The sequence below is a fragment of the Budorcas taxicolor genome, chromosome 7 (genome assembly GCF_023091745.1).
Source record: "Budorcas taxicolor isolate Tak-1 chromosome 7, Takin1.1, whole genome shotgun sequence".
Classification (NCBI taxonomy): domain Eukaryota; kingdom Metazoa; phylum Chordata; class Mammalia; order Artiodactyla; family Bovidae; genus Budorcas; species Budorcas taxicolor.
This window is the reverse complement of record NC_068916.1, coordinates 56,650,764-56,722,852: the sequence shown is the minus strand read 5'-3', so window position 1 is coordinate 56,722,852 and position 72,089 is coordinate 56,650,764. Positions and strand designations below refer to the sequence as shown.

General features: G+C 43.0%; 1 protein-coding gene and 1 non-coding gene across 2 annotated transcripts; one reads left to right on the top strand and one right to left on the bottom strand.

Annotated features, from left to right (window-relative positions):
* Positions 1–4,473: 4,473 nt before the first annotated feature.
* Positions 4,474–4,545, bottom strand: TRNAY-GUA (transfer RNA tyrosine (anticodon GUA)). The gene has a single exon. It is a non-coding gene; the product is annotated as a tRNA-Tyr (tRNA).
* Positions 4,546–42,162: 37,617 nt separating this feature from the next.
* Positions 42,163–60,502, top strand: GRXCR2 (glutaredoxin and cysteine rich domain containing 2). Its single transcript, XM_052644412.1, has 3 exons — positions 42,163–42,498; positions 49,968–50,189; positions 60,320–60,502. Exons 1-3 carry the CDS (start codon positions 42,163–42,165, stop codon positions 60,500–60,502), a joined length of 741 nt encoding a protein of 246 aa, XP_052500372.1.
* The last annotated feature ends 11,587 nt before the right edge of the window (positions 60,503–72,089 follow it).

Sequence of the window (72,089 nt, the reverse complement as noted above, 5' to 3'; positions counted from 1 at the left end):
GGGCTGGATTAAGCACAAGCTGGAATCAAGATTTCAGGGAGAAATATCGATAACCTCAGATATGCTGATGACACCACCCTTATGGCAGAACGCGAAGAACTAAAGAGCCTCTTGATGAAGGTGAAACGGGAGAGTGAAAAAGCTGGTTTAAAACTCAACATTCAAAAAACAAAGATCGTGGCATCCAGTCCTATCACTTCATGGAAAATAGTTGGGGAAACAATGAACATAGTGAGAGACTTTATTTTCTTGGGCTCTAAAATCACTGCAGATGGTGACTGCAGCCATGAAATTAAAAGATGCTCGTTCATTGAAAGAAAAGCTATGACAAACTTAGACAGCATATTAAACAGCAGAGATATTATTTTGCTGACAAAGGTCTCTATAGTTAAAGCTATGGTTTTTCCAGTAGTCATGTACAGATGTGAGAACTGGACCATAAAGAAGGCTGAGCACCAAAGAATTGATGCTTTCAAACTGTGGTATTGGAGAAGACTCTTGAGAGTCCCTTGGACTGCAAGGAGATCTAACAAATCAATCCTAAAGGAAATCAACCCTGAATATTCACTGGAAGGACTGATGCTGAAACTGAAACTTCAATACTTTGGCCACATGATGCGAAGAGCCGACTCACTGGAAAAGACCCTGATGCTAGGAAAGACTGAAGGCAGGAGGAGAAGGGGACGATGGAAGACTAGATGGTTGGATGGCATCACCCACTTAATGGACATGAGTTTGAGCAAGTTCTGGGAGTTGGTGAAGGACAGGGAGGCCTGGCGTGCTGCAGCCATGGGCTCACAAAGAGGTGGACACAACTGAGCGACTGAGTAGCAACAGCAACATAATGTAGTGATTTCCCTGGTGACTCAGTGGTAAAGAGTCTGTCTGTAATGCGGGAGACACAGGAGATGTGGGCTCGATCCCTGGGTCAGGAAGATCCCCTGGAGTAGGAAATGGCAACCCACTCCAGTATTCTCGCCTGGAGAATCTCATGGACAGGGGAGCCTGGTGGGCTACAGTCCATGGGGTCGCAAAGATTCAGACACAGTTTAGCAACTGAGCAGGCACATGTAAATATAATTAGTAACCACCACTTGGCTATCATTCTAATTTTAGGGTTCTTATTTTAGCCGTGTCAAATAGTTGTTTAATTTTGAATATAAGTGGTTAGGAGGAAGACTTTTGTGTTCTAGGGGGTTAGAATCCACCTTTGCTCCAAAGGACATCTGTGTGATGCAGATACAGGAATGAGGGGCCTGGACTGATCAGGTGTCAATACAGTTTTTATCAGCCTGCCCTGCTTGTGATGTGCTGGTTTAAAAAACACATTTCCGTAGCATTCTCTTATTGTACAAGACTCTCTACCCGGTATTAAGGGTACATTTTAAGGAAATTCTGGTAAATGACAGGATACTTCCATGGGCCAGAATCTCTTTTGGTAACTTGTAAAAAACCCCATCATCCTTAGGATTTTTAAGCACATAAAGGATGGATCTTCCCACTGAGGAAATCATCGGGCCTGGCTTTTTTATTTTAGAAGGTGGATGGATAAGATAAAGGGGCATGGTGACATTTCTGTCACTTAATGATCAGTCTGAGTTACAGATCTGAAATTAACAGCTTCTCCCTGACCCACCCACCTACCCAGTACTTAAACTCTCCTTTGTCATTGTTTCTCAAAGCAATCACATCATATGAAACACTACCTGGATCCACAGATCCTTCAAACACAGCTTAGGTGGGAGACTCAGTGTTACATTAGGGTTAGGAGTTTAGGTTCTGGGGTCAGATAGATGGGTCCATCTCTTCACTTTTCGGCTTGGAGACTGTGACCTTGATAAGTAATCTTCTAAACACCCATTTTCTTATCTAAATTGAGGACAGTAGTGGTACTTACTCCAAAGAGGCCTTGGGAGGGTTAGATAAGAATGTGAAGACTCAATGCGTGCGTGCTAAGTCGCTTCAGTGTCTGACTCTGCTGAGTGTCTGACTCTATGCGACTGTATGGACTGCAGCCTGCCGGGCTCCTCTGTCCATGGGAGTTTTTCAGGCAGGAATACTGGAGTGGGTTACCATGCTCTCCACTTGGGGATCTTCACCACCCAGGGACTGAACCCACATCTCCTGCATTGCAGGCGGTTTCTTAACCCATTGAACTGCCTGGGAAGCGAAGGCTCAATAAGTGACAGCTATTGTTACTGTGAGGGGATTTTTAAGAGTTTAGGATTGGGCCAACTGCTGAATGCACCCTCCCCCTCCAACACCGAGCTGTCACGTTTCCAGAATCATCCATCAATGTTCAGATGGCTTGTGGAGCTTCGATTGTCAATTTTCTCCAATTTGTTTGTATGGTTTTGTATTGAAAGACAAGCCTTTTGCACGGGAACTGGGGAAAGAAATGGGGGCACAGGGACAGTGGATGGTGTGTGAGGGGTCTGACCCTGCATGGAGCCAGGAAGCGATGCTCAGCCCCTGTAAGGGAGGGCTTAGAGCCACAAGCTGAAGGACCTGTTCTCCCCCTGGGGAGACGTCAGTAACTCAAAGGCCAAGGTGACAAAATACAGAGTTGGGAAAAGGACTTACAGTGGCGCCACGGGTGCAATGAGAACACAAGGGCCCCAGGTCTGCTTCACCTCTCGAGGGCTTGAGGTCCCAGGAGGCAGCATCCCGGGCAGGAAAGCAGTGTTTTAACAGAAGCCACAACGTCCATGGAGATGACAAGCTAATTCTCATGGGGACCTGTGAGTGGGTAGTAGTTATTCATGAAGAGCATGAGGGGACTTGTTTGAAGGTGCTCCCTCCGCATGCAGAGAAGTCCCTGAATAATGGGGTGGGAGGGACCACAGTCACACAGGTGGGGACCAGGGAGGAGTAGGGACATTTGGGTGATGTAGCTGAAGCCGCCGCAGTGCTGCACGCTCGGTGACCATCCAGGAACTGGCCTTTCGACTGATAATTTATTTATGTGCTGTGCTGGGTCTTGGCTGGGGCATGTGGGATCTTTTAACTGCAACAAGTGAACTCTTGGTTGCAGCACGTGGGATCTAGTTCCCTGCCAGGAGTGGAACCCAGGCAGCCTGCATTGGGCATTTGGAGTCTTAGCCGCTGGACCACCAGGGAGGTGCCCAGGGACTGGTCATTATTCCCAGCTGTTTCCTGCTACCTGGCCTTTTCCTGTGCCCATGGGACTGGGCAAGTTCTGCTTGAGCATCGAAGAACATGAGAGCTCTCAACCCCTCCTTCTATGGAACTCTCTGGAGAATGCAGAGCAGGAATTAGGTCTATACAAAGTGATTTTTTCCCCCATCAGAACCACAAAGTATCTACTCCTGAGAGGAAAGAGTAGCTTCGGCCTGAGCTTCTAGGAAACAGTGATGGTCCTGACTATTTGCTGGGCCCTAGGCTTGGAATCGGAAGACCTGATGCAGGCCCCAGATCTGTTACCTCTGAGCTCTGAGGCCATAGGCTAATTATCTAACTTCCTTGTCTATAACGTGGGGACAAAATTGCCTGCCTGCTTACCAGATAATAAATGTGACAGTGCTTTGTAAACTGTCAAGTTCTGTTTAGGGAATTAAGGAAACTGGTTTTGGTGTGGCTGATGACGGCTCCTAGGGCTACTGGCATTCAAACAAGGGATGGTCTTACTCCACAATGAAGACTCATGAGGGATTAATTCAGGCGTGGAGACAGGCGAAGGATGGGAGGGGTTTGGGGACACTCCTGGACACTCCTACTCCTGAGTCTGGTCCCTGGATGTCATCAGGAGGCAACGGTGACTGGGTCATTCTGAGGATGTGAGAGGTGCCTCTCCTCTCTCTCCTGCTGTGGCTGTTTATCCCCTCCCCCCTTCTAGACTGTGCTCATCTACATCCGGGACTGCATTCTCTTTCCATTGCCGTCCAGCCCCTGACACAGGGCCTGCCATGGTGGGGGTTCTGTCAGGGTTTATAGAACAACTCAATCAGTGATTGAGAGGGTATATTTTCTGGTTTGGGACCAAGGTCCTTGTCTCTGTTCTGCACACTCACTCTCATTCTCACATTGCTTCTCTTTCTAAAATGTCCTTAAAGTAAGTCAAAGCTCTGGGGAGACTGGAACATGGGAATGCAAATTCCCAGGTTGAAAAACACAGGAAACCCTGAGAAAGAACAATAAGAATTACTTTCTTTTCTGAGCCATTTGTACCTTGAGGATCAACTCTGGGGAAGAATGGAGATTTGGGAATTGGTTGCTGGAGGTGAGTGGGGTGGGGCAGCAGGCGTTTTCTATGGAGTTTCTCTGTCTTGAGGCAGCAATACTATTCTGTGACTTTAAGGAGATGGGGATTCCCAAGTGAAGTGAATGTGAAGTTGCTCAGTTGTGTCCAACTCTTTGCTACCCCATGGACTGTAGCCCACCAGGCTCCTCTGTCCATGGGATTTTCCAGGCAAGAATATTGGAGTGGGTTGCCATTTCCTTCTCCAGGGGATCTTCCCAACCCAGGGATTGAACCCAGGTCTCCTGCATTACAGGCAGATGCTTTAACCTCTGAGCCACCAGGGAATTCTGTGACTTTAAGGAGATGGGGACTCCCAAGACTTCCCTGGAAATAAGTGCTTTTTCTAAAAGAACAGGGAGCTGACAAAATACATCTAGCAATGGCTCCCCTTGTTTTTAGGGTGGAAACAGGTGTCAGTGAGTTTCCTGGATGCTGCTATGATTCTAGGACTATCTTGATTTTATATTGGTTCCCATTGTTGCTCCCCAAACCTTTTAGGAATAGTGACAGCAGTGACATTGTTGAGGATGGTGCCTTTTCTCTAAGGATTTGCTTATACTATCCTGTTTCATTTCTCACAACAGCTCTATAAGATTAGTTATAATCTTGACTCCATTTTACAGATGAGGAAACTGAGGCTCGGAGAACTTAAGTGATTTCCCCAAGGTCACACAGCTGGTCAGCTTAATTTGAACCATGTCTGAATCTTGGCCTGAAAGCTATATCCATGCCCTCCTCCACCCCCCTGAAAGGCCTCCTTTGAAAAGTGTAAGGTTGAGTTTATGATGAAATTGTACAGACTTGCCTCTGTATATTCTAGGTAGTTCAAATAAAGCCCTTCAAAATACAGACTGGGTGTATTTCCTTGGCAAGAAATTCTCCGCCTCCTAATCCCTCCCTAATACCATGGAGAGCAGTCCCCTCCCCATCCAAGGTTTAGCCTGGAGCCTAGGGGAGAAAAGTGGGACAAGAAAACAATGAAATTAAACAAAAGACCCAGAGGCCTGTAACCAGTCATGAATGAAACACACTTCTCCAGCCTCACAAAGTGTCAGTCAGATTATCTTTGTTCTGAAAGCTCTGGTTTCACAGAGCATCAATTTCTCCTAATAATAAGCCTTTTTATTCCTCAAACTAATGATGCAGGCTGGTCTTGAGGATTCATATCATGTCTATTGCTCATCCAGGATGACAGACACACTGACAGTGTGTCACTTCCCTTCTTTTCTCTCCCTTTCCCGTTACACATGATTCCCGCCTCAGCACAAGCAGGGGCTCTGAGCAACATCTCCCCTTTCCTCCTCTGCTCCCTCGCAGCTGCACACAGCTTCTTGTTTCCATGAATAGGCTCATCTTTCTCCCCACCTCATCCACCCTTCCACGGTGACTCCCGTCAGCCGGGCGTGCTGGGGGTGCCTCCTAATGGGGGCTGGGCATTTCTAACAGGCTGTATGTTTGAGCTAACACTTACCAGGCATGAGCTCTGTTCCAAGCACATGCTGAGAGCTTTGAATGAATTATCTCATTTGCTACTTAAAACATCCGGATGAGTTGGATCCTGGTGATAAATCCACTGTATAGATGAGGAAACTGAGGCACAAGGTGTCCAAGGACACACAGTCCTCCAGAGTCTAGAGTCTAGAACCTATCTTCCTAACCAGCAGGGCTCATCAGCTTAGGTTTTGTTCTGGAAACTTCTTTGTGAAAATCAGAGAGTCTTGAGGGTTAATCTCTGGCTTTTGAAGTTTTCAGCCCAAAGGGCCCAAGAGGATCAAGGTGGACAGTAAACTCGGAACGGTCAAGTCAAGCGGTAACAAGAATTAGAGGGGGTTACAGAATATCGATAGACGGCTTAAGATAGCCGAAGCCTGACCACACTCTCCCCGGAAGGACAGCACGGGCGTGGTGGCAGGAATGCCCCTGCTGCTGCCTCCCTCTGTCCCCTCCCGCTAGACCTCCTCCCCGCCATCTGCATCTTCCCCACACTTCTGTCATCACCCCCATCTACAGACTGGTAGGTCGGGTGGCTTGAAGGACAGCAGTTTTTCCTATTTCAGGTGGGTCAGGATCACATGGGGAGCTCATCTAAAATGCAGATTCTGGAAATTCTGATTCAGGAGGCCTGGGAGAGGGACCTAGAATTTTCATTTTCCAAGCTCCTCTGGTGATCCTGAGGCAAGAAGTCTCCAAATCACTACTCACTTTTTTGAGTTTTTTTTTTTTTTTAATGTAGATCATTTTTAATGTCTTTGTTGAACTTGTTACAGAACTGCTTTTGGTTTTAATGATTTAATTTCATTAAAAATTATTTAATTTTTTAATGGTTTCTTTGGTTCGGGCGTATGTGAGGTCTTAACTCCCTGAGCAGGGACTGAACCCCCAGCCCCTGTGTTCGAAGATGAAATGTTCACCACAAACTGCTAGAGAAGTCCCCAAGCCGCTATTTAAAAGTAAATGCTGCTTCTCAGAATATAGCACTGGGACAAGGAAGCAAAAAGCACCAGTTTATCAGCGACCTGATTTTGTCTTCAGCCATCTCTCACAGATGCTGGAAAGCATGACTGTAATCCCTGGAGCCCAGCATCGCTGGGTTTCCCTCACTCTCTGCTCTTCATCCTTCACCTCTGTTACTGGGGAGGATGCAGCTGAGGAGCTGTTCATCTTTATCTGCTGTGCTTATTGTAGGGGATCAGTAATATGTGTTATTATTTTCTAACCTTCTTAACTTGGATGAAGATTTTTATCTGCTGGTCTAAGATCTCCTACCTAGGGATTCCCTAACCTTTGACTCCCCATTTAGACCAACTGGATTGATCAGGAGAGAATAGGGAAGATGCTGCACTAGAGACAGATTATAAAGACAGCTGCATGTAGGTGAGGGTTAGGTGTAGACACAGCTGAAGTTGCCCCCAACTTGCTCTCCTCTTTACCTTGTGCTGATGGCCTCCTCTCCCACAGGAGACCTTTTTCCCAAGAAGAGGAGTGGCCACCCTTCCCACCCCAGATATAATCTCCTTTGCAGCACTCCCATTGTTATGCTCAATTAACAACCAATCCATCAACGTCAAGTTGCCTGTAATCACTGATTCTATCAGGTTAGTAATAAACCTCTGAACAGGTCATTGTGCAATTAGTTATTTCTTTTTCTTTGGTCCATATTGTGCTTCTGAAACCAGAGCTTTTCTGATGGTAACATAGGCTGTAGGTAGTGCCTGAAACATAGAAGGTGCTCCATAAATGTTTGTTGATTAAGTACTATAATCCTGTAAATCCACAATTTTTTGAGGACCCTTTGTCCCCAGAGGAGATTCTGTAGGCTGGATCAGTATAAAGTCATATTTTAAGTTCTACTCTTCTTCTCAGACAAAATACAAAAATTCTGAGTCACGTATTAAATGTTGCATAAAGCAAATTTAAAAGCCTGTCTGTTCTGAGACCAGGTGAAGTGAAAGTGTTACTCAGTTGTGTCCAGCTCTTTGTGACCACATGGACTGTAGCTCTCCAGGCTCCTCTGTCCGTGGGATTCTCCAGGCAAGAACACTGGAATAGGTTGCCATGCCCTCCTTCAGGGGTTCTTCCTGACCCAAGGATTGAACCTGGGTCTCTTACTTTACAGGCGGATTCTTTACCTTCGGTTGTTGTTCAGTTGCTAAATTGTGTCTGACTTTGTGACCCCAGGGACTGCAGCATACCAGACTTCCCTGTCCTTCACTATCTCTTGGAGTTTGCTCAAATTCTATTGTATTGTATTGGTCTACTATGCAACCATCTCATCCTCTGTTGCCCCGTTCTCCTCCTGCCCTCAATCTTTCCCAGAATCAGGGTCTTTTCCAATGAGTTGGCGCTTCACATCAGGTGTCCAAAGTATTGGAGCTTCAGCTTCAGCATGGAGCTAAATTTAGAAGACTGTCTATTCTGAGACTATGTTCTTCTTAATTTGGGGGTGTTAAAATTACCTTTATTCCATGAAGCGATAGCAAGAGATGTGACTGCATTGACTCAACTGACTCCCCATCCCCTTTTTTAGGGTAGGCACCAACATCTCTTGACTAGAGGACTGAAGTTGCCTCCAGAGGTTACCTGCCTGAGTCTATTTCACCTCTCTTATCTGTCCAGACTTTCAGTTAAAGTCCAGAGAAGCGGATTCTAGCTGACTCGAGTATTTCCTCAAAGACAGACTGTTTAAAAGAGGGTAGGCCTAAAGGCATGGCACTATCCTGAGTTGGATCCTGGAAGAGAAAAAGGATATTAGTGAAAAGACTGGTGAAATCCAGATGAAGTTTGTAGTTTAGTTAATGCTCTGGTGATCTATCATCTGTTAGTGTTTTCCTTTTGCTGAGTACACCATGGTTATGTAAGATGTGAGCAATAGGAGAAACTGGGTGAAGGGTATATATAGGAAGTCTGTGTACCATTACCACTTTTGTAGCTTTTCCAAGTACCTAAAATTATTCCAAAATAAAAGTTCATTTAAAAAATGCTCACAGTCCATGTGAGGCTTCCCCTGGGGCTCAGCAGTAAAGAATCTGCCTGCAATTCGGGGGTCCCGGGCTCAATTCCTGGGTTGGGAAGATCCCTTGGAGAAGGGCATGGCAACCTACTCCACTGCGCTTGCCTGGAAAATCCCAGGGACAGAGGAGCCTGGTGGGCTACAGTCCATAGAGTTGCAAAGGGTTGGACGCCACGGAGGTGACTGAGTACACACCCACGGCTCCTTCTGTTTAAAAACCATTTGACTAGAGTTACCTTTTAATGTAAACCAGAGCATATCAGTATCTTTCTTAGTCTCTCAATGACTTCCCACTGCCCTGGAAGTAAAACCCCACAGCCACACCAGGGTCCTGGAATCAGTACTGCCTCTATCTCCCATCTCATCTCTGGTCCCTCCTCTCTGCCTTTGATGACTTTGGTCACAGTGGCTGTCCTGCATTTTCTTGACTAGGGCACACTTATCCCCACTCTAGGCCTTTCTTTCTTTTTAAACTGATTTTTTGGCTGTGCTGGTTTTCGTTGCTGTGTGCAGGCTTTCTCTAGCTGCAGTGAGCGGGGGCTACTCTGTAGCGGTGTCTGGGCTTCTCACTGCAGCGGCTGCTCTCCTGTTTCAGATCAGGGGCTCTAGGGCACGTGGGCCCAGTCGATGTGGAGCATGGGCTTAGCTGCTCCATGGCACGTGGGATCTTCTCAGACCAGGGACTGAACCATGTCCCCTGCAATGGCAGGTGAATTCTTAACCACTCAGCCACCAGGGAAGTCTGCCCTCCTTAGGCCTTTCCACTGCCTCCACCTAGAACCCTCTTCCTCCAGATGTCCTCACGCTGGCTCCTCCGGACACTTAGGACTCTTCTCCAGCGCTCTTCCTGTCCACCCCGTCCAGCGTAGCTTCCCCGCCGACCTGTCACTGTCCTTCACTCCATTGCTTTGTGTTCTTCAAAACACCTAACACCATCTACTAAGTTATTTAAATGATGTGTCTGCTGGTTATTGTTTCTTGTCTCCTACTGCCTTTGGGTATTAGCTCCATGACTGCTAAGTCTCTTCAGTCGTGTCTGACTGTGCGACACTGTTGACTGTAGCCCGCCAGGCTCCTCTGTCCAAGGGATTCTCCAGGCAGGAATACTAGAGTGGGTGGCAATGCTCTCCTCCAGGGGATCTTCCCAAGTCAAAGATTGAACCCTCATCTCTTACATCTCCTACCTTGGCAGGTGAATTCCTTACCATTGGCGCCACCTGGACCTACTCCAGTGTTCTTGCCTGGAGAATCCCAGGAACAGGGGAGCCTGATGGGCTGCTGTCTATGGGGTCACACGGAGTCAGACATGACTGAAGTGACTTAGCAGCAGCAGCAGCAGCAGCAGCAGCACCACCTGGGAATCCCAGCTCCATAAGGACAGGAATTTATGTTCATCACTGGATTCCTATCACTTAGAGCAGTGTCTGGCACATACCAGAGGCTCTCTAATTATTTGTTGAAGGAAGGAAAGAGGGGACATTTCACACAGGAAGCCTTCCTGACTGCTGCTCAGGGATAAGACTCCCCGATTCTGGTCCTGTGGACTCCTGCAATTCTCTCTCCCACAGCTCTTGCCCGACTGGGTTGTAACCGTGTCCCTCACTAGGCCCTGAGAGCAGGTGGGTAAAACGATGTGATCCACCTGCATACTATCAGAGGTGGCACCTAACTGGGACAGAGGGTCATTCATGGGTGGAACTCACAGGGCCTCTGGCTTGAATGCTTGCTGGTTGTCTTGAGGAGTCTAAGATGAACCCTGTTTTAGACAAGACCCGTCACTGACCACTTCATTGATCTTTGGATCATCACTGTCTAATATTAGAGTGTACTCAGCACGGACTTCCCTGGCAGTTTAGTGGTTAAGATTCCATGCTTCCACTGCAGGGGGTGTGGGTGGGATCCCAAATGCCCCGTTGCACACCACCCGCGGCCCCCAAAATAGAATACAGTGCATAGGGAATTCCCCAGTGGTCCAGCAATGGTTAGGACTCTTTGCTTCCACTGCCAGGCACCGGGGTTCAGTTTCTAGTTGGGAAACTAAGATTGTGCAAACCGCTCAGTGCAGCCAAAAATAAAATAAAATTAAAAAGAAGAACACACTCAATAAATATACACTTTTTGATGAATAAGAAAGAGCATGGGAAAAAGTCATTTAGCTGTGGGACCTTAGGGGGAATCAGAAATGGACTTGAAAATTCAGCCAGTGTCTAAGCACTGTCCACCGAGGCTTCCCAGATGACTCAGTGGTAGAGTCCGCCTGCCAATGCAAGAGACGTAAGAGATACAGGTTCAATCCCTGGGTCGGGAAGATCCCCTGGAGGAGGGCATGGCAACCCCCTCCAGTATTGTTGCCTGGAGAATCCCATGGAGAGGAAAGCCTGGTGGGCTACAGTCCATGGGGTCACAAACATGGCTGAAGTGAGTAAGCACACCCACACAGAGGAGGAGTGAACTGGGGGCTTTGCTCCATTCTCTCTTGGTCTCAATTCAGTTCCTCCTGTGTTTTATCTTCTGTGTACTTCCTTGGGCCCTTGGCAGCCACTATTCCTCCAGCTTCAATTTTATTGGCCATCTCGCCTTCCTTTCATTTTAGCCTCTCTTACCTCCCCTCTGTGGTTGAGATAAAATCTTCCCCAAACAGCTGCCCCAGCAGACTTGCTCAGTCTTGCTCAGCCATCACCAATGTGCAGGGGAAGGAATTTAACCTCTTCCCCCAATTAAATATAGGTCCTTCATCTTCTCTGGTTTATGCAAGAAAAGGGCAGAACTGTGGAAAGAGTGTGTTACTTGGGGTTAGGCTAGATGGGTTTCCAAACCTTGTCTTGTAATGAGTGAGTAAACTTGGGCAGGAAACGTAACCTCCCAGAGCCTCGATCTCCTCATCCACAGAGCAGCGATGTGACTGTTGATGGACATGTGTGTGCCCATGTGTACACACTCACGTACCCACACTTCACGTAGCTGACCTTCTTATCCTTTCAATCTTACCTTAAATCTTATCTGCTTTATCTAAAGCAGGTCCCTCAGCCTCAGCCATAGCACGTATCACAATTATAATGAGGTGATTTACATGTTTGGTGTTATCTCCACCTTCAGAGTGCAGGTTGGCACTGCAGTTAATTGGCGACACGGTATCCTAGACATTACAACAGCAGATACTATAGAGTCACTATAGTATTATGTCGTTATTTATACTTACATTATTTTTATGGGCAGTGGGGAATTCTTGAAAAGAAGGAAGAAAATCTCTGAGCAACAAGATTCTCTTTGCATGGTTAGTGGAGAGAGTAATTTAGATTCACAAAGGTCAAGCTGTGGTCTGGGGGTGCCAGTCAAAAGAACTTATTTCCCAAGGAGAGGTGGCATGTGTTTTACTGATTGTCGATTTATGACCAGCTCCTGAGCTTGAGAAGATAAAGTTTCTTGGATGCCTCTTCCCCTCCAGCCTGCTTATGTAGTTTCAATTTATTTTAGTAATGAATTCAGTTGGCATTTTCCCTCTGGAACCCTGTTATTAAAACAAACTTGACAGAATCTCTGCTTGCAGGGACAGCAGCATAGAAACAAAATGAGCTCGATGTACTATACGAGTCCCAGTATTGGTTCAGCCTCAGCGTGACACTCAGAATGAGTGAGAGCGATGGGAATCTCGTTAATCCTCACAATTTAGTGCCAGCCTCAGGGAGAGGAGAAAATCACGTCTGATCATCCTGACCTGTTAGTCTTGTAAATGTGTGAGAGAGAGGAATTAATGGGGGGCAGTACAGGGAGCAGGGCCATTCATTTCAACTTCGTGGTTATTTGTTGGCAGATCTAAGAAAAAAGACTAATTGAGAAGAATTTACAGGAGAAGTGAAATGAGGCTGAGTCTGAAGGCTCAGACAAAGAGGGACTGTCCCTCACTCATCGTTCATTTATTGAACATCTGCTATGTGCTGGGTGCTATTCAAGGCCATGGGGATTGAGGGTAAAGAAGTCAGTCGAAGTCCTTGCCCTCAAGGAGCTGAAATTCTGTCGGGAAGAGATAGACAACAACCAAATGAGCAAAATAATGAGTAAGGTCAGTAAAGAAAATAAGATAGGGTCGAGTTATTGGCAGGCACTGGGATGGAGGTGGTAGGGACTGCTTTAGGTTGAAGGTCAGGAAAGGCTTGTCTAAATATGTGATGTGGGGGAGAAAAATGGATGTTCGGTGGGAGCAGCTGCCTGGGGAATGAAAGTTCACTGCAGCTCAGCTGAGGAGCAGAACAAGGTGGTGGGGGAGCTGTGAAGTGAGCTCAACATCAGCGAGAAACCAAAAGGTCTCTCCAACGTTAAATATGTAAATAATGAACATGTCCACATTCTTTACTACTTACTAGTGGTACTTATTATTTAACCATCAGGGTGATCTTAGATGGGGCTTCCCTGATGGCTCAGACGGTAAAGAATCCGCCTACAATACTGGAGACTTGAGTTCGATCCCTGGGCAGGGAACCTTCCATGGAGAGGGAAATGGCTACCCACTCCAGTATTCTTGCCTGGAGAATCCCTGGACAGATGAGCCTGGCGGGCTACAGTCCACGGGGTTGCAAAGAGACGGACATGACTAAAGTGACTACACACATATTCACGTGTGATCTGAGATAAGTTACCCATCACTCTCATTTGACAGCCATAACATGGCAGTAATAATGAGTACACACTTTCTGGCTGTGTTATGAGAGTTACACATGTTGATAATAAGTAACATTTCATGCAAAGATGGGCTCAATAAAGGACAGAAATGGTATGGACCTAACAGAAGCAGAAGATACTAACAGGTGGCAAGAATACACAGAAGAACTGTACAAAACAGAGCTTCACGACCAAGATAATCACAATAGTGTGATCACTCACCTAGAGCCAGACATCTTGGAATGTGAAGTCAAGTGGGCCTTAGAAAGCATCACTACGAACAAAACTAGTGGAGGTGATGGAATTCCAGTTGAGCTATTTCAAATCCTGGAAGATGATGCTGTGAAAGTGCTGCACTCAATATGCCAGCAAATTTGGAAAACTCAGCAGTGGCCACAGGACTGGAAAAGGCCAGTTTTCATTCCAATCTCAAAGAAAGGCAATGCCAAAGAATGCTCAAACTACTGCACAATTGCACTCATCTCACATGCTAGTAAAGTAATGTTCAAAATTCTCCAAGCCAGGCTTCAACAGTACATAAACCGTGAACTTCCTGATGTTCAAGCTGGTTTTAGAAAAGGCAGAGGAACCAGAGATCAAATTGCCAACATCCGCTGATTCACTGGAAAATCAAGAGAGTTCCAGAAAAACATCTATTTCTGCTTTATTGACTATGCCACAGCCTTTGACTGTGTGGATCACAATAAACTGTGGAAAATTCTGAAAGAGACGGGAATACCAGACCACCTGACCCGCCTCTTGAGAAACCTCTATGCAGGTCAGGAAACAACAGTTAGAACTGGACATGGAATAACAGACTGGTTCCAAATAGGAAAAGGAGTACATCAAGGCTGTATATTGTCACCCTGCTTATTTAACTTATATGCAGGGTACATCATGAGAAACGCTGGGCTGGAAGAAGCACAAGCTGGAATTGAGATTTCTGGGAGATATATCAATCACCTCAGACATGCAGATGACACCACCCTTATGGCAGAAAGTGAAGAGGAACTAAAGAGCCTCTTGATGAAAGTGAAAGAGGAGAGTGAAAAGTTGGCTTAAAGCTCAACATTCAGAAAACGAAGATCATGGCATCTGGTCCCATCACTTCATGGGAAATAGATGGGGAAACAGTGGAAACAGTGTCAGACTTTATTTTTTTGGGCTCCAAAATCACTGCAGATGGTGATTGCAGCCATGAAATTAAAAGACACTTACTCCTTGGAAGAAAAGTTATGAGCAACCTAGATAGCATTATCAAAAGCAGAGACATTACTTTGCTGACTAAGGTCCGTCTAGTCAAGGCTATGGTTTTTCCAGTGGTCATGTACGGATATGAGTGTTGGACTGTGAAGACAGCTGAGCGCCAAAGAATTGATGCTTTTGAACTGTGGTGGTGGAGAAGACTCTTGAGAGTCCCTTGGACTGCAAGGAGATCCAACCAGTCCATTCTAAAGGAGATCAGTCCTGGGTGTTCTTTGGAAGGACTGATGCTGTAGCTGAAACTCCAATACTTTGGCCACCTCATGTGAAGAGTTGACTCACTGGAAGAGACTTTGATGCTGGGAGGGATTGGGGGCAGGAGGAGAAGGTGACGACTGAGGATGAGATGGCTGGATGGCATGACCGACTCGATGGACATGAGTTTGGGTGAACTCTGGAAGTTGGTGATGGACAGGGAGGCCTGGCATACTGTGATTCATGGGGTCGCAAAGAGTCGGACACGACTGAGCGACTGGACTGAACTGAATTGAATTATTAAGTGCTTATTGTGTGCTAAGCGTTTCATGTATCAAAGACTACTTAATCTTCTTGCTCACCCTCTTGATAAGCTTAGATACTAACATCATAATCCTCATTTTGCCAGTGAGGAAACTGAGCACAGAGAGGGTGAGTAATTTGTTTCAAGTCACCCAGCCGGTGAATGACAAGCAGGGATCTGAATCACAGAGCACGGAGCTGAGCTCCCCATGCTGTATAGCAGTTAGAATCTGCATTTTAGAAAATGCCATTCAGAAGTCAGTGATTTGCCATTGAGGTGGGAGCCAGATCTTCTGATTCCCAGTCCCAGTCTTTTCCCCAGGGTGTGCCTCCCTGGAGTTTTTGCTTATTATAATTAAGGATATTTTGAAAGGAACCCTCAGAAATACACACTGAATTTGCTTCCACAGAGCCAGCTGTTTGCAAAACAATAGGTTCAATTTTCTTCCTTAATACCGCTTCTATTAACATTTAAAAGATTCTCTCCATATTCATTGTTCCTATTTTAAGCTTAAAAAAAAAATACCGGAGTGTTTCAGTCTTCATCAGCTAATGAAAGCCCGAGTGTTTCAGTCTTCATCAGCTAATGAAAGCCCCGGGATGTAAGCGGGCACCGCCTCTGCCCCCACCATCACCCTGGCACTGCTCTTGGTGTCTGTCTTGCTCCTCCTTGTGTGCAGCTCGGGAATTCCAGGTCTCCTGAGACTTCTCAGGTAGGAAACGTGGTTCCCGATGGGAACCTGAGTGAATGTGTTTTTGTTTTTTGCACATGGTCATTCCTAAGTTCTTGGATCCCTACCTAGAGTTGAACTTTTCACTTGAACAAGTTAAGAAGAAAAGTCTCCTTGAATAGGATTGTTAGAATATACAATATCCTCTGAGACTGGAGGAAAGCACATTTGAGCTCACTGCCTTGTCAGGCAACTACAGTTACAAGCAGGAGGAGGAACGACAGAGGATAAATAAGGCAGTCGGAGCATCTTTCCCTTGATCTTTCTCTGAGGTCAGTGCAGGTGTGTAATCCAGTCCAGACATTTCCTCTGGAGTTGAGACCCAAATATTTGTCCACCTAGAAGTCTAACAGGCAACTCAAGTTTAACTCGATGACAACAAATGCTTGAACTTCACCCCCATTCTTGCTCCTCTCTCGGCCTTCCCCAACATCTGTTAATAGAGTCTGTCCTTTGAGGCGAGTGAAAACGCTGGAGCCGCCCTGACACTGGTTCTGATGCTGATCACGCCTTACTGCCTTCCTGGCTGTCACCGTGGACCTAGCCACCGGCCTCTCTCTCTTGATTCCACATACTTTCGCTTGTGACCTTCTTCTTCAAACTCAGTGTGTAGCCAGAGTGGGCCTTTGAAATCAGCACGAGTGTGCGCCTCTCCTCCACTCAAAACTCTCCAGTGGCTTCCTGTCCTTAGAACAAAGGTTTAATCCTCAAAAAGGCCTGTTAAACTCTCAGCTTCCTTGGTGGTGGTCCAGTGGGTAAGAGTCTTGCAATGCAGGGGACACTGGTTCAGTCCCTGGTTTGGGAAGATCCCACATGCTGGAGCAACTAAGCTTGAGAGCCGCAACTGCTGGGCCCACAAGCTCTAGAGCCTGTGTTCCTCAACAAGAGGAGCCACTTCAATGAGAAACTCGTGCACTGCAGCTAGAGAGTAGCCCCCGCTCATCACAACTAGAGAAAGCTCACATGCAGCAGCGAAGACCCAGCACAACCAAAAGTAACTAGATAAAATTGCATTAAGCCCTCTGGGTAGAGAAGGAAATGGCAACCCACTCCAGTGTTCTTGCCTGGAGAATCTCAGGGATGGCGGAGCCTGGTGGGCTGCTGTCTGTGGGGTCACACAGAGTCGGACATGACTGAAGTGACTTAGCAGCAGCAGCAGCAAGCCGTCTGGGATCCTGCCCCTCCCCAGTTATTGTTCTAATCCCATTTGACCTACCATCCTTGTTCACCTTAGAATATACATTCCACAAGGACAGGAATATTTGGCTGTTTTTTCCCCCACTCTTTTTCCACTGCCTAGAATAGTGTCTGGAGAAGGCAATGGCACCCCACTCTAGTACTCTTGCCTGGAAAATCCCATGGATGGAGGAGTCTAGTAGGCTGCAGTCCATGAGGTCGCTAAGAGTCAGACACGACTCAGCGACTTCACTTTCACTTTTCACTTTCACGCATTGGAGAAGGTGATGGCAACCCACTCCAGGGTTCTCGCCTGGAGAATCCCAGGGACGGGGAGCCTGTTGGTCTGCTGTCTATGGGGTCGCACAGAGTCAGACACGACTGAAGCGACTCAGCAGCAGCAGAATAGTGTCTAACACACAGTAGGTATTTAAACATATTTCTTAAGTGAATGAATGACTGTTAAGGGATTCACATAGTGCCTGACTGTATGAAGTCTGGAATCACTTCATTACAACAGAAAACCAGTTCAAATGGAATGTGATTGGGTCACTTCCAATGTGATGGAAATTCCGAGGTACATTACTTTCAGACAGCTTTGTCCAGGAGCTCAAATGAAACCATTCATCACTCATTTCCTGTGTCTGTTGTCTTTTTTCTTCCCTGTTAGTTTTATTCTTGGTGACCATAAACTTTAGCTGACCTAGCTCTAATCAGAAACCTCTTCCTGAACCGGCTACTGGGATGAAATGGTCTCATTGGTCAAGCTGATTCATTTGCCCACGTTGGAGCAGAATGAGAGAGTAGGCGTATCAGGCCCCCCAATACTCCATAGACCAAGACAGGTGGAGGACTGCTTCTATAAAGGGAAGTATAGGTTCATCTCTCTTTATCACCAGATTGATCTTTGCAAAACATGGTTTTGATCTTGCTATTCTCATTCTCTAGGATCCTCACTGACTCCCTATAGAAATAAATGCTGAAATCCTAGGGCTGGCATTCAAGGCTCTTCATAACATGGTCCCTGTATATTCCTCCAGTTTTATATCTCACTGTTCCCACCCATCTTCCCTTTATGGCAGAAACACTGGATTCTGTGCGATCCTTGGAACACCATTTATTCATTTGTCTATCTTTTTCTTACTAAGCACCTACTTTTTCTTACCAAGTGCCTTTGTTCTTTTGCTGCCCACTCTCCTGAATGCCTTTTGCCTCTTCTATATGTATAAAAGCCAACACATCATTCATAGCCCAGATTGAGTACCGTATATTCTGAGATGTCCTCATTCTTCCCCTCTCATCCCCCACCATTCAACTTACAATGATTTATTCCGTAGAAAGATTTATTCCTCTTGTGAGGCAGCACTTTTTTAGCTTTAGGTTAATGAATATATATGTATGTACAGTCAGTTGCTCAGTCATGTCTGACTCTTTGTGATCCCATAGACTGTAGACCTACATAGACTGTAGGCTCAGCTATCCATGGGATTTTCCAGGCAAGAATACTGGAGTGGGTTGCCATTTCCTCTTCCAGAGGATCTTCCTGTGTCTCCTGCATTGGCAGGCAGATTCTTTACCACTGAGTTATACCTGAGAAGCATATATATATATATATATAAAAGCATATATACTATATCTATTATATTCATGTATATATACATACATATAGTCATTAATAGGTATATATATTCACTTTTCTTCTATTGGACTCTAAATTCTTTGGGGGCTTGGACATCTCCTCCCATTGTAAAGCTAGCCAGTTATAATAGTGTTGTACACATAGTAGATATCTAGGAACTGTTTGTAAAATGAATGAATTGCAAACTAAAATGATTTAAATTTAGTTTCCCTTTCTGTATCATAACCTTTATCATCATCATGTATGAAATGTCCTATTTGTATTGGACATCTACATGTATAGCATGTTAGGATTTTTCAAAGGTCTGGGGGATTTTCATCTTATTTACTTTTTATAATGGTATTCTGAACTGGATATTATCTCTATTTTAAGGATGAAAAACTGAATCTCAGGTCAGTTAACTTTTTGGCTACATGTAGTAAGGATAAGACTTGGATTCAAATCTTTTGACTCTCTATCAGTCATGAATATTTTGGCAATAAGTGAGAGCAACTCAAGTCAGCATCAGTACAATAAGAAATTTATTGGTAAATCAGTGACCCCTAAAGAACCAGGTTTTCTGGTACTCACTCTGCCGTGTGGGGCCACCCCTCGGTGACTCTGAGCTTGGACATGTGACATGTTTTGACTGATGGGATTTTTGCAAGTGTGAGGTTGATAAATTGCTGTTAATTGAGACTTGCCTACTTGGAATGTTTTCTTGGAACCCCACTGACATGCCCTAAAAAGTTCATGCCACATGGAGACACCAGATGTTCCCTCCAGTCCACAGACCTAGCAGAGTCTTCAGCAGCCACACAGCACCGATAGCCAGCATGAGGGAGCCTGCTGGGTGCAGTGAGGGTCCCAGGTGGTTCGGCCCATGCCAGCCCCCAGATGATTGCAGTTCCAGCCACAGAGTCTTCAGGGAGAATAAAGTGGCTGTCACTTAAAGCCATTATGCTTCTGGGCAGCGTGGCCTTGAGCAATAGGTAACAGAAGCATCAGGCAAGCATCTGATTTACTCCAAGTTCACCTGCCTGGTCCTGAACCAATCACTGCGGCTAGGGTGGTTGGGTCTTTTGGCTCCTTGAGGACTGCATGGAGCAGGGGAAGAGAGACTCTCAAAAGTGGGTCTGGGAAATTGTGCAGGACAGACAAATAGTGTAGGTCCCCGAGCCTGGTAGAGACTGCAGCAGGCAGCATAGCTCCTTGGGAGACAGATGGAGCTTCTTCACACCAGGGAGCTGTAGACTGTCAGAGGGAACAAGTGCAAATCCAGATACTGGCAATGGGCAAGTAACTGGGCAATTAAGGCCCGGAAAAGGACATTTCTAGAGTCAAGATTCACCCGTCTTTGGGACAGGAGCCCAGGGTCCCAGCCCCTCCTCTGGGTCTTTTTCTGTCGCCCCAGGTGACAACCATCCTCCGTGGTGATGGTTGGCTGCCGGGGTACAGGTAGGGCAAGGGTGTGTGTTTCTGGGAGTGGAGTCTGATCTGGGGTGGGCTGGAGGGGCCCTGGGCTGAGGGTTTCAGTCCGGTGATGTAACTCTCAGAGCTCTGTGTTAAGCACTCAGTGCGCCTCTGGCCAGAGACCTGTGTTCACGTAGAATCAGCTGCCTGCATTTGGAGGTAGTCAGAGCTACCTCACCTTCAGTCACCCCTGCTCCTCAGCCTTTCCCACACAGGTGATGGTTAAACCAGGCAGCCTAGGACACGTCTCCAAAGTGCTGTAAAATGTTTACGGCGGGCGGGGGGTGGGGTGGGGAGGAAGTACTTACAGTCAACATTTGGGACCTCGGGCTTCATGGAATGCCCTGCTTGATGTGAATTTGTGGCTCTTTAGACAATTTAAGATCAATTTTTGTGAAATTTCCCAGAACATTTTGTTTCCTCAGGCAAAAAATGGCTTTTGCTCTGTGAATAGCACTTGAGCATCTGCTCCAGAGGAAGACAATCAATTGTGGCCTCTGACAAATCAATAAATATAGGTAGGAGGCAAGATTCTTTGTGTTCACCGTATCCATCACTCTCTTCCTTCCCATCACCACTGGAGATAGAGCTGTGGGATGTTCATTCTGAGAGAGAATTTAGAGTTTATTTGGGCTACTGATGATTTCAGAGATAGGAAAACAGGCTCAGAGAGGGGTAAAGGCTTGTTTGAGTCCCACAGCAGTCCTTTGCATTGAGTTGGGATTTGACTTAGTAGATGAGTTTTTTTTTTTTTTTTTTTTTTTTTTGGGACAGATCTGGGTGTTTGTTGCTGCGTGGGCTTTCTCTAGTTGCTGCCAGCAGGGGCCACTTACTCATCGTTGCGGTGGCTTCTCTTGTGGCGCACGAGCTCTGGGCTCTCGGGCCTCAGTAGTGGCGCACAGGATTAGTTGCTCTGCAGCCTGTGGGATCTTCTTGAACTAGGAATCAAAGTCGTGTTGCCTACATTGGCAGGCTGATTCTTAACCACTTGTCCACCAGCCCTGAAATCTTTTTATGACTTTGGAGGCAGCTTTAACATAGGATAGAGAGTAGGTCTTGAAGAGAGGAGATAGGAAGGATGCTGTGTTTCCAAGGAAACTTAGCTGTAGCAGGGGGACCATAGGAAGTGGAGAGAATGATCTATATTTCTCCAGTAGAGACCCTGGACTTCACTGTTTTTAGCCACAAGCAGAACACCTGGATCTAAAAAAAATTTTTTTTTTGGGATCTAAAATCTTCAAGAGGTTTTTCTACTCACAAGTCCCCATAGGAAATTAGCCATGCTTTGTTTTGTTTTCTCAGAGTCCTGACCTACTTCTCTGAGGTTTAGTGGGGTAGGGGTGGGGTTAAATCATTCACCCAAGGTCACACAGTCAGAAGGAGCTGATTCCAGAGCCTGTGCCCTTTGCATCACCCTGCACTGCCTTTTAGGGGGCCAGACATAATCCTTACTGTAAATGGAATCCAAGGTATTTTGTCCCAGGGAAAAAGAATCACAGGGAAAAGGGGAAGTTTATTTATACTACATGCTGCCCAATGCAGTTGCTGAGGATGTGAGCTCCATGGCCAGGTTCAAATGCAAGTTCCAGCAGCTATGTATGTGTGCGTTAGTCCCCTACAAGGTCTTATTTTACTTATCTATATAATGGACATAAACGCTTATTTCATAGTGTGGTCATCAGTGTGAAGTGAAGTGAAAGTTGCTCTGCTGCTGCTGCTAAGTTGCTTCAGTCGTGTCCAACTCTGTGCGACCCCATAGATGGCAGCCCACCAGGCTCCGCCATCCCTGGGATTCTCCAGGCAAGAACACTGGAGTAGGTTGCCATTTCCTTCTCCAATGCATGAAAGTAAAAAGTGAAAGTGAGTTCACTCAGTCGTGTCCGACTCTTAGCGACCCCATGGACTGCAGCCCACCAGACTCCTCCATCCATGGGATTTTCCAGGCAAGAGTACTGGAGTAGGGTGCCATCGGAAAGTTGCTCAGTTGTGTCCAATTCTTTGCGACCCCGTGGACTGTATAGTCCATGGAATTCTCCAGGCCAGAATACTGGAGTGGGTGGCCTTTCCCTTCTCCAGGGGATCTTCCCAACCTAGGGATCAAACCCAGGTCTCCTGCACTGCAGGCGGATTCTTTACCAGCTAAGCCACAAGGGAAGCCCAAGAATACTGTAGTGGGTAACCTATCCCTTCTCTAGCAGATCTTCCTGACTCAGGAATCGAACTGGGGTCTCCTGCATTGCAGGCAGATTCTTTACCAACTGAGCTATGAGGGAAGCCCCATAGTGTAATTAGTATAAAAAGGAAATAATGCTAGTCAACTGTGCCTGGCACTCAAGTGCTCAAAAAAATGAGCTGTTATGTGGTTTTTATCATGCACAGTACTAATTGGGGGATGGAATGATGTAAGAAAGGAAAGTATAAAAGAGAAGGGAAACCTTTTCTTCGCGTTTAATTTGACTTCACGCACTGATTCCTTTGCATGTCCCGAACACACTATTATCCTCCCTGGTGGATCAGGTTAGATCAGTTCATTTCAAAGGTGAGAGAAGAGTGAAACTGTTCACTGGGAAGCCCAATTGGATGTGCATAAAGGTACATGTAAGACAATAATCTTTGAAAGATTATTTATAAAAGAGAAAGCTCAGAAATAACCTAAATGTTAGTTTATAAGGAGCAGTTGACATTATCTATGGTACAACACAGTTAGTGCAGCAGAGTACCTCCACATGCTTAGGATAAATCATCTCCAATTCCTTTTTTCTCCCTCTCACTCCCCACGTGAATACCTTCAGTAAATTCTGTTGACTCTACCTTCAAAATATATGCAGAATGTAGCAAGTTCTCATTACCTGCTACCACCCTGATCTTAAACAATTATCATCTTTCATAGATATTTCCAGTCACCATCAACCTGGCCTTCCTGCTTCCACTTTTGCCCTACCCAAATGCAGTAGCATCCTTGCAGTTTCTTGAGCCTATTAATCACATTCCTACCTCAGGACCTTTGCACAGGCTGTTCCTGCTGCCTGGAAAACTTTCCCACAATGTTCTCATAGCTCCCTTTCTCATCTACTCAAGCCTACTTCCCACTGAGACCTGCCATGTCCACCCTGTTTCTAATTGCAATTCTCCCCACTCTCAGTTTAGGATTCCCAATCTTCTTTATCTTGTTCTATTTTTTCCATAGCAATAACTGCTTTTTCATATGTAATATATTATTAACTCATTTATTAAGTATATTGTTTCTTTCTCTCCACTGGAATGTAAGCTCCATGAAAACAAGGATTTTTGCCTTTCTTTTTGCTTTTGTTGTTTCTTCTTACATACTTAGCACCTAGAATAATTTCAAACAAATAGTAGGTGGTTAGTAAATATTTGTTGAAGAATGAATTAATTTTTTACAGTGAGTTAGTATGGAGTCACAAAATCAATGCAGGGGAAATCTATCTGTATTGATATGGAAGGATCTCCATGTTATCTTTTTAAATTCAGAAAAAATAATATATTTAAACATAAATGAAATTATATCTGTATACATATGCATATCTGTATGTATAACTTCACTTGTGCTTAAAAAACAAAACCATCTGTTTGTATCTGCATATACATGTATGCGCATGCTTGCATGCTCAGTTGTGACTGCCTCTTTGCGACCTCATGACTGTAGCCTGCCAGGCTCCTCTGTCCATGGAGTTTTCCAGTTGAGAACCTTGGAGTGGGTTGCCATTTCCTCCTCCAGGGGGTCTTCTCGACCCCGGGATTGAACCCACGTCTCCTGTGTCTCCTGCATTGGCAGGAGGATTGTTTACCACTATGCCACCTGGGTGGCATGCATGTGTATATAAATGCATAAACTATTGGGAAGGTCATATTCCAGGTATATTAGTAACAGTTACTTTTCAGGTAACTTTTTGGGTAGAGAGAAGGAAACCATTAATTTTCTTCTTTATTCCTTTCAAATTTAAAATATTTATCCTCTAAAAGGCTGTAATCATGTGTCACTTGTGTATGTTTTTCTAAGTTGACATAAATTTGGAAAAAACATGAAATATATGTGCAGAAAACTTAACACTCTTTCTTATATTTTCCCACATCAACTAACCTGGACAAGTTGTTAATAGAAAGGTTTGAAGTGGATGTGGGGTGGGAGGGGCGGTGGGGAGTGTCTCTGACCAGCTGATTATCTGTGCCCACATGAACTGATCCCCCTTCCCCAGACCCACGTGCACCCCAGACTGTGAGCTCCTTGGGAGCAGAGCCGTGGTTGTTCACGTCACTGATGTAGCAGTGTGAGTGTCTTCCAGCACAAGGCTTTGGACTTGGGAGGTGCGAAGAACGCAGTTGTTTAATTGAGGCAACTCTGGGAGCTCAACTGGTAAAGAATCCTCTGTGCAATGAGGGAGACCTGGGTTGGATCCCTGGGTTGGGAAGATCCCCTGAAGGAGGGCATGGCAACCCACTCCGGTATTCTTACCTGGAGAATCGCCATGAACAGAGGAGTCTGGCGAGCTACAGTCCATGGGGTGGCAAAGAGTTGGACACGACTTCACTTTCACTTTCTTTCAAGCGACTAAGCACAGCACAGCACGGAAGTTTGCAAGTGCGCTCTGGGATGCAGCTTCAGTTCCCCCTCCTTCCTGCAGGTGGCAGTCTTCATCGACTTGAGCCAGCCACGCTCTTTCCCTGAGCAATGATTCTCAATCCGTCAGGCACAATGCCGTGTACTTCCCGTAACCCTTACTTCATAACATCCCTTTACTATCCTGGAATAAAGTTACTAGATTAAATAATCCTCCAACAAATACATTAATAACTTCGAAAACCCATACAACACCTTTGCTCTCATATAAAGAGAAATAAAAGGAAAGTAATTGATAATAAAATACTGTGTGTTTTAATGGCAAATGCTTGGCTATGATTTCCCTAGAAGAAATCACGAAGTCATCAGATGCTTTACCCATGTCTGGGACCCCTGTGAAAAGCTACAGCTGCAGATGCTGTCTGATGTAGGAGCAACATCTCAATCTGTGAAGCAGTTTTTCAAAACGGTAGGCAGTTTTCGATAGAGCTCTGAATAAAACAAAGTACAAACTTCTCTTAATCCATGTTCATTTCAGTCCCCCAAAATGTATAGTAAAACCAAGCTTACCAATCTCACTAAAACAAACCAACAAACAGGTTCTAGGCTCAGATAATTATAAACAGGTGTTTTACCTCGGTGATAGTCTGAGGTGTGAGACAGTGTTGTGCAGAACTGCCCTTAACGTTGCAGGATGTCCACATCCCTGTCCTCTCACCCACTGACCTTGGTATTCCTTTCTTGGGAGTACAGTGCTAAGAAAGCAAATGTTCCCACATGTTTCCATAATGCCCGTTAGGGGGCACTGCTGGCCCCATTAAGTACTCTTGCACAGCTGTGCTGTCTTAATAGGGTAGCCACCAGTCGAATGTGGCCAGTGAGCTTAAAATGTGGCTTGTGGGACTGAAGAAGTAAGCTTTTAATCCGATTCAATGTACACATATACTTTTAAACTGATGCTCAAGTCAGTCATCGGAAAAAAATTTAAGTGTGATTGGAACAACTTGGATATGACTCTACTTTGTCAAGTATATGTCTTATGAAAGGGCTTCTCTGGTGGCTCAGACAGTAAAGAATCTGCCTGCAATGCAGGAGACCTGGATTTGATTCCTGGGTCAGGAATATCTCCTGGAAGAGGGAATGGCTGCCTACTCCAGTATTCTTGCCTGGAGAATCCCATGGACAGAGGAGCCTGGCGGGTTATTTCATGGGGTGGCAAAGAGTCAGACATGACTGAACGACTTGCTTAAAATGTTATGAAGTCTGAATAGTGATAAAATATTTCTAGTTTTTTACTTGTTTCTTTGTTCTTTTTAAATGTTGCTACTGGCAAATTTAAAAATCATATATGTGGGTTACATTACATACATATGTGCATTTCTACTGGAGACTGCTGAGATGGAGATAATTCAGGACTGTTTCGCAACCTCTGAGAGTTCTTCTTTCTTTCTGTCTGGTAGGAATGAACAGTGAGTCAGAAGTGAGAGAGGGGTTAGGAAAGAAGGTGAAAGTGTTAGTCGCTCAGTCACATCTGACTCTTTGTGACCCCACCAGGCTCCTCTGTCCATGGAATTCTCTCCAGGGATAGAACCCAGGTCTCCTGCATTGCAGGCAGATTCTTTTTTTTTTTTAATTTTACTTTATTTTACTTTACAATACTGTATTGGTTTTGCCATACATCAACATGAATCCGTGCAGGCAGATTCTTTACCGTCTGAGCCACCAGGGGCTGCAGAGGGGGTGGGGGGATCTTTGCAATGGTACAATAATCCCAGGTGATTATTATTTTTTAATGAAGTCCCAGATTTTGGCCTGTGGCTCTGGCAGGGTTGATGTTTTTCCACTATGCACACCCTCTGCTCGGTCCTCTGGGAACCCTCTCATTACTTTCTGACGTGGAGGTTTTGGCCTGTGATACAAAGACTTGTGCCAGCTCTGCTCAGAGGCAATGAGGAAATGGCTCAGAGTATGAGGAAGATGGCCTATCTCTCCATTCCAGTGAATTACAGTTAATACAGGTGGTTAAATTTCAAAGCAAATTCTGCAGTCTCCTCTGAGACAGAGCATAGAGAACCAATCACACGGGTAGCTTAAGTTCCATCGCAGCCTCAGAGAGACCATGCTGATCGTATATACTAGAGTCTATTGTGGGTTTTAGATTATGACTAGATTTCTTAAAATATTTTCTATCTCATCTTTAAAGAATTGACCTTTCCCCCCCAAGTGGTCAATTTGATGAGATGAGAGAAACATAAACTTTGGGGTCAGACCTGGGTGAGAATAACAACTGACATTTCTTGGCTGTGTGACTCTGAGCAGATCTCTCTGAGCTTCAGTTTCCAGTTTTCTTATCTGTGAAATACCTCTCTCACACATAGCAAATGCTTCATAAGCTGAAACTATTTTTCATTATGAAGAGGATGAGAGTTAAAGGTGGGAGAATTTTTAAGCAGAAAAGCATCTTCCAACAACATCTTTGAGACTTTTTTCTCAGAACACTGGTTTTCTGGAAGAGAATTCCAACAATAAAAAGAATTTTGTGGGCACCACATTTTGGAAATGGTGGAGGTTGACAAAGTACATTAGTATATTTAACATTCTCAGAAGTCCTACAGTAAAGAAATCAGTTTTAACTTTATTTAACCCAGAATTTCCCAAACTTATTTTATTAGGATTTTTTTTTTCAATAAATAAATTTTAGCTCTGTGACTCATACTTTGGGAAATGATGGTGTGGAAGAAAATGTCTTACTTTCTAATCTGAATCCTTGATCTCATGCTTTGGTTGGGGTGGTCTCATCAGACTGTTCTGTGATGCAGGGGGTGACCAGTCACTGAACTATGTTCCATATCACCTAGGTCTATAATGAAACTCTTTTCTGTGGGAGCTTAGACAACCTTGTAAATTAAAAATATATTTTTAAAAGTAGTGATAATATGATAGTCTCTTGAAGCATTGCCTTGGAAATTTCTGTTTTGGTTGGTGACAGAGCAAGGGGGACTATAAACTTGGGTTTTGTTTTTCACATTTTTTATAAAGTTACATGAATTGTCACAACTTTCTAGGCATGATCAATAACTATAATAATCTTCTGCCATAACAATGTTTCAAAAGAAAATGCCAGATGGGTTTAAATACACACACATTCACACAAACACACACACTGTGTAGTAATGCATGAGCAGATTAAAAGGATATGTTTAATTTATAAGCCCTACTCTGATTAGAAAAGATAGATGTGGAAAGATCACTAAAGGATAATGTTTATACTCAATTTGCAATAATTGCACATTTCTTTCATCAAGACACATTTTTAACATAATCTCCCAAATCCCAAAGTACATATAAAAATAAAGTCCAGTAAATTACATCAGACAGAATAGGATAAAAATTCTACTCAGAATACCCAAGGGTGTAAATCAAAATGCATAAAAGCAAGCGTAGATATCTGAGAATATTTTTCTAAGAGAATTTTTGGTCCAAATTTTTATTATAGATATTTCAAACATTAAAAAATTAGAAAAATAGTATAATAAACAACCATAAAGAATTGTTAATATTTTTCCATTTTCTACTTCACATGTATGCATATGTGTTAAAGTGGGCTTCCCAGGTAGAGCTAGTGGTGAAGAACCTGCCTGACAATGCAGGTTAGAAGTAAGACACGCTGATTCTATCCCTGGGTCAGGAAGAGCACCTGGAGAAGGCAATGGCAACCCACTCCAGTACTCTTGCCTGGAGAGTCCCATGGAGAGAGGAGCCTGATGGGTTATAGTCCATAGGGTCACACAGAGTTGGACACAACTGAAGCGACTTAGCATAGCACACCATGCACATATACTGAGGGAATAAGCTTTTAAATAATGAATTGCAGACATCATGACATCTCACTTTAAGTATTCTAGCATGTATCTCTCAGAGAAGGCAATGGCAACCCACTCCAGTACTCTTGCCTGGAAAATCCCATGGATGGAGGAGCCTGGCAGGCTGCAGTCCATGGGGCTGTGAAGAGTCGGACACGACTGAGCGACTTCACTTCCACTTTTCACTTTCATGCATTGGAGAGGGAAATGGCAACTCACTCCAGTGTTCTTGCCTGGAGAATCCCAGGGACGGGGGAGCCTGGTGGGCTGGCATCCATGGGGTCGCACAGAGTCAGACACGACTGAAGCGACTTAGCAGCAGCAGCAGCAGCAGCAGCATGTATCTCCAATAAAAAGGACATTTTCACACATAGTCACTTAGATTTATCCTGCATATGAAAATGAAAACAACTCTTAAGTTCCCTCTGATATCAGTTCTGTCTTTTACAATGTGTATTTGTTTATTTTCGGCCACATCTTGAGGCATGTGAGATCTTCATTCCTCAACCAGGGATCGAACCTGTGCCCCCTGGAGTGGAAGTATGGCGTCTTAACCACTGGACTGCCAGAGAAATCCCCGATACCAACTCAGGAGTCAAGTTTCTCCAGGAACCAACCAAGGTTCATATATTACACCTGGTTGTATCTTTGTAACTCTAGAATGTCCTGCTCATCCCAACATTTTCCGCAGTATATTGACCTTTTGGTGAGACCAGTTGTCTTGCAGGAGGTCCCACCACTGTTCATCCATTTCCTTTTGGGTCATTTAGCTCATTCTTCCATCACCTGTGCTTCATATAAACCAAAAGTTAGGTCAAAGTTTTGATTATATAAATATTAAATATTTTGGCCTAAATACCTCATCAGTGGGGTGATCATTTATCCCCCATTTGTCTCCTGTTCTGGTGTAACTGTAAATAGTGCCTTTCAGTGTCAAGAATGTCTTGGTTTGGACACCCTATCTGTGAATGAAGCATCCCATTAGGAGAAATAGAATGTCAATTTGTCCTGCCATTAGGATCACTAAGTCTATTCATGTGGTTAGGTGTCCATCAGAGCTTTTAAAAAGTAATGAGCCCTGTAATGAGATTGTAAATTGACTGATTTTGTTATACGTCACACATTTTACTTTCAATAACCCATTAAAATTTTCTGCATCTGGGTGCAATCATGAATAAACAATTCTAGGGACTTTCTGGTGGTCCAGTGGTTGAGACTATGTACTCCCAAGGCAGGGGACGTGGGTTGGATCCCTGGTTGGGGAACTGAGATCTCAATTACTGGCACACAGAGTAGCCAAAAGAAGAAAATGAGAAAACAATTCTACTTTGTTTGACTCAGGTTAAAGTCACTTCTGCTTGTATTAAAATGGTATGAAAAAAATATCTTTGCAATAAAATAATGATTTCCTATTAGCTGAATTCATGCAGAGGAAAAATGGCAGAGGTTGAAGATTTAATTTTCTCTAGCCAATTGCATAAATTATCTATATTGTAAAATGACAGGCACAGTTTTCCTTAAAAATCTTTTTCCTAATATTAAATTAATATTAGCTAATTATGGAAAATTTAGAGATTACAGAAAAGTATAAAAAAGAAAATAAAAATCACCCCTAACTACCCTCTCAGATTCATTTTTAACATTTTAATAGATTTACTTTTGTCTTTTTCTCCTATACAGTTTTACATAGAAAATGCTATAATTACAGAACAAAAAGTTTTACATCACATCTTTTCTCACTTAATTTGTTTCATAAATATTTTTCCATATTATTTCAAGCTCTGTAAACCTTTTAAACATGACTACATAATCTTTCATTTTGTGAAATTCCTACTGTTGAACATTTAAGTTGTTTGCAGATTTTTTTTCCTACAGTGAATTATTTTCCCGTATAAATATTTTTCTCTACTTGAAATTATCTCCTTAGAAGTGCTCCTAGCCATTTCTGGTTCAGAACTGCTAGATTTGACTTGATTCTTGCTCAGATAAACTCTTAGACTTTTATCATGCCTCAGTTTATCTTTTCACAGGCCTGATGACTGAGGAGGGAAACAAGGAGACCTTTGACGGCCCTCAGGGGCGATGAGCAACAGCAGTGAAGGTACCTGAGGAGCCCCTTGAGTTGCTGCTCCTCGCTGTCTCTGGAGGTGGTGGCCAAGGACACTCTATCCTTCATCTACACTTCATTTGACCATTTCTTTCTGGAAACTGCTGAAGTTGGACGGGGTCTACTTTAGAAACCATACTGGGTCCAGGGATGAACTAATTGTTCAATTGCTAATTGTTCGACTCTTTGCAACCCCATGGACTGCAGCTTAGCAGGCTTCCCTGTCCTTCACTATCTGCCCGAGTTTGCTCAAACTCATGTCCATTGAGTCGGTGATGCCATCCAACCATTTCATCCTCTGTTGCCTCCTTTTCCTCCTGCCCTTGATCCTTCCCAGCAACAAGGTCTTTTCCAATGAGTCAGCTCTTCGCATCAGAGTTGGACTGGTTCCAACCAGAACTGAGTCCAGTGTGAGGCCTCAGTTTCTGGTGACCAGGATGAGTCCTGCTGGGACACCCCACTCTCTCCAGAGCTTGCAGATGGCATCCTCAGGAAAATGGCAGAGGCCCCAAAAGTGTAAGAATCCTCACCAAAGTCAGCCTGCCTAGATCTCTGTGGGGCCTGGTCAAGGGAGGGAAGTAAAATTTCACGTTGTCCCTTGCTTTCCAAGTCCAGATTGGCAGGAAAAAACAGTTATTAATCCCTCATTTCCCTATTGCCTTCTCGTTCATCTTCATTTGTGTCCTGAGAAATTGCCTTGATATTTGTTAGGTGGGACCCCCAAAATTTGATTGCGCAGAACTGTGGGTTGTATTCCATTTGTGGCTAGGGTCCTACTGACTGCTGTCAGCTCTCAAGGGAATTTCCTGTCTTTCTTTCTTTTGGTTATCTTTGGGAGTAACTCTGGGTCTTGGGAGGGTAGTTTCTTTTGCATCCTCTTTGGGGATGTCTCTTCATCCAGGGGTTGTTCAGTACTGCCAGGAAATTCTGCTATTTGTTCTGATTGAAATCTAACAAGATATTCAAAAGCTTTTTTTTTTTTTTTTTTTTTAAAGTCTCCCTATGGTCAGAAGTTGGCCAAATTGGAAACTGATATTTGGAGCTTGGTAGGAACTTTTCTTTAGGCTAACCTAAAATAAACCTGTGTATTCAGAAGAAAAGAAAACAGCCTGAAGTCATTCTGGAAGGATTTACTCACACATTTCAAAGGCACACAGGTCTAAAGCTACAAGGTAGGAATCTTTTGATTTCCATTTTAGTTGAAGATCTCCCTGATCTTTTTTACCTTGGAGAAGGAAATGGCAACCCACTCCAGTATTCTTGCCTAGAGAATCCCATGGACAGAGGAGCCCGGTGGGCTGCTGTCCATAGAGTTGCACAGAGTTGGACACAACTGGAGCGACTCAGCATGCATGCATCACAGTATCCCACCTCTATGGAGTGGGTTGCCATTTCCTTCTCCAAGGCAAAAAAGGTAGGTGGCTTCAAATTGTTTCTAGAGCTGAATTTCTGCTTTAGTAAAGACTCGATTTGTAAGGCAAGTATGGTTGCTTTTAATTCCTCAAAGAATTGACTTATGACTTCAAGAGGTTTACCCACCCACCCAACTACGTCATCCTAAATTTACTTGTTTATATCAGGGAGATCTTCAACTAAAATGGAAATCAAAAGGTTCCTACCTTGTAGCTTTAGACCTGTGTGCCTTTGAAATGTGTGAGTAAATCCTTCCAGAATGACTTCAGGCTGTTTTCTTTTCTTCTGAATACACAGGTTTATTTTATATTATTCTACTTGTCTGATGGCTAAATTAAAAAAATTATTTATGTTTGTGCTGAGTCTTCCTTGCTGCGCTTGGACTTTCTCTAGTTGCAGCGAGAGGGGGCTACTCTTCCTTGGTGGTGCTTGGGCTCCTCATTGCAGCGGCTTCCCTTGTGGAGCACGGGCTCTAGGTGCTCTGTGTATGTGGGCTCAGTAGTTGTGGCGCATGAATCTAGTTGCCCGGCACATGTGGGATCTTCCCGGACCAGGGATCGAACCCATGTGCCCTTCATTAGCAGGTAGACTCTTAACCACTGGAGCATGAGGGAAGTCCTCATGGATAAAATTTTAAAATTAAAGCTATAAGATGCCTGTATTTGTTTGATGTTCCTGTATGTCTATGTATGGATGTTAGAGATTTGCAGTATTTTTTTACCTCCTAACAGTATTGCCAAAATTAATTTGTAAAGAGCTCTATTTAATTGGCTTAAAGATAAACATTTACATTAATCAAATATACTCTCAGAAATATAGAAACTAACCCGAAAGCCTCTCAAGTCCATGTGATCTAGGGTAATCTTTGACAAATAAAAGCTAGTTTAAGCTTGTTGGTTTCATCAAAAGAAGCATGTCTTTAGAGCTACACATTAAATATAATAATTTCATTCTACCTGGACTTACTAAAAGTCAAATAAGCTCATGTTATCTTTGTTACAGAATTTGTCAGCAAGAAGGATAACTTAACATGATGGTTAGCTATTTAATGTCTCATGAAATTTTTATGAGTCAATTAAACAGAATTAAGAACAAATAAATTTGAGAAGATGTGGTTAGTCAATGCTATAGTTTTTCCAGTAGTCATGTATGGATGTGAGAGTTGGATCATAAAGAAGGCTGAGCACTGAAGAATTGATGCCTTCAAACTGTGGTGCTGGAGAAGACTCTTGAGAGTCCCTTGGACAGCAAGATCAAATCAGTCAATCCTAAAAGAAATCAATCTTGAATGTTCATTGGAAAGACTGTTGCTGAAGCTGAAGTTCCAATATTTTGGTCACTTGATACAAAGAACTGACTCATTGGAAAAGACTCTGATGCTGGGAAAGATTGAAGGCGAAAGGAGGAGGGTGCGGCAGAGGGTGAGATGCTTAAATAAGACCACTGACTCAGTGGACATGAATTTGAGCAAACTCCACTCCAGGAGATAGTGGAAGACAGAGGAGCCTGGTGTGCTGCAGTCCATGAGGTTGCCAGGAGTTGGACACAACTTATTGACTGAACACAACAACAAATTTGGAAATTCCCTGGTGGTTCTGTGGTTATGGTTCTACACTTTCACTTCGGGAGGCACAGGTTTGATCCTTGGTTGGGGAACTAAGATCCTATAAGCTGCATGGTCCAGCAAAAAAAGCAAAACAAAACAAAACAAACAAAAACCCAAGTAAATTAAATAGATACATGTAAGGTTAAAGCTTATGAACAAATTTTTCAATAATAATAATGTTTTAAGATATGTTTACTTAGACATAATTTCCAAAATATTTTTCATAACTTGAAGCCTTAAAGTTATACTGAGACCAGTTAAATGATGGGTGTTCATTGAATATCCAAATCATTTCTGAATAAGATAGAACAGTGAAACATAAATTACTGACTTAGATTTATCTACTTTTGACTTCCTTTTACAGAGGAGCTAAAAATACTCGGATCTATTAGTAAACATGTTTTGTAATACATTGAACATTTTACCATGAGGAAGACTATACTTCTAGAAATTGTGAAATTTATTTTTGAATATGACAATCCAGAATGTTGCTGTGACAGTCCACAGTTGCTTACTTCTTTTTTTTGTTGTTGTTGTGTTTTGGGTGTTGGAGAAGACTCTTGAGAGTCCCTTGGACTGCAAGAGATCCAACCAGTCCATCCTGAAGGAGATCAACCCTGGGATTTCCTTGGAAGAAATGATGCTAAAGCTGAAGCTCCAGTACTTTGGCCACCTCATGAGAAGAGTTGACTCATTGGGAAAGACTCTGATGCTGGGAGGGATTGGGGGCAGGAGGAGAAGGGGACGACGGAGGATGAGATGGCTGGATGGCATCACTGACTCGATGGACATGAGTCTGGGTGAACTCCGGGAGTTGGTGATGGACAGGAGGCCTGGCATGCTGCAATTCATGGCGTCGCAGAGTCAGACACGACTGAGCGACTGAACTGAATTGAACTGTGTTTTTTTCTTTTTTTAATATAAATTTATGTATTTTAATTGGAGGTTAATTACTTTACTTAGTTCTTTATTTTCATTAAGAATAAAGAATTCTAAGAGTCAAGGTTTCTAATCAATATTTGTAATTAAAACTGCTTAGAAAAATAAGAGTTCAAAGAAACAGTTGTGTGAAAATTACATGAAGAAAGTAAAATGACTGGTTGTTTGAGAATGAGGAAGAGAAAAAAACATAGGACAAAACCTGAATAGATGTAAAAAAAGTTATAAAAGGTTTGTGGAAAAGGATTTTATGTATGGTCAAGCTGACTAAAATGAGAATGGATTTATTTAGATTTGTAAAGAATGAGTTTTAATATCAGAAGTACACAGGTACAGGAGTAGAATTTGGCTTTATCTATGTAAAAGGACAAATTTGTCTTGGAATGTTGGTCTGCTTTGGACTGTGAAAGTTTGTCGTTGAACTTTTTGGGTAATCTACCTGGAAAGTAAAGATTTGGTCTCTTCCAAACTAATGTATTGTGCTTTATTTTGTCTTTATCAGCACTTTGATTACATAAGAAAACCCTGTCTTCTCAATATTAAAATATCTAAGTTTTGTTCATAGCTATGTAATCTTCTGTTTGCCTTTAAAATCTTCTATTGTCAACTTAAATGGATAATTAAGTATTATTTCATAATGATCTGAGATCCTATTTAGTCAAATGTTCAAACATTTTGACAACTTCCCCAAATAAAATTATGAATGCAGTCTTTTTGACTTCAAAATACCTTTGAAATTTCCCAGAGGAAGCGTGGAAAATCTCAAAGAATTCGTCTCTCACCTTGTGAAAGAGAGTTGTTAAATTAATTATGTTTATTTGGTATGCTAAATTATGCGGGATGCATTATCAAGTAGTAACTGATGACAAACCTTCTTCAGTTCTATGTTTTTAGGTATATATGAGAATATGCTTAGAATCTTATGCCTAAGATTTGACCAGATACTTTTAGGGAACTCAGGTTGACTCTATGGAGCCAATAAAAGCTCCTTGGAAAAACTGACCTTGTACCTTGCTTAAGGCTTTCTGGAAGCCCTACCAGGTGAATAAAGAAGGCTACTTCCAGAAAGGTCCAGAACCTCAGGATTCTTTAAAAAAGAGAGGAATTCAGTCACCTCTTTAAATATACCGGGTGAAGTCTAATGTTGAGTTTTTGGTTTGGTTTCTTAGCCTGGAAAGGCTTTTAAAAGTCCAATCTAAGATTCCTTATGAAAAAGTACCAGCAAAGGAGATTTAAAGAGAATCTATGTGGTCAATCACTAGTCTTGCTGCATTCACGTAAATAATCAGGCCAAATTTAATGAGACTAAACACTTGCAGACAAATTTGTCTTATAGTGATTATCTGTGAGAGAAACGAGAGTGGTTGTAGAGGAAATAATTATGCTTCATAGAAAATGATAACGCAACCCTGCGGATACTAGGTCCTAGTGCTGTTCACTGTCTTTGAGGCCTTGTTACATGCCCGTAAGTCAACTGCATCCTGAGTTCTAGTTTCCTCAAATATCAGCTACAGCTCTTCACACTGATGTTTCCAATTTTCTCCCACATTTCTGATTTGGAATCATTAAGAACAGAGACTGCCTTTGAACCTCTTTGGAAGGGGTCATCCCAGGTCCTCCTCACTACCCAGATGGCAGTCAAAGTTCAGGGACTTGAACCCTGGATCTACAAACTCTAATTAAAAAGGGCTTCTCTAGACTCTTGGAATGGCACACCAGCTGGAGATCTAAAATTAAAATGATCTGGGGAGGTTCCTTTCCAGAAGCTGATGACATCTTGAGGTGACCAGCTCTCTCAAGATCACAGTTCAAGAGCTTAATCTCCAGTGTGAAAGCTTTATTCCTTTTTTTTTTTTTTAATTACTTGCTTTCCTTCTCTGTTAATGCACTGGAAGACAGTATTCCTTAACTCTGGCAACTATCACAAGATCTATTGATAAGGCAATAGCTACATGACAGAAGTTCCTGGACTTTCTTGTGAAGGTAGTCTTAGATAATAGAACTGCTTTAGATTACTTGTTGGCTGAACAAGGAGTCTATGTCATAGTAAATATCTCCTGCTGTCTCTAGACCAACACCTTTGGTGTTGTAGCAAATACAAGAAATTAACAAATAAGCCACTTGGCTAAAACAGGTTGATGCCTTTTCAGGTACATTCTTTGATTTATTAGATACCGACTGGTGTGGCTCATGGGGTCCCTGGCTAAGAGTATACTTAAGTCTCTTGGTATTATCCTCTTAGCAGTCCTACTCTCCAGGTAGTCTCCCTGGTGTGTTGTGCTTTGCTGCACTCAGTCACTCAGTCGTGTCCAACTCTTTGCAATCCTATGGATTGTGGCCCACCAGGCACCTCTGTCCATGGGGATTCTCCAGGCAAGGATACTGGAGTGGGTTGCTATGCCCTCCTCCAGGGGATCTTCCCAACCCAGGGATCGAACCCAAGTCTCCCACATTGCAGGCGGATTCTTTACCATCTGAGCCACCAGGGAAGCCCAAGAATGCTGAAGTGGGTAGCCTATCCCTTCTCCAGGGGATCTTCCTGATCCAGGAATTGAACTGGGGTCTCCTGAAATGCAGGGGGATTCTTTACTAGCTGAACTTCTATCAAAGTTCTTACACGTGTGTCTATAGCCATCAGCAGTCCATCAGATTTTTTCCCCTGCACTTGGAGAAACAAAAGCCAGATGAACAACAAAAGCAGTTCTTCTGTGGATCTGACATAATCTGTGAGTTTCACAATGAGACAAGAATGATTTAACTTTGATGGTGACCGACAGGGACACTAATGGCAACTGTTTGGTTAGTCTCTCATGTGTGAGAGGATGGCAAAAAGAGGGGCTTGTTAAATTAATTATACAAGGATGCTGTTAAATGGGTGTGGCTTTAGTGCCATGGGGGCCTATGTCAGCAAGTCAGAGTCTAAGCCTGTAAATGTCTCACGGTCACAAAATCAAAAACTCCTAAGGCTGAGGAATCACAAACAGCTAGGCTTTGAGCTATTAGCCAAACAGTGATTGCCTTACTTTGCTTCTGTCTCTTCTTTATAAAAGCCTCTGCCCTTGGGACTTCCCTGGTAGTTCAGTGGTTAATAAGACTTCACCTTCTGATACAGGAGGTGTGGGATTGATCCCTGGGAGTTAAGATCCCACATGCCTCATGGCCAGAAAAACCAAAAGGTAAAACAGAAGTAACACCGTAACAAATTCAAGAAAGTCTTTAAAAACCGTCCACATTAAAAAAAAAAAATCTTCTAAAAAAATTGTCTCCACAAACTCATGTTGGTGGAGCACTCCGAACCACTTCTGGATTGATGCTGCCTGATTCAAATCAGTTTTGCTCATATAAACTCCTAAAATTAAAAAGAAAAATCATCTCCTTAAAATAAATTATTGGGTTGAAAGTAATGAATTTTTTTTTCATTTATTTTCCCCATGATTATCAAGGTAAGATAAGTTTATCAAAGTCAAGTAAAATATAATGAAACTGGGAAGGAAAAAATAGTCTTTCAGAGTCTTCCACCTGGGGGCAACTCATGTTAATGTTTTGACATGATTTCTTCTGATTCATGGGGTTATTTTCTCTTCTAGTAAGGTTCAAGGATATGAACATTTTTAAGGCTTTGGATAATACTGCCAAAATTGCTTTCACTTTATCAGTGTGTCCTCTTTCTGGGGGTAAGTTGTGACTGTCCTAAAAAAAACCCACGAACATCTAAAAATGATCAAATAAGCGTGATTGTTTCCAAACTTCCATGATTTTGGTCTAGCTCTCTAAAAGTCTGTGTGTGAACATGGGAATGGGCATAAAAATGTACAAAACAAATGTTACTTGGAATACTCATTGCCAGCTTTTGATTTTTTCACATAACTAAAGGATTCATTTTTCATAGTCAGGATCCTATCCAATTCCATTGTGTTCATAATTCTAACTTAATTTAAGCTTAACACATTTTCAGTGTGGCACAAGTACAATTGTGCAAAATGCATCAACATATACCCTCTGGAGAAGTCTACCCTTTGGAAAGGCTAAATTTTTAATGGTATTTATCCCACAGGCAGTGGGAAATGCCTGTTTAACAGGTAGTCATGGAGAAGGTGATGGCTCCCCACGCTTGCCTGGAAAATCCCATGGACGGAGGAGCCTGGTGGGCTGCAGTCCATGGGGTCGTGAAGAGTCAGACACGACTGAGCGACTTCCCTTTCTCTTTTCACTTGCATGCCTTGGAGAAGGAAATGGCAACCCACTCCAGTGTTTTTGCCTGGAGAATCCCAGGGACGGGGGAGCCTGGTGGGCTGCCGTCTATGGGGTCACACAGAGTCGGACATGACTGAAACGACTTAGCAGCAGCAGCAGCAGCATGGAAATCCACTCTCTGTTCCTTCTGGATAAAGATAGGCTGTCAGACATTTACTAATAGCTTGTTTCCTGGCAGGAATAGGGGAAAATGTTCTCCTAGTTAGGTCTTCCCAGTCTTTTTCATGGCATGGTACCCTTGGGAATTAATGATGCTTGTTCTTTACTCTGGAGGAAATAAATGAGGCTGATGTAATCCAGGGTGACTTACCTGGAAGCCTGGGGTCCCACTGGCCTGTCCTGAGGACTGAGGGATCCATGCTCTAGGGTCCTGTCACCTGTTCATGACTCGTCATGGCCAGCTCTGCATCCGAGGGCCTCCACAGTCATGTATCGTTGATATTATGAAGGCATATCTTTCTTCCTTCCTTTCCTATTTTTCAGAGATTTATTTCTGAATTTATTTTGGCTGTGGTGGGTCTTCGATGCTGCGCGTGCACCTTCTCTGGTTGCGGCGAGCAGGGGCTGCTCTGTGTTGTAGTGTGTGGGCATCTCGTTGCAGTGGCTTCTTGTGGAGCGTGAGCTCCAGGAGCACGGTCTTCAGCACTGCAGCGCTTGGGCTCAGCAGTTGTGGCGCACGGGGTTAGCTGCTCCCCAGCATGTGGGATCTTCGAGGATCAAGGATCGAACCAGTGTCCTGTGTGTTGCAAGGCAGATTCTTAACCCCTGGACCACCAGGGAAGCCTTCTTTCTTATTTTAAAATCTTGTTTCTCCCTCTCTGCGTGTTGGTATATGTGTGTTTATGTGTGTGTGTTTAATCTATTCCTTGTGTTGATTATGCGAAGACCTTATAACTGGGAACCCCTGCCTTAGTAGAAATGTAGATGTTTTTCTGATAACTTTTTGATTCTACCTCTGCAAAATATGCTTAGCTCCTGTTCCCAAAGTTTTATTTAGTTGATTTCTCTCAGCTGGAAGTCATCCTGATTACTGAGTTCTATTAAATATCAGGAAAGTGAAAGTCACTCAGTCGTGTCTGACTCTTGGTAACCCCATGGACTATACAGTCCATGGAATTCTCCAGGCCAGAATACTGGAGTGGGTAGCCTTTCCCTTCTCCAAGGGATCTTCCCAACCCAGGGATCGAACCCAGGTCTCCTGCACTCCAGGCAGATTCTTTACCAGCTGAGCCACAAGGGAAGCCCGGGCACTTTGATAAAAACTAGGAATAGAAGAATGGTCAACACAGCTTGTGACTCTGAGTGTTCACAGTTTGGTGGAGGGGAGCACAGGAGTGGTGAGAGAAAACAAGAAGTAGTTAATGGCAATTGGTCCAAAGGCCCAGGTCTCCTCCCCGGGGCAGATGGGAAGGCTTCCCAGGAGCTATAACGTTTGAGCTGTGACTTGAAGGATGAATGAAAGTTTGACATCCTAATCAGGAAATAGAGTTTGTATTGGATAGGAGACAGAAATCCATGGTTTTGAGAAATAACTGAGCTGAGAGTATGCCTGGAACACCAATTCCAGGTGGCTCCTGAAAGAGAGACAAGGGTCAGTCTAGAGAGGAAGGCAGGGTTCGATTTTGAGGAACTTTGTTTGCTGCATGAAGTGTTAGGACTTTTCAGATTTGTGCTTTGGAAGCATCACTCTGGCATCTGTGTGGACGTTGGACTTGTGGATGGTGATGAGGTCACCAGGAGGCTGCCACAGTTCTGAAAACGGAAGTGACAAGGGCTTGACCTTGGGCTGGCTGGGTGCGGGTGGACGGAAGAAAGTAGTGGTGACAGAACCCATGGGAATGGCTTCAGGGGTAGAAGAGAAGTCCATCTGGGCAACCAAGTCAGTGAAGATGTCATTAGCAAAGACAGAGAAAGGCTTAGCCTCCACCATGTCAGCTCTTCCAGTCCAGCTCCTTGTTTTAGACCCAATCCAAGGGCCCTTTCTTTACAAGCCTTCTACTATCCTTGTCTCCTGAGGGGCCACTGTCTTCCCAGAATAGTTTTCTGGCAGTCAGCAGTGGACAGTTTGCTCCCTAAGCAGGAGGCTGTTATTTCCTACGTGTTAAGTCTGTTTCCTAAACTAGATTGTAGGACTATCATTCTCAAGCCCCATGTCATGTGCTTGTTTGATATTCATCCTAGCAACTTTCTCAGTGTTGGCCATTTACTAGTGCTGTCTGGAGTAGGCAGTGGGGCCTATGCTATGATCGCAAATGAAACTGTAAATAAGCAATAGATATAAAGTGGGACTTCCCTGGAGGCTAAGATTCTGCACTCCCACTGCAGGGGACCCAGGTTCGATCCCTGGTCAGGGAACTAGATCCCACATACCACAGCTAAAGATCTTGTATGCCACAATGAAGATTTAAGATCCTGTATGCTGCAACTAAGACCTGGTGCAGGCTAAATAAATAAACAGTTTAAAAATAAAATAGAAAGTAAAGGTATGTTGGTTAATGTAGGAGTAGAAAGTTCAGAGGGACCTGTGGCTTCCTTGTCTAGGGCTCCATGAGACACGATTGGAAAACTTTCAGCTTGGTGGACTGATCATGGGTTTTGGAGTTACTTAAGAACTGAGTTCGAATCCCTGCTCCATCACTTACTGGCTGGAATCGAGTAAACAAACGAAGAAGCTGCTCTGAGCCTGGCTTTCCCTTCTGTAAACGCAGATAATAACACTTTCATTGCAGGTTTACTGTGAGGACAAAGTAAGGTAATGCGTATAAAATCTCTGGCACCTCTTAAATGCTCACTAGGTCATAGTTATCACTTCCCTGGTGGCTCAGACGGTAAAGCGTCTTGGTTGTTGGTAAGAATAACAAGACCCTTGCTAACTGATCCCTACTGAAGTGGTTAGTTGTTAGTCTATATAAACCTACTCATGCTCACGTTAATAAAGCTGAGGTTGGGGTGAAGTTACGGGTGAGCTTGGGATTCAGGGGGCACCCGGTCTCGTCTTATGCTCCATTCACTCCAGAAACCTGCAATCGCCTGCCTTTGCATGGAGGTCTATCAATATTTAATATGTGGGTGTCAATTGCTGTAAACCGAGCACACCCCAGCACCCAACTTGAATTAATTATATGCAGAAGGAGTGAAAATAAAATGCTTTTCTCAGAGCCCCACGTTTCATTGCTACACCAAAGCCTGGAAACCACAGGGTGAAATTTCTGCTGATGGAGGAGCCCGAGAAGAAGCTGGCCCAGAAGAGTGACGGCAAACCCCGGAAAGTCCGATTTAAAATCTCTTCCTCCTACAGCGGCCGTGTGTTGAAGCAAGTCTTTGAAGACGGGCAGGAATTAGAGTCACCAAAGGAGGAATACCCTCACAGTTTCCTCCAAGAGTCCCTTGAACCAATGGATGGTGTTTACGGATCTGGGGAAGTCCCAAAGCCCCAACCGTACTCTCCCAAGCTGACTGCTCAGAGGATCAGCGTGTTTCGAGAGGGTAGTGCCTACACCTTAGCAGGCAGCCAGCCTTTCTTCAATGATTACAAGGCCAATGACCATAAGGTTGGTATTGCCCCTGGTGTGCAAGCTTTAAGGACTAAAATGTGGTTAGAGAAACACCTAAATGTTTCAGATTGTATCTTGCTTGTGCTTGAGTACCAACCAGAGCTTTTGTTGTCTAGCCACTTAGTCATATCTGACTCTTTTGTGACTTCATGGACTATAGCCCACCAGGCTCCTCTGTCCATGGGATTCTCCAGGCAAGAATACTGGAGTGGGTAGCCATAACCTCCTCCAGGGGATCTTCCTGACGAAGGGGTGGAACACAGGTCTTCTGTACATCTCCTGCACTGCAGGCAGATTCTTTACTGCTGAGCCACCAGGGAAGCCCAATCAGCTATAGGTACACCAAATGCAAAGCTGCCATCAGAATAATATTTTTCGGACAAAAATAACATTCTTGTTGACTACGTGTTGGAAAGTGCAAAAAGCGTAGCTGGTATTCAAATTCCATCCAGGTTAACAAATTGTAATTGGGCGTTCAGCTGGGATGTCTTAGTAAGTAAATGAAATAGAGATACAGTGGTTTTCAGGTTGCCAGACTGCTGTTTTAGAAAATTATGCTGCAATGGGTTGCTCTTCCTCCTGGAAGAGCTAAGGGTTTGCAGGTGCTCCCTTTACTCCAGCCGATTATTTAATTTATGATTTATTCATATCTTGCTTTGTTTCTTACCTCCCTCCTGCTGCCTGCTTTTAAATAATGCTTGTTTGTTTATTTCTTTTGCCTTTCTATTGCTTGTTAGCAGGAATCCTGGGTAGAACCCTGGGAAGAAATGGGAAAAGCAGATCAGCCAGAGGAAATGTTACATGTGGAAGACATGTGAGCTAATCGATAGATAGAAACATGTATTTTATCTGTGAATTTCAGTTATTTTCTCCAGTACCAAAGATCATCAAAAGCCCATACATGATTTTCTTTGAAGCTAAAAGAGTCTGGAACATGTTCACTGGTTTCCACAAACTAATAGGAGGTGTGCATATGTTCTCTGCTGCAGGAGGACCATGAATGCCTTGGAAAAAAAAGCTTAAGCACAATTATATAATGTACCAGGTTACTAATGAATAGCACACCAGGATATGCTTTCATCTTTAAAGTGCAAAATTCAGGTCATTACTCTCTAATCATTTATATTGTTCTTTTCCTAAGGAAACAGGTTATATAGCGATAGCAGACAAATGTACTGGCCATGTTGGCATTAGTATAAGTTTAATTATGAGCATGTCCACATTTATCAAAGATAATACCAGGCTTCTTTTTGATATTCAAGGGGGCTGGAATGAACAATTCCTTTTGTTAGTGGAGTGGCTTCCGCATTAAAGACTGCTGCTGCTGCTAAGTCACTTCAATCATGTCCAACTCTGTGCGACCCCATAGAGGGCAGCCCACCAGGCTCCCCCATCCCTGGGATTCTCCAGGAAAGAACACTGGAGTGGGTTGCCATTTCTTTCTCCAATGCATGAAAGTGAAAAGTGAAAGTGAAGTCGCTTAGTCGTGTCTGACTCTTTTGTGTGTGTGTGTGTGTGTGTGTTTTTTGTGTGTGTGTCTGACTCTTAGCGACCCCATGGACTGCAGCCCACCAGGCTCCTCTGCCCATGGGATTTTCCAGGCAAGAGTACTGGAGTGGGGTGCCACTGCCTTCTCCGCATTAAGGCGCTTCTGCATTAAAATCACATTCTACCTCATTGGGTCTTCTCCACAACCTTGAGGAGAAAGGTTGTGAAAAATGAAGAGTCGTTTCCATTTTACAAATGAGGAAAGTTGAGTTCCAGGTTGTAAGGGACTCATTAGGTACAGACTTAGAACAAGAATTTAGGTCTTCTAATTCCCTATGTTCTTGGCCCTATGGAATGTTCTTTTTAAGAGAATAAGACCATTAATAATAGTGATGATAATGATTATAATAGTAACCATTTTTCAAGTGATTATTATGTCCTGGGTACTTGGTTATGTCTTGTACTTACAGTACCTCTTTTTAACCATGTCTCATTTGTAGCTTTAGAATTTATAAAGTCATAGTTTATACAAACCTCGCACAAGTCCATGGTTTATAGTATTAGACTGCTTGACCTTCATCAGTCATGTGTCCCACTTGGCATTTATGTAAAAGTATGATCAGGCATGGATTTAATAAAACCAGACGCCTGAGTCTTACTGGCAGCACTGTACAGTGGTTTTAAACACAGTACTCTCTAGACCAGTTTCAGGGTTTGATTTCTGCCTGGTCTAGTTATCCTTGGTTTCTTTGTGGCATGAACAAATGCCACATCCTGCTGCCAGCCAGTCTCTGGGTGTGAGAGCGGTCAGGTTGGATTTTTGCAGCTCCACCCACTGAAATAGGTTGTTAATGTGGTGCTTGGGAAAAATAAGGAAATGAGAGCTGAGAAGTCATGATTTTTCAATAATGAATCCAACTGTGAAATAACTCTTAGTAAATATTGGCTTTGCAGCAACATTGGGTAGCAGTTAAGCACAGCAATTAAAAAGAAGTGTTCTGAACTTGAACAGATATTTGTATACCAGTGTTCATAGCAGCCCAGTTGCCCACAGGTGGAAGCAAATATCAATCAATAGATGGATGAACAAACAAAACATGGTGTATACATACAATAGACTATTACTCAGCCTTAAAAGGAAGGAAATTCCAATACATGCTATAACGTAGATGGATCTTCAGGACATTATGCTAAGTGAAGTGAACTGGTCACAAAAAGATAATTGTATGATTCCATTTGTATGAGGTACTAACATAGTCAAATTTGTAAGACAGAAAGTAGAATGGTGTTTGCCATGGGCTAGGGAGGGCAGAAGGTGGAGTTTAATGAATACAGTTTCAGTTTGGAAATGAGAAAAAGTTCTGGACATGGGTGGTGGAGATGGCTGTACAACAGTGTAAAAGTGCTGATGCCCCTGGATTGTACCTTACAAAAGGTTAAAGTGGTAAATTTTATGTGATGTATATTTTATCATAATAAAATAATAATCATAAAAAGAAGGCTCTGATGTCAGTTAAACCTGGACTTGATGTCCGTCCAGCCCACTTACTCTGTGAGCTTGGGCAAGCCACTTAACCTTATGATAATAAAAGTACATGGTTGCAAAGATTATTGTGATGATTAAAAATATAAAAGACATGAAAGTACTTAGCATTGTGCCTGGCACACATTGTATATGCTCAGTATGTGTTACCTACCACTGTGATAATGACCAGGTTCTTATTAAGGAAATATTGAGGCGTTTAAAATTTAATGTGATGGATAGAGAAGATCTTATAAACAGATATTTTAAGGATTTGAAACTGACTGAAGTGTATGTATGTGTGCATGCTTAGTCATGTCCAACTCTGTGATGCCATGGACTCTTGCCCACCAGGCTCCTCTGTCCATGGGATTTCCCAGGCAAGAGTACTGAAATGGACCGTCATTTCCTCCTCCAGGAGATCTTCCTGACCCAGGGATAGAACCTACGTCTCCTGCGACTCCTGCATTGGCAGGCGATCCTTTACCACTGAACACTTTATCCTAAGTATAAAGTGAAAGTGAAGTCGCTCAGTCGTGTCTCTTTGCAACCCCATGGACTGTAGCCTCCCTCCCTCCATGAGATTCTCCAGGCAAGAGTACTGGAGTGGGTTGCCATTTCCTTCTCCAGGGGATCTTCCTTACCCAGGGATCGAACCCAGGTCACCCGCATTCCAGGCAGACGCTTTAACCTCTGAGCCACCAGGGAAACCCTTACCCTAAGTATAAGGGTCATTAAAAAAGATGAAAGGGAGGGACTTCCCTGTGAACCAGGGGCTAAGACTCCATGCTGCCAACGCAGGGGGCTGGGATTCCATCTCTGGTCATGGAACTAGATTTTGCATGCTGCAACTAAAGATCTTGCATGCCGCAATTAAGACCTAGAGCAGCCAAAAAAGCGGGGGTGGGGGTGGGGGTGGGGAGGAGGAAGGAAAGTAACATTTATTGAACATGAACTTTCTGTACTGTTATGCAATTTCATCCTCACAATAATTTTGGGAGGAAGAGTTTAACAAATTGGAAAAACAGAAGTTCATGGAGGTTAAATAACTTACAGACTTCACACAGTTGTCAAATAGAGTTTGAACTCAGATTTGTCCACCTCCAAAGCACACTGAGTTCCTAGTCCCAACAAGACATGTCTGCATTTAAACACAGAGCAGTGGAAGGTTGCATGCTCCCTGAATGGCAGTCTCAGTCCCATTGCTTTGGACATCAGAGTATTTATGAATACTTAATCTTATATAAGTTGACATTCTGGGATTATGGAATAAAACAAAAACATCCTGGCTCTATCTTGGCCCTCTGTAATGTAAGAGTGAGTGTTCCCCACAGGCACTGGAGTGTAACTGGATAATGTGAACTTTAGTTACACCCAGACAGTTTTTTTAGATGCAAGGAAGAACTTGGCTCTCATGGTAACTGAAACATAAACACACCTTAAAGGTGATTTGGGATCCTCCATCCTGGGAGTATATTAAAAATAAATTTACTATCCTGTGTGTCTCAGATGTTGTCCAGCTGAGAGACAGGAGGTCGGGCCAGATAAGTGAAGGTTTTTTTTTTTTTCATATGTTAAGAATTTTGAAAAACTAGCCTTTTGTATGAAAAAAACTTCTGAGTAACTGAACCTCTTCGGCTATTACTGGAAATAGAAATGGAACCTTCCAAAGGTACCACCATCTTTATCTTCTGATGCTCAGAAACTGATAGTCCAGAGTGTGAAACAGGAACCCAGCATGCATCAAACAATAGGAAATGGAAGCTGCCACATGATCCCTTGATGAGAGGGAGAGGACACAGGGCCAGGTAGGAAGCTTGTGGCTTCATTAATAATTACTGAAAACTCTGTGGGTGTTTCAAGGAAGGGGACCTGAAGATTGAAGTCCTGCTCAAGCCAGGTTGTGCGTGAATGTATGAGGGCTAAATAGGAGACTGCTTAACTGTGGCATGTAAACAGATTTGGTTTATATAGTTCTGTAAAAGCAGGGCAAAACATTTCATGCTGGAGAATGTATGCATTCTATGTATGCATTCTATGTAGCATGATTAATACTAACTGCAGTAAAAACACTCATCATTTGAATAGTATCTTCAGCTTTTGCATACTCTAACGTATTTTTCATTGTGCCCTCACCCTTGGATGTTGGTATAATTAGCCTCAGGGATGAGGGTTAAAACACTTAACCACAGGAACATTGAGGTCAGCACAGAAATCAGGAGAGTGTTGGGGCAAGGTTCTGATACCTGGGGTCCTGAGCATTAATGTCTACACCGCTGGGTCTGTGGGTGTGAGAGGCTCCCTCGGGAAAGGAGTTTGAGAAACAGGAAGGTGCTCAGGAGTCTCAGGACAGCACCTAATTATCAGCTAGTATGGAAATATTTGTATATTTTAATCACTACTTTGTTTGTGGTGGTGCCCACCATTTGGCTGTCAGCCCATTTGCATGAGAACACTGGGGTCCTGAGAGACCAAATGGCTCTCCTGTATCTCACAATTGGTGGACAGTGGGGCTGGGATACAGCGTTGTTTCCTCTCTAAGCTATCTGTGAAGCAGTATGTGTTCTTAGTTAACTGACATCTAAACATTTCCTGCCCAGACTCCTACTGCACTGTAGAATTGTCCAAGTTGTTTCTCAGAAAATGATGAAGTAACAGATGATAAATCTATAGAAGGGAACATAAGCTATTAATAATGATGCTGCAGGCTTCCTAGGTGGTGCAGTTGATAAAAAATGCACCTTCCAATGTAGGAGGTGCAAGAGATGAAGTTTCAATCCCTGGGTCAAAAATATTCCTGGAGAGCCAAATGGCAACCCACTCCAGTATTCTTGCCTGGGAAATCCCATGGACAGAGGCGCCTGGTGGGCCACAGTTCATGGGGTTGCAGAGAATTGGACATGACTGAGCACGCACACACAGTATTTTTATTGACATAAAAATGTCGATCATATATGAATAATGAACACACACAACATATATATGTATAATCTTACTTGGTGGAGGAGGTGTTTGTGAATAGTATAGGGTAGGTGCTAAGAATATGGATCTTAGAGTGAGACAGACTTGAGTCTAAATTCCAGCCACAAACCCTGAATAACTCTGCAAGGTTGGAAAGGTCTTAACCTTACTGAGCCTCAGTCTCTTCTTCTATAAAATGTATAGAAATCATTGCATCAGTATCATAGGGATTTTAGGGAGGGAAGTGAGGTAATGTTTGTAAAATGCTTAGCATGATGCCTGATGTTCAATAAATGTTATCCACAAATAGCAAGGAGATCCAAACAGTCCATTCTAAAGGAGATCAGCCCTGGGATTTCTTTGGAAGGAATGATGCTAAAGCTGAAACTCCAGTACTTTGGCCACCTCATGTGAAGAGTTGACTCATTGGAAAAGACTCTGATGCTGGGAGGGATTAGGGGCAGGAGGAAAAGGGAACAACAGAAGATGAGATGGCTGGATGGCATCCCCGACTCAGTGGATGTGAGTTTGAATGAACTCCGGGAGATGGTGATGGACAGGGAGGCCTGGCATGCTGCGATTCATGGGGTCGCAGAGTCGGACACGACTGAGCGACTGAAGTGAACTGAACAGTACATTCAATAAATTGTATCTACTATTATTACTTATAGGACTTCCCAGGTAGCTCAGACAGTAAAGAATCTGTCTGCGGTGCGGGAGACCCAGTTTCAATCTCTTGTTGGGAAGATCCTCTGGAGAAGGGAATGGCAAGCCACTCCAGTATTCTTGCCTGGAGAATTTCATGGACAGAGGAGCCTGGCGGGCTACAATCCACGGGATTGCAAAGAGTCAGACATGACTGAGTGGCTAACACACACATTATTACTTATGCATAAAATTTTGGAGAGAGATTTATTTATTTAAAAAATTCAATTTATTAATTTCTTACAATCAAATACTGCCAGCTAGCATTACTTCCACTCATGCATCATTAAAAACAAAAGGATATTTCCTTGGTATTTTCAAATGATGTATTATACAATAAACAAAAAAAGCTAGAACTTAAAAATGTATCCTTAATTAATTACATAAAGCGGTAAATTGTTTAAGAAGCATAACTAATAATTTGGTTTCTGAGAGATTTATTTTTTAAAAGCATTCCCATATATGCATAAATCTCTCACTGCCCAGCCCTGCACCAGCTCCCATGGTATGTAGTAGGAATAGAAGCTCAGGACCTTGTCCTGCAGAGCCCTGCATTGTAGTTATGTGATTAGTTCAGCTTTGATTGGTTACTATCAACAGGAAATAAGAAGCTGGCGATCAGGGTTTTCAGACAGAACAGAGAATCCAGGGAATGAATTATAGTTTGGGGTTGTGATGGGACCCCGAGTGCTGGATGGATGGTATATATCTTTCCTGGGATGTTGAAGGGGTTCTGCAGCTCTGTATTTGGTGACTGGGGCATCACCAAGCTCATTCTTCATGTCTCTAGTCCCCACCTATTATAGATTTTGGAAAGATAATCATCTACACGAATAACCTGAAAATCATTCGAACTCCAATGGACAAGAGAGATTTCATGAGGAAAATGCTGCAAAAGGAAGAGGAGGCCGAGGAAGAGTCTCTGATGAGCAAAGAAGAAATCTGTGCACACCAGAACCATGGTCCTTTGCCAGAGATGGAAGGCACCTTCCCCCATAACCAGTACCCACAGGTGTGTCCCCACAGTTCACTGCTCCATGCAGGGCTGGCCCTAGAGCTGTGGCCTCCAAATTGTTTTGATTGTGTACTCTTTAATGTACGGTTGAATATGAATACCTAAGATGTCTAAATGTTAATGATACTGAGGAATTTTCACTTTCTTTTATTTTAGTGTTTTATCATATTTTATTGTTAGCAATAATAGTTACAAGTTCATACTGTAAATACAATTTGGATTATTTTGAATGATTTCTTTAAAGATCTGATTAGGTGTTTTCACTATTGTTCTGATTTATTGTTTCACTATTGATCTGACTTATTGTTTTCACTTTGTAGTGTGGCTCAGAGCAGCCTGTCCTAGACATGGAAGAAAAAAGTTACCTCTGTCCTTTTCTTATGGGTTTGCTTGTGGTTCTATTATTGGTTAATACTCAACCCACAGTTTCCCTGAAGAAATCTAACAAAGCTACTTGTCTTTAGATTTCATGGAGATTCAGTTCAGTTCAGTTGCTGAGTTGTGTCCGACTGTTTGAGACCCCGTGGACTGCAGCACAACAGGCTTTCCTGTCCATCACCAACTCCCGGAGTTTGCCCAAACTCCTATCCATTGAGTCAGTGATGCCATCCAACCATTTCATCCTCTGTCGTACCCTTCTCCTGCCTTCAATCCTTCACAGCATCAGGGTCTTTCCCAAGGAGTCAGTTCTTTGCATCAGGTGGCCAAAGTATTGGAGCTTCAGCTTCAACATCAGTCCTTCCAATGAATATTCAGGACTGATTTCCTTTAGGATAGACTGGTTGGATCTCCTTGCAGTCCAAGGGACTCTCAAGAGTCTTCTCCAACACCACAGTTCAAAAGCATCAATTATTCAGTGCTCAGCTTTCTTTATAGCCCAACTCTCACATCCATACATGACCACTGGAAAAACCATAGCTTTGACTAGACAGACCTTTGTTGGCAAAGTAATGTCTCTGCTTTATAATATGCTGTCTAGGTTGGTCATAGCTTTTCTTCCAAAGAGCTGGTGTCTTAATTTCATGGCTGTAATCACCATCTGCAGTGATTTTGGAGCCCAAGGAGCAAAATCTCTCACTGTTTCCATTATTTCCCCATCTGTTTGCCATGAAGTGATGGGACTGGATGCCATGATCTTAAGTTTTAAAATGTTGAGTTTTAAGCCAACTTTTTCACTCTTCTCTTTCATTTTCATCAAAGGGCTCTTTAGTTCTTCACTTTCTGCCATAAGAGTGGTGTCATTTGTGAATCTGAGGTTGTTGATTCCTGGCAATCTTGATTCCAGCTTGTTCTTCATCCGGCCCAGTGTTTCTCATGATGTACTCTGCATATAAGTTAAATAAGCAGGGTGACAATATACAGCCTTGATGTACTCCTTTTCCAATTTGGAACTGGTTCATTATTCCATGTCTGGTTCTAACTGTTGCTTCTTGACCTGAATACAGATTTCTCAGGAGGTAGGTTAGATGGTCTAGTATTCCCATCTCTGGAAGAATTTCCCACAATTTATTGTGATCCACATAGTCAAAGGCTTTAGGCATAGTCAATAAAGCAGAAGTTGATGTTTTTTTGGAACTCTCTTGCTTTTTTGATAATACAATGGATGTTGGCAATTTGATTTCTGGTTCCTCTGCCTTTTGTAAATCCAACTTGAACATCTGGAAGTTCAAAGTTCATGTACTATTGAAACATGGCATGGAGAATTTTGAGCATTACTTTACTAGCATGGGAGATGAGTGCAATTGTGCAGTAGTTTGAGCATTCTTTGACATTGCCTTTCTTTGGGATTGGAATGAAAACTGACCTTTTCCAGTCCTGTGCCACTGATGTGGCCACCGTTTTCCAAATTTGCTGGCATATTGAGTGCAGCACTTTCATAGCATCATCTTATAGGATTTGAAATAGATCAACTGGAATTCCATCACCTCCACTGGCTTTGTTCGTAGTGATGCTTCCTAAGCCCACTTGACTTCAAATTCCAGGATGTCTGGCTCTAGGTGAATAATCACACCATCGTGATTATCTGGGTTGTGAAGATCTTTTTTGTATAGTTCTTCTGTGTACTCTTGTCACTTCTTAGTATCTTCTGCTTCTGTTAGGTCCATACCACTTCTGTCCTTTATTGTGCCCATCTTTGCATGAAAGGGATTCCCTGGTGGCTCAGAGGATAAAGCATCTGCCTACAATGCAAGAGACCCAGGTTCGATCCCTGGGTTGGGAAGATCCCGTGCAGAAGGAAATGGCAACCCACTCCAGTATTCTTGCCTGGAGAATCCCATGGACAGAGGAGCCTGGTGGGCTACAGTTCACAGGGTCGCAAAGAGTTGGACACGACTGAGTGACTTCACTTTCTTTGCATGAAATGTTCCCTTCATATCTCTAATTTTCTTGAGGAGATCTCCAGTCTTTCCCATTCTATTGTTTCCCTCTATTTCTTTGCATTGATCACTGAGGAAGGCTTTCTTATCTCTCCTTGCTATTCTTTGGAACTCTGCATTCAAATGGGTGTATCTTTCCTTTTTTCCTTTGCCTTTAGCTTCTCTTCTTTTCTCAGTTATTTGTAAGGCCTTCTCAGACAACCTTTCTGCCTTTTTGTGCTTTTTTTTCTTGGGGATGATCTTGTACAAAATCACGAACCTCTATCCACAGTTCTTCAGGCACTCTCTCATGGAGATTAGTTTAGCTAAAACTAAGCAATAGCTTCTATAAGTCCACTAGACCAGAAATTCATGAACCACAACATGTTGTAACATGCTGAAAGTGACTGAAAGAGCCGGGTTATCATTGTCACTTTATGTAAAATGAGAGAACTCTACATTAAGCATGCAACAGGGTCTCTTGGGTCCTACATTTGTTAAGTTAAGCCCAACCTAGTGAGGGTGCTGGTGTCACCTTGTTTATTAAAAATGGATATCACATTTTCTTTTGAAAATATTATTAAAGCTTCTTACATTCTTTAGTTCAAATGTTTTTTTCTCTTCACACCTTTCAAAGATGTGCACTCCTTAGAAGCCATTGCTTAGACATGCTCAGATGAGCAGGAAGGTGATGACATTCAGGAGTTCACAGTGTGAAGTTGAGAGTGGGAAAAGCAATTTTGGTGAATCTAAGCAAAGAGAGTAAAAGCTTAGAAGACAGCAGAAATGAATTTTCCCTCTTTAGAGTCCATCTCTTGAAACTTGAAGCTGAACCTCCCATGGGTTAGCATGACAAAATGGGCCAGGGTCTTCCTCATACCGTACCGTATCATAACTTGAGTGATGTCCCCACCCTGGGAGGGTTTAGGGGAGAGGAAGGAGAAGGCCATGACCAGACTCCAGTTCTGCTCACAGCCATTCCTTTCTCTTTCACACCTGACCTCATACTTGATAAGATATAGTTGAAATGCAAATCTGATCATGTGACCCCCTTCCGCATCCTTTCCCCATCCCAAAACTTTCAGTGGCCACTCATTACTTGGGATAAAGCTGAAACTCCTCACTAGTTCTAGAAAGCACTGTGGACTTGCCTTCTCCAGCCTCACGACTTAAACAGATCTCTACTCATTCTCTCTGCCCCAGGCCCACTGCCCATCTGCTTACCCCTCAGATGCTGTTTGTTCTTTCCTAGCAGAGCCTACTTCCTTGTTCCTAGAATATTCTCCGGACACCCTATCTCCTTGCCCACAGCCCCTTGAGATCTCGGTGGAGGCATTACTTCCTCAGAGAGACTTCTCCTGGCTTCCGTGAGGATAAAAATCCATGAGGATGGACTCCTTGAGTTCCTGTGCTCCCTGCCCCCACATTTGTAATCTTACATTTATTTGTGCGATTGTTTGGTTAATGCTTGCTCTTACTCACTGGGATTTGGTCTTTGTGAGGGCAGGGAGAATGCTTATGTCAGGTGTGACATAGTAGTTCCAATGCCAAAAAAAAAAAAAAATATAGAGCCTGGCATCTAATTAGATGCTCAGTAAATAGTAGGTAAATATTTGTGGAATTTGGAACGAAGTGCCAAATGATAAGAAATATTTTGCCTTCTCTAGCCTTCTCTATAGTACTATTCAGAACCTAGCCTAGCAGAAAGGCAGACAGCTAAACTTTGTGATACTATGCATCACCATCCCACTTTGAAATTCATTAATTCTGTTCTTTTTCCATACCTTATCGTAACTTGTAAGAGCATGTATTTTCAGAAGAGGACCAGAAATGCAGGTCACACTGCAGGCCCGAATGAAAAAGCAGCAACAGGCCTGCCATGGCAATTACCTTTAAATTCAATCTGGAGAGAACTATGTTTGTTTGTTTTTGGCTCTAATGCCATAAACTAGGACAGAGGTGTGTAGCAAAAAGTTCACATGAAATGTTGTACTTTACTTGCCTGTCTTCTAAGCTCTGTTTTAAATTGTTATTTGTTTGCCCCCTCTCTCATGCAGTAAATGCCCAGACAACTTTTATTCTAAAATACAGGGTCAGAGAACATCAAGGAGCCCATTCTGACCAAGAGACTCTTTGTTGTATTATATGGAACAGGGAGACAGTAGGGTCTTCCTTGATGAAAGAGCAGGGCCAGGCTAAAAGCCAGGCTAAACTTGAACCTCTATATTAACTACAAAAGAAAAGGAGAGAAATAATTGAATTGAGCCACAGGGGAAAGTAGAAGAGGAAAAATCTGGCCTTGTAATCAGAGGGCTTGAGACCATAAGTCATCTGGACTTCTTTATGCTTTATGTGATCTTACCTTTGAAACAAAATGATAATAATAATAGCTACCAATTTAATACAAAATTTTAAAATAATTTTAAAAATTTATTTATTTATTTTTGACTGCTCTGTGTCTTCATTGCTTTGTGTGGGCTTTAGCTGCGACAAGCAGGGGCTACTCTTGACTGCGATGCTCAAACTTCTCATTGCAGTGGCTTCTCTTGTTGCAGAGCGCAGGCTCTAGGCACGCAGGCTGCAGTAGTTGCGGCTCTCCCGCTCTCGAGTGCAGTCTCCGTAGTTACGGCTCACGGGCTCGAAAGCGCAGGCTCGGTAGTTGTGGCACACGGGGTTACTTGCTCTGCGGCGTGTGGAATATTCCTACACCAGGAATTGAACCTGTGTCCCCTTGCAGTGTTAGGCAGGTTCTTATCCACTGCATCACCAGGGAAGTCCTGCCATTTTTGGAGGGTTCGTGTTAGCCAGGCATCATGCCCATGTAATAGTCCATTTCATTCTCGTAAGGACTCTGTTTGATAGTTATTATCTGTAGCCTCATTCTGCTGCTGGGGAAATAAGGGCTCAGAGAAATTAAGTAACTTGTCAGAGGTCACCAGAGTCAGTAGTCAAACTTAGGTCCATCTGGTCTTAATCACTCTGCTCATCAACCCCCAGACTGGCTCTGATTCCCATCTTAAAGGCTGAGTCTCTGATGAAAGCCCTTTTCTTGGTCCTGGAGCTAGTGAGAGATGGTTTGGGTAGGTTTGTGGGTTCTAGACCCTAAGCTATGCTGTGCAGCTATGCTCTATGTTCTTTTACTAGATATTTTCTGTGGAGAATTTTTAAAAATATCAAGAATGGTAGACAGATGCTATCATGCATGTCTAGAGCAGAGGCTGAATAAATACCTTTTGAATTAACTGAATAATTAAAAAGGATATGGAGAAGAAACAGTTGGAAGAAGTGTGGTAACTAGGCTAAGAGTGGAAACTCCAGTGAAACCTCTAGCAATGCATCATATAACCATTGACATAAGATGAGATTTGACTGAGATTTGTTCTTGTTCTTCATGACTTGCTCACCAAGTCATTTACTTAATCTTTTACCCTGGCATTCTATCCAAATGAATTTTTGGATTGCGTGTATAGCATTATGGTAGGATTTTACTGTATTTTCTTTGACAACATTGACTTATATCATTAAAATCTCACGGAGATCACAGGACTTCCCTGGCAGTCCAGTGGTTAAGATTCAGGGGACTGGGTTTGATCCCTGCTCAGGGAACTAAGATCCTGCATGCTGCTCAGCACAGCCAAAAATAAATAAATAAATAAATAAATCTCAGTGGAATTAAGTGCAAAACAAAAGCATGATGGATTTGGCAGGAAAAAAAAGGAACATGGCAATTTAATTTTGGCAGATATATTTATAAGACCCTGAGATATATATAAGGACCCTGATGCTGGGAAAGGTTGAGGGCGTGAAGAGAAGGGAGTAACAGAGGGTGAGATGGTTGGATGGTATCACCAATTCAACGGACATGAGTTTGAGCAAACTTCAGGAGACGGTGAAAGACAGAGGAGCCTGGTATAGTGTAGACCATGGGCTCACAAAATGTCAGACATGACTTAGCGACTAACCAACAACAAATATTTTTTTTGCATACTTTAAGGGAAGAAAACAAATTTCCCCACTGTTAATATATAAGAATATGGCAACAATCAATAAAGTATTATAAAAGGTGCTTGAATATCATTTGGGACTTTTGTCAGCTGGATAATCATTTCCATTCCCTACATCTAGAATAAATAAAATAAAACTCAGGATCTTCTTAGGCACTTTGCAGTGCAATGGGGCTATTTTCAGAACTTAGGCCTCCCTTTTCAGAGGTGATTTTTATTCTAGGGTTACCAAAGAAAGCTGTGCTAGCTGATTGAGCCACCCAGTGGACTTCAGCTCTCTTGTTAGCTCCTGGAATTTAAGAACAGAAAGGGCTCGCCAGACATTGTTGTTTTGTTTATTTATTTATTTATGTTTACTGTGCCAGGCATTGTGCTGCCCCGGGAAATGATGGAGAAAGGAACCAGCCTGGAGCACTTCCTATCTAGTCAGCAGGAACTTTCAGGGGGATGTGAGACCTCCCAGACTGGGGGCAATAAAGGAGGGTGGAACTCCTGGTCTGGAAGTGTGAGTGGGCAAGCCTTCCTGGAGGAAGGGCTGCTGAGCTGACATCTGAGAACAGGCAGGAGTTGGCTGGGTTGAGAGTGGGAAAAGGTCCCTCCAGATCAGCTAGAGAGATACCCAAGAATGAGAGTCTGATGAAAGAAGTAACTGAGAATGTACATATAAGAAGATTGGGTTTTAATCTGAAGTTGATCTGGTGGGCAGGTGTTCATGACAAGGTTTCCTGGGTGCTTTCCATGTGGCAATCGCAGCTGTAAGTAGCTTCATGAGATTGGCATCTATGGGGAGAATATCCCACAAGACCAGAGGCAGAGACTGCTGAATTCAGGCCAGAATTGATAGGCGTCTGGATTAGGATTGTGGTTATGGAAAATGGGAAATGGGACGGATGTGAGAGATGTTCAAAAGATGAAATAGATAGGAATTGGTGCTGAATCCATCTGGTATTGACCTGGTATTGTCCCTTATTTCTTAGAAGGCTCATGGTCTGTGCATGGTCATGGCATGGAAGAGCAAAAATTGCAAATTTCCTTGAGCTGTCTTAGGGGAAGAGCATGACCATAGCCAAGGGACACAGTCTGATGCCCCTAGGAGGAGGGCAGTCAAGGTCTACAGATTTACTGGCAAGTTTTAGAAACAACTGATTTAAATGGAGAACCTATCCTATGTCAGATAATATACTATAGCATTTACGTAGCGTCATTTAATATTCCAGCTACTCAGAGAAGTAAGCAATACCTGCTGAGATCAGAGGTTGTTGTTCTCTCACTAGGTTGTGTCCGACTCTTTGTGACCCCATGGTCTGCAGCATGCCAGGCTTCCCTGTCCTTTACTATCTCCTGGAGCTTGCTTAAGCTCATGTTCATCGAGTCAGTGATGCTATCTAACCATCTCATCCTCTGTCATCCCCTTCTTCTCGTGCCCTCAATTTTTCCCAGCATCAGGGTCTTTTCCAATGAGTTGTCTTTTCGCATCAGGTGGTCAAAATATTGGAGTTTCAGCATCAGTATTTCCAATGAATATTCAGGATTGATTTCCTTTAGGATTGATTGGTTTGATCTCCTTGCTGTCCAAGGGACTCTTAAGAGTCTTCTCCAGCACTACAGTTCAAAAGCATCAGTTCTTTGGCACTCAGCCTTCTTTATGATCCAACTCTCACATTCATACATGACTACTGGAAAAACCATAGTTTTGGCTAGATGGACCTTTGTTGGCAAAGTGATATCTCTGCTTTTTTAATATGCTGTCTAGGTTTTTGTCATAGCTTTTCTTCCAAGGAGCAAGTGTCTTTTAATTTCATGGCTGCAGTCACCATCCGTGGTGATTTTGGAGCCCAAGAAAATAAAATATGTCACTGTTTCCATTGCTTCCCCATCTATTTGCCATGAAGTGATGAGACCGGATGCCGTGATCTTAGTTTTTTGAATGCTGAGTTTCAAGCCAGCTTTTTCACTTCCTCTTTCACCCTCATCAAGAGACTCTTTGGTTCCTCTTCAATTTCTGCCTTTAGAGTGGTATCATTTGCATATCTGAGGTTCTTGGTATTTCTCTTGGCAAACCCAATTCCAGCTTGTGGTTCATCCAGCCCAGGATTTTACATGATGTATTCTGCATATAAGTTAAACAAGAACGGTGACAATATATAGCCTTGGCGTACTCCTTTCCCAATTTTTAACCCGTTCATTGTTCCATTTCTGGTTCTAACTGTTGCTTCTTGACCTGCATACAGGTTTCTCAGGAGGCAGGTAAGGTTGTATGTATACCATCTCTTTAAGAATTTTCCACAATTTGTTGTGATTCACACAGTCAAAAGTTTAGTGTAGTCAATGAAGCAGAAGTAGATGGTTTTCTGGAATTCCCTTGCTTTTCTATGATCCAACAGATGTTGGCAATTTGATCTCTGGTTCCTCTGCGTTTTCTAAATCCAGCTTGTACATCTTGAAGTTCTCAGTTCACACACTGTTGAAGCCTAGCTTGAAGGATTTTGAGCACTACCTTGCTAGCGTGTGAAATGAGTGCCATTGTGTAGTAGTTTGAATATTCTTTGAGACTGCCTTTTTTGGGGATTGGAATGAAAACTGACCTTTCCTAGTCCTATGGCCACTGCTGAGTTTTCTAAATTTGCTGACATGCAGAGTGCAGCACTTTAACAGCATCATCTTTTAGGATTTGAAGTAGCTCAGCTGGAACTCCATCACCTCCACTAGCTTTGTTCGTAGTAATGCGTCCTAAGGCTCACTAGACTTTACACTCTAAGATGTCTGACTCTAGGTGAGTGATCACACCATTGTGGTTATCCAGGTATTAAGATCTTTTTTGTATCGTTCTTCTGTGTATTCTTGCCACAGATCACAGTTAAAGAAACAGATTTAGGGTGATTAAGGGGAACTGTCCAAGGTGCACAGTTGATGTCAGAGGCAGGCCTCAGTTCCAGGCTGCTGACTTCAGAACGAAGCTCTTTAATCACGGAGCCTTGTCATGGTTCTCAAAGAGAATAAAGATAAAGTACTGCTGGAATTCAGCTCTAAGCTCTGAAGGGTTGCAACATTCACTCATGCATCCACTCAGGCACACAGAAAAACCTCGAGTGCCTGCTATTGGGTGACTGCGATGAGGGGTAACATATGGAGTCCACACAGCACGATCTCAAGTACCTGACTCTCAAGGAGCCATGCCTGCTTCCTCCTCTTCAACCTGTATGCCCACTGGCATATGACTGAGCTTCTCAGGGTCTCTTTTTTCCATCTGTAATATAGGAATGGTACTACTTCCACTATCTCACAGGTGTATTGTGAGGATTAGATGAGTTATTGATAGAACTCTTAGAACAGCACCCAGGGAATTCTCTATCTGTCCAGTGGTTAGGACTCTGCACCGTTACTGCCAAGAGCCTGGGTTCAGAACAGTGCTTGGCACCTTCTAGGAGTTCTACAGGTGTCGTCTGTGGCAATGAGGAACAGGAAGTCCTTCTCTTACAGGCACAGACATAACATATTAGATAGTGACAGAGAGATGAAGGTCCAGTTGGGGAGTGCATGGCCTGGTGGCTGGGGCTGCAGTCTTAGAGAGGTCTTCTGGGTTAATCTCTGATAAAGTGCCATGATTGTTCTGTGCCCCTGGCCAGTTCCCCTCACTGGCATTTATGGGAAGCATTTTCCTTTAAAACTGACCCAGCCTTTGCGGGTTCCCAGGGCTGTGTTGACTTGCATGTGAACAATGGACTGAAACTGCTGCTGTAATGTAACCCTGACCTGTCTCTTGCAGGAAGGGGAGCAGCCTGAGGACAACTGTTTCCACTGCCAAGGGTCGGGCAGTGCCACCTGCTCTCTGTGCCACGGCAGCAAGTTCTCGATGCTGGCCAACAGATTTAAGGAGTCCTATCGGGCCCTGCGGTGCCCTGCCTGCAATGAGAATGGCCTGCAGCCTTGCCAGGTCTGCAATCAATAGCCTGTGGGCTTTGTAGGTCCACTTTGATGGCATCCTCCCTGAAGTTATTTCTGATAAACTGCTCCTCCTCCATCTCCTCCTCCCTCTCCCAGCAAGAAGCCATGGTGGCTGCAGCACTTCCACCACTGACACAACTCAGTTACTCCATCACATTTTGTGAGGCTGGTAACTTCTCCAGCCTCACAAAGTGAGGTCAAAGTGACAGAGGCTTTTTGAATTAGAGTCTGTTTTGAAGCTGTTCTAAAATGATCCTTCTAGAACCATGCACATGTATCTCACTTGACTTAGCTCAGTTTTCTCCTTGCACAAGTGAACAAATAAATGTACAGTTCAGACAGCAGGTTGAAATCATTTTCTGGTTGGGAGTTATTTTGCAAAATTATGCGATGGGAAAGGAATTAAAAAAACAACAACACAGGTTTCTTAGGAACTGAATTTCTGAATTTCTCAGGAAATGAAATGCTTATAATGCATTTCAAATTGGTCAAATTTCACTTTTTAATTAAGCAGAAGAGGAAAGGGGTGCCCAATGCTGAATGCACTAGCATGTCACTGAAAACAAAATAGGAGGCACACGGTTCTTGCTGAAGACAGGCAAGCTGAGGAGGCCTCTTTTTCAAAGTCCTGAGTCTATCCCTTTGTGATGTGCTTGGGTAATATGCATGTGGGCACGACCAGCGCTGCTTCTTAGGACAAGATGAGATAAGATATTTCTGTGTGCCTCTGAACTGCTGGGTTATAAGCCAAGTCAAAATCATTTATGATAAATTTGGTGCTTAAGTGTGTGTGTGTGTGTGTGTCTGTGTGTGTGTGTGTGTGATATGACTTCTCCCAGATCCCAAATTATTACCAAATAAATGAATTGATTTTAAGGCTAAAATATAGCCATGATCTCTTCATAAAAGACTATGGATATATTATAGGTATCTATTGGAAATTAAAAAAAAAAACTAGCCAAGGATGTTTAGCAATTATGTTTCTACTGTCTATGAATACACATACTAAGAATAATGTTTCCTCTTAAAGTTGGTTGTAAAATTAGAAAAATAGTTTTGTTAATGAACTTTTGTAACTCTAACAGCCTCTCCCTTCCCCCTTGAGAAATCCATTATCTATTGAAGTGCATCACTTTTCTATGGTAATTATTTTGATTTTCTTAACTTTTTCCAGATTTGTTTGTTATTCTCTATATTCAGCTGTTAAGATACTTCAGTAGTGGAGTGCTTTTCAGATAATATAAATACTTCTTATAAAACTGCTATTTGCATTGACATGGATGGTCCCAAAAACTGTCATACAAAGTCAAGTAAGTCAGTAAAACAAATATTGTATAGTAATACATATATGTGAAATCTAAAAAAAATGGTACAGATGAACCTATTTGCAAGACAGAAATAGAAACACAGACATAGAGAACAAATGTATGGACCCAGGTGGGGAAAGGAGGGATGGGATAAATTGGGAGATTGGGATTGACATATACACACTGTTGATACTATGTATAAACTAGATAACAAGTGAGAATCTACTGCATAGCACAGGGAACTCTACTCAGTCCTCTCTGGTGGCCTAAATGGGAAGGAAATCCAAAAAAGGCGATATATATACGTATAGCTGATTTACTTTCCTCTACAGCAGAAACCAATACAACATTGTAAAGTAACTATACTAATAAAAATTTTAAAAAAGATTACCTCTTGAAACAAATATTAAAATATTTTTTGAAAACATGAGAATTGTGCCTGTTCTCTTTTAGCCAAAACAATGGAACTGTTGCTCACTGACTTTCTTTGCTTCTGTACTTTACTGTTTCCTGACTGTTTATCTGTTCTTACAGCTATTGGCCCTTTCTGTCTTTCAAGATACCAGAGGAAAGAATGATGTCGAGAGACCCTAAGACTTTAAAGTATTCTTCTGCTTTTTAACAGGGACATTTGACAACAGATCCTATTTATTGGATGTGCAAGAAGGTATTACCCAGTGCTTGATGTGCAGTTACCCAGATGGGCACCATGCTTTGTATCTTATGGGACTTAGAGTTTCAGTGGAGGAGACAGATATATAAACAGATAATTACCGTACAGTGTGACAAGTTCTGGAAAGGGGAACTTCAGGGAGAATTTGGAGCACATAGAAGGGATACCTAGAATAGACTGAGTGGGGTTAGAGTGGCTTTCTAGAGGAAGCGGTGTGAACTCTGCTGGCTTCTTTTCCTTATTCCATGATCTTAGGAGCCTTTAATATGTTTCATCTCATAATAAATATGTCTAGTAATGATTAAATTTATTTATTCAGTCAAGTATTTATTGAGCACTGAGGATGTATTAGTAGACTAAACAGACCAAATCTTGGCCCCTGGGGAGCTTATATTTTGGTGGGGTGATATTGGCAAAATATATGTATTTAGAGACAATATGCTACTGGAGATCAGTGGAGAAATAACTCCAGAAAGAATAAAGAGATGAAGCCAAAGCAAAAACAACACCCAGGTGTGGATGTGACTGATGATTGAAGTAAAGTCCAATGCTGTGAGGAGCAATATTGCATAGGAACCTGGAATGTTAGGTCCATGAATCAAGGCAGATTGGAAGTGGTCAAACAGGAGATAGCAAGAGTGAACTTCCACATTTTAGGAATCAGTGAACTAAAATGGACTGGAAAGGGTGAATTTAATTCAGATGAGCATTATATCTACTACTGTGGGCAAGAATCCCTTAGAAGAAATGGAGTAGCCATCATAGTCAACAAAAAGTCCGAAATGCAGTACTTGGATGCAATCTCAAAAATGACAGAATGATCTCTGTTCATTTCCAATGCAAACCTTTCAATATCACAGTAATCTCCAACTAGTAATGCTTCAGAAGCTGAAGTTGAACTGTTCTATGAAGACCTACAAGACATTCCAGAACTAACACTGCAAAAAGATATCCTTTTCATTATAGGGGACTGGAATGCAAAAGTAGGAAGTCAAGAAATACCTGGCTGCTGCTGCTGCTGCTGCTAAGTCGCTTCAGTCATGTCCGACTCTGTGCGACCCCAGAGATGGCAGCCCACCAGGCTCCTCCATCCCTAGGATTCTCCAGGCAAGAGCATTGGAGTGGGTTGCCATTTCCTTTTCCAATGCATGAAAGTGAAAAGTGAAAGTGAAGTCGTTCAGTTGAGTCCGACTCCTAGTGACCCCATGGACTGCAGCCCACCAGGCTCCTCCGTCCATGAGATTTTCCAGGCAAGAGTACTGGAGTGGGTTGCCATTGCCTTCTCCGAGAAATACCTGGAGTAACAGGCAAATTTGGCCTTGGAGTACAAAATGAAGCAGGGCAAAGTCCAATAGAGTTTCGCCGAGAGAATGCACTGGTCATAGCAAACACCCTCTTCCAAAAACACAAGAGAAACACAAGACTATACACCTGGACATCACCAGATGGTCAACACTGAAATCAGATTGATTATATTCTTTGTAGCCAAAGAAGGAGACGCTCTATACAGTCAGCAAAAACAAGACCAGGAGCTGGCTTTGTGGCTCAGATCATAATCTCCTTATTGTCAAATTCAGACTTAAATTGAAGGAAGTAGGGAAAACCACTAGATCATTCAGGTATGACCTAAATCAAATCCCTTATGACTGTACACTGGAAATGAGAAATAGATTCAAGGGATTAGATCTGATAGACAGAGTGCCTGAAGAACTATGGATGGAGATTTGTGACATTGTATAGGAGGCAGGGATCAAGACCATCCCCAAGAAAAAAAAAATGCAAAAAAGGCAAAATTCTTGTCTTTACAAATTTGCCTTACAAATAGTTATGAAAAGAAGAGAAGAGGAAGGCAAAGGAGAAAAAGAAAGATATACCCATTTGAATGCAGAGTTCCAAAGAATAGCAAGGAGAGATAAGAAAGTCTTTCTCCATAATCAATGTAAAGAAATAGAGGAAAACCATAGAATGGAAAAGACTAGCAATCTCTTCAAGAAAATGAGAGATGCCAAGGGAACATTTCATGCAAAGATGGGCACAATAAAGGACAGAAATGGTACGGACCTAACAGAAGCAGAAGATATTAAGAAGAAGTGGTAAGAATACACAGAAGAACTATAAAAAAAAGATCTTCAAGACACAGATAACCATGATGGTATGCTCACTCACCTAGAGCCAGATATTCTGGAATGCAAAGTCAAGTGGGCCTTAGGAAGCACCACTACGAACAAAGCTAGTAGATGTGATAGAATTCCAGTTGAGCTATTTAAAATACAAAAAGATGATGCTGTGAAAGTGCTGCACTCAATATGCCAGCAAATTTGGAAAACTCAGCAATGGCCACAGGACTGGAAAATGTCAGTTTTCATTGCAATCCCAAAGAAAGGCAATGCCAAAGAATGCTCAAACTACCACACAATTGCACTTGTCTCACACGCTAGTAAAGTAATGCTCAAAATTCTCCAAGCCAGGCTTCAGCAGTACATAAACCATGAACTTCCAGATGTTCAGTCTGGATTTAGAAAAGGCAGAGGAACCAGAGATCAAATTGCCAACATCCATTGGATCATCAAAAAAGCAAGAGAGTTCCAGAGAAACATCTACTTCTGCTTTATTGACTATGCCAAAGCCTTTGATTGTGTCAGTCACTACAAACTGTGGAAAATTCTTCAAGAGATGGAAATACCGTACCACCTGATCTGCCTCTTGAGAAAACAGGAAGCAACAGTTAGAACTGGACATGAAACAACAGACTGGTTCAAAATTGGGAAAGGAGTACATCATGGCTGTATATTGTCACTGTGCTTGTTTAACTTATATGCAAAGCACGTCATGAAAATGCTGGGCCGGAAGAAGCACAAGCTGGAATCAAGATTGCCAGAAGTATCAATCACCTCAGATATGCAGATGACACCACCCTTATGGCAGAAAACAAAGAAGAACTAAAGAGCCTCTTGATGAAAGTGAAAGAAGAGAGTGAAAAAGTTGGCTTAAAACTCAGCATTCAGACAACTAAGTTCATGGCATCTGGTCCCATCACTTCATGGCATATAGATGGGGAAACAATGGAGACAGTGACAAACTTTATGTTTTTGGTCTCCAAAATCACTGCAGATGGTGACTCAGTTCAGTTCAGTTCAGTTCAGTCGCTCAGTCATGTCTGATTCTTTGTGACCCCATGAACTGCAGCACGCCATGCCTCCCTGCCCATCAACAACTCCCAGAGTTTACCCAAACTCATGTCCATTGAGTCAGTGATGCCATCCAACCATCTCATCCTCTGTCATCACCTTCTCCTCCTGCCCTCAATCTTTCCCAGCATCAAGGTCTTTTCAAATGGGTCAGCTCTTCAGATCAGGTGGCCAAAGTATTGGAGCTTCAGCTTCAGCATCAGTTCTTCCAATGAACACCCAGGACTGATCTCCTTTAGGATGGACTGGTTGGATCTCCTTGCAGTCCAAGGGACTCTCGAGTCTTCTCCTATACCACAGTTCAAAAGCATCAGTTCTTCGGTGCTCAGCTTTCTTTACAGTCCAACTCTCACATCCATACATGACTACTGGAAAAACCATAGCCTTGACTAGACGGACCTTTGTTGGAAAAGTAATGTCTCTGCTTTTTAATATGCTATCTAGGTTGGTCATAACTTTCCTTCCAAGGAGTAAGCATCTTTTAATTTCATGGCTGCAATTACCATCTACAGTGATTTTGGAGCCCCAAAAGATAAAGTCAGCCACTGTTTCCACTATTTCCCCATCTATTTGCCATGAAGTGACGGGACCAGATGCCATGATCTTTATTTTCTGAATGTTGAGCTTTAAGCCAACTTTTTCACTCTCCTCTTTCACTTTCATCAAGAGGCTTTTTAGTTCCTCTTCACTTTCTGCCATAAGGGTGGTGTCATCTGCATATCTGAGATTATTGATATTTCTCCCGGAAATCTTGATTCCAGCTTATGCTTCTTCCAGCCCAGCATTTCTCATGATGTACTCTGCATAGAAGTTAAATAAGCAGGGTGATAATATACAGCCTTGACGTACTCCTTTCCCAATTTTGAAACAGTCTGTTGTTCCATGTCCAGTTCTAACTGTTGCTTCCTGATCTGCATGAAGGTTTCTCAAGAGGCAGCTCAGGTGGTCTGGTATTCCCATCTCTTTCAGAATTTTCCACAGTTTGTTGTGATCCACAGAGTCAAAGGCTTTGGCATAGTCAATAAAGCAGAAATAGATGTTTTTCTGGAATTCTCTTGCTGTTTTGATAATCCAGCGGATGTTAGCAATTTGATCTCTGGTTCCTCTGCAGCCATGAAATTAAAAGACGCTCACTCCTTGAAAGAAAAGCTATGATCGACCTAGATAGTATAGTAAAAAGCAGAGACGTTACTTTATCAACAATGGTTTGTCTAGTCAAAGCTATGGTTTTTCCAGTGGTCATGTATGGATGTGACAGTCATGTATGGATATAAAGAAAGCTGAGGGTCAAAGAACTGATGCTTTTAAACTATGGTGTTGGAGAAGACTCTTGAGAGTGTCTTGGACTGCAAGGAGATCCAACCAGTCCATCCTAAGGGAAATCAGTCCTGAACATTCATTGGAAGGACTGATGCTGAAGCTGAAAGTCCATTACTTTGGCCACCTGATGTGAAGAGCTGACTTATTTGAAAAGCCCTGATGCTGGGAAAGATTGAAGTTGGGAGCAGAAGGGGATGACAGAGGATGAAATGGTTGGATGGCATCACTGACTCAATGGACATGAGTTTTGGTAGGCTCCGGGAGTTGGTGATGTACAGGGAGGCCTGGCATGCTGCAATCCATGGGGTCGCAAAGAGTTGGACACAACTGAGCGACTGTACTGAACTGAACTGAAATATGATATAGAATGAAAAGATCTTTATTTACCTGATAAAAATATGTATGTATGTAATGTATAATGCGTTGCTGCTGCTGCTGCTGCTAAGTCACTTCAGTCGTGGCCGACTCTGTGTGACCCCATAGATGGCAGCCCACCAGGCTCCGCCGTCCCTGGGATTCTCCAGGCAAGAACACTGGAGTGGGTTGCCATTTCCTTCTCCAATGTATTAAAGTAAAAAGTGAAAGTGAAGTCATTCAGTTGTGCCTGACTCTTAGCGACCCCATGGACTGCAGCCTACCAGGCTCCTCCATCCATGGGATTTTCCAGTATAATGCTTTAGAGAAGGATAAATGCTTTGATGAAAAATAAAACAGTGGAGAGGATCAGGAGTTGGGAGGGGTTGCCATTTTAAATTAGTTCTCAGGGAAGTATCCTTGAGAAGATATCATTTAAATAAAGGGTTGGTGATTTCCCTGGTGGTCCATTTAAGAGTCCACAACTCTCAATGCATGGGGCCCAGGTTTGATACCTGATCGTGGAGCTAGATCAACCTGCTGCAACTAGGACCAGCGCAGCCAAATAAAATAAATAAATAAAAATAAATAAAGGCTTAAAGGAGATGGAGTCAAGTTGTAAAGGTATCTGGGGTAGGGCTATTCCAGCTAAAGGAAAGAGCACAGGAAGGATAGTTTGGCGAGTTTCGATGGCTGCAAGGAAGCCAGCATGGCTGAAGCATGGTGAGCAAGATGATAAGTAGATGCCAGAAAAGAAGATCTGTATACGTGTGTTAAGACCAGGGGGCGCCTTCCTTTGAAATCATTGCAAGAACTTGGGTGTTACTGTGAAAGGGTACTGCTCTGAATGGGAGCTGTTTTCTGAAGCGCCTCAGCCTCTCTTCAGTTCCCTCCTCTTACTGCTGGGGCAGGAGACCTGCAGACAACACTTCCCAGGGTCCCTTGCCCGCTGGCATCCACTTAGGCTTTGCCCTGGAAAGTGCTGGCAAGACTGAAGAAGGGAGGCAGGAAGCGCCTTCCTTGTTTTTCTGGCTCAGCATCCTGGCAGCCATTCTAACATGGCAGCTGGCAGCTGGCAGTGCTGGCTCAGGCAGGTCCTTCCAGCCTAGCCCTTTCAGCGTCTCTGACTGCAGGCTCCATGTCATACCATGTTTCCTGCTTCCTCTAGCCTAAGGGTGATAGTGGCTTCCTTCAGTTACTCATCTTTGTCATCAATTTCTTATGTATTCCCTGTCTTTGAGATATCTGGAGAGGTTTCTGGTTTCCTGATTGGATGTCACCTGATACAAATCTTTTGAGCAGAGGAGGGTCACCATCTGATTTATGTTTTAACAAGCCAGCCAGGCTGCTGTGTTGAGAGAAGACATATCGGGGCAAAAGTGGAAGTGGGAGGCCAGTTAGAAGACCACTGCGGTAAGCGTGGTGACAGCTAATGCTGGCCTGGGCCAGTCTGGTTCCAGTGGAAGTGGTTAAAGGGGTCAGATTGCAGATATATTTGGAAGGTAGAGCCAGAGGGTCTGCCTAGTGTCCTTTGTACCCAGAAATGCTGCTTATGACTTGCTGCATGCAAATCATATCTAAGTTCTTTGCCTACTAGTGGAAATAAGTTTGCATAAAAATATCCACTTTCTGATTTGTGTATTACAAGAATTGCCAATGGATGGGGCTGTGTCAAGGGTAAGTTTAGGGCAAGGTTAGCCAACCAGGACTCCTAAGTCTATAAGGATTCCTTCAGAACTAGAAACAAATAAGAATGTTAGAAAATATCAGTGATGCTGTGGTCAAAATAAAAATAATGCTATATATTTTGAAAACTCAAAACATTTTAAATGAATACTTGTTTTCAAAAGGCACACTATCTGTTCGCTTGTATTCCAGCAAAATCAGATTCCAGGAAGGTAAAGTCTAAGCACTTATCTCTTTCTTATTTTGAGATCAAAAAGATATTATATATAATATAATATCACAGTGTATTTTTAGTCTTAAGAGGTTTTACATTTTCTGTTTAGTTTCATAGACTTTTATGTATATTCTTTTTTAAAATAAAGAATTAATAAGTAGGGGATTCAAAGATGAAAATACACTTAGTAGTTAATGAGATTATAACCTTGGGCATCCAATCAGCATACGGAATAAATTGGTTTTACAACTTGAGGAGGACACTGTTGCCTCTTCTGCTGCTTTCTCTGTTGGAGGAAGGGGGACCCCCATTCCAGGGCCCGAGAGTGGGCTCTTGTCCAATACTCAGAAGTGAGTTGTACAGTGAGACACACAGGCTGACAAAGCAAGAGACTTTATTGGGAAGATGTGCCTAGACACAGAGCAGTAGGCTAAGGGAACCCAGGAGGACTGCTCTGCCACGTGACTCACAGTCTCAGGTTTTATGGTAATTGGATTAGTTTCCAGGTTATCTCTGGCCAATCACTCTGACTCAGGGTCCTTCCTGGTGAAACCGATCGGTGTCATTTCAGGGGGCTCCAAAGAACTCCTGTACTACAGCCCTTTTTGTCTCAGTGCAGAGAAGAATTCAGCAAGAGCAAAGTGGTAAATAAGAAGTGGTTTATTATCAATAGAATAGGATGCTTGTGAGATTTACAAGAGAGATGCTGTGCCCTAAGAACTTGGTGGGCTACAGGGTTTTTTGGGGTGGTGGTAGGCTACAGTTTTATAATGAAAGGAAAAGTGGAAGGGAGTTTTGTTGTCCCTGTGTGGTCAAACTACATCCACAAATTATTGTTTTTTATGGGTGCAGAGAGCACGTCCTGCATCAGGAGTCATTTACTTACTGAGCTCACTGGGCAGGATGTGGGTCTTGTATTACCACTGTTTCATTGTTTGGGGGCATGTCCTGTGCTTCTGTTGCATGGTTTTGTTATTATGCAAACCTGCTTTCTCCAGTAATCCTTAGCTTACAGGGGTCTCCCATATTTTTCTACTTACAGTCCCCTTGTGGGATTAGCTATCTAATCATCTGTTTTGTCCCTTTGTTCTATCCCTATCATTGGTGGCACACACATCACTCAGCCAAGATGGATTCCAGCAAGGAGGATCCTGGGAGGTGGATAGGATATATGGATTGGTGTCTCCTCTCTCCTTTTGACCTTTTCTGAATTCTTCCCACTGGTGGTAGCTTGTTAGTTCCAACTTCCTTACCAGGACCTCCTGTTGTAAGATAATTCATGCAAGTGGTTACTAAGAGGCTTGGCCAGGGTGAGTGGTTTCAGTCAGTAGTTCCTGTAACACCTCTGGTAATTCACAGTTCCTCTGCTTGGCCAGGTCAGCTGGGCCAGTGTGGGGATGTATTGCAAAGCTAACTTATTTATTTTACTAAGTATGTATCAGCTGTACTGTGTGCAAGGCACTATCTAAGCACTCCGCACTTATGAACACCTTGAATTGTCCTAACAATGGAATTAACTCAGTGTAGGGATCACCTCTTAGTCTTGATGCTGTAAACTTGGCCTCTGTGCACTGGCGCCATATGGAATCTTGGAGACAAAGCTTTTGGTGAAGTATAAAAGAATAGCTTTATAAGTATAAAAGAATAGCCAGTCAAAGGGAGGGACAGCAGGCTTGAGCCTCTAAAACTATGTGTCCCAGCCTGGGAAGATTTGATGAGAAGTTTTATAGAAATGTTTCAAGGGCAGTATTGCTATAAGAATGAGTGTGTGCAGGGCCTGCATCCCTTTAATCTGTCCTCAAGTGGTCTTTTTATGACCTTTTCTGGTTCCTTTCATTTGGCCTCAGGTGGTCCATCCTAAAGGAAATCACCCCTGAGTATTCATTGGAAGTTCAGCTGAAGCTGAAACTCCATTACTTTGGCCACCTGATGTAAAGAGCTGACTCATTTGAAAAGACCTCAAGGCCTATCTGCTTCTCCACACAAATAGATCGGCAGAGGCCATGGGTTTTCTTTCACAAACCCAACCCTTCTTGGAAGCCCCTTGTGGTCTGAAATGGCTTATCTTCCTCTCCCTTCCTGTTCAGGAGATTCTGTGGGGTGGGGAGGGCAGAATCCATATGCCTGAAATATTTGCACCTAGAACAATTCTACTGTATTCTGTTTTTTATTCTGGCTTCCTTTCCGCCTCCCTACCCTCTTCCAGGTAAGATTCCTTTTGGAGAGAATGGAGAATATTGCATATTTAAAATATTTTTTGAAATCCACATAATTTATCTTTCCAAAGACATCGATTAAGCTTATATATACAGGAAAGATGGTGATCTTCTTACTCTAAGTCTTCCGAAAACATGAATCACAGTTGTAAAATATTCATTTCGACCTGCACCAGTAACATTTATAAAAAATGTCTGCAGTTCACTAGAGTTTAATCTGAGTGAATTTTATGATAAAAGTAAATTTTGAAAGAAATATTTGCAGTTGTTTTTATCACCTGTCCTCATTAGTTGCATCTCCTCATTTTCTAATTACACGAAGTAATCACAGAGAGTTCATGCTCCTGCAATTATGTGAAAAAGAAATGGAGTTATGTCAGTGTCCGATTGTGGCATTTAATTACTGTCTGCTAAAGCACACGTCTGGAACCATAACACAGTAGAACTTCCTTTTTGCTTGGGGGTCTGTGGGGGAGTTGGGGAAGAGGTAGGAGGTAGGAAAGGGGCAGTTAAGTCAGGCCTTGACCAAACTAGGGGCTTCTCTAGTGGCTTACACAGTAAAGAATCTGCCTGCAATGCAGGAGACCCAGGTTCAATCCAGTCAACATTTATCTCTCTTTAAAAAAAAAATTA

Coding starts and splice junctions, on each gene's coding strand:
- GRXCR2 (XM_052644412.1), top strand. CDS start 42,163: ATGGAGGAGCCCGAGAAGAAGCTGGCCCAGAAGAGTGACGGCAAACCC. Junction 42,499..49,967: donor ACAAGGCCAATGACCATAAG/GTTGGTATTGCC, acceptor TCATGTCTCTAG/TCCCCACCTATTATAGATTT. Junction 50,190..60,319: donor CCCATAACCAGTACCCACAG/GTGTGTCCCCAC, acceptor TGTCTCTTGCAG/GAAGGGGAGCAGCCTGAGGA.